The sequence below is a fragment of the Cloeon dipterum genome, chromosome 2 (assembly GCF_949628265.1).
Source record: "Cloeon dipterum chromosome 2, ieCloDipt1.1, whole genome shotgun sequence".
Lineage (NCBI taxonomy): Eukaryota > Metazoa > Arthropoda > Insecta > Ephemeroptera > Baetidae > Cloeon > Cloeon dipterum.
Genome location: NC_088787.1, coordinates 31094823 through 31166911, shown reverse-complemented (window position 1 = coordinate 31166911; position 72089 = coordinate 31094823). Strand labels below are relative to the sequence as shown.

Sequence of the window (72089 nt, the reverse complement as noted above, 5' to 3'; positions counted from 1 at the left end):
GTTTCGTTTTAAAACTGCAACCCTACTTCATTATTCTTGGATGGGGGTAAAATCCAATTGCGTTGTTTTATAAAATATTATTAAAAATTCCAATATTCCAGGATTCCTGCCGTGATTGTAGCAGCTCTTCTGTTGGTTGTGAAGAAAGAGGTGATAATAACAGGAGGACGAGACCCCAATTTCACTTATGGAGAGATCCAGGCAGTGGTCGCCACCTTTTTGCTAATTGTGTGCATGCTTGGTAAAAAAATACATTAAATCCTTAAATTAAAATTAAAAAATAACTCATTTTTAGTAACTCTTGGATGCCTGATTTTGCACCAGCGCTATCGGCAGAGATATTCTCGTTACCTGCTGCTGGTGCAGGACGTCAGTGGAGATGGCAACATCCAAGGAGGGATGACCTCTGATGAAGAAGATGAAGGTGTCGGGTCAGAACCGAAAACGGTGTCAACAGAGTCTTGCTCGAGCAAGGGTGAGGCCTGCGAAGGGAGAAACCCCAACGAGCCTTGCTCCAGTGGAAATGGTAACATGAGTGTGTTAAATATCCTTCGATTTTGTTTTTTAAATTTAATTTTGAATGTAGGCTGTTGCTCCAGGGTTGTGGACATCGAAGACATTACTGTCAGCCACAATCCTCGACTTTCACTCTCTGACCGGACTCCTAGAAGGAGAACAGCAAGGTAAGAATGAAAATTCATCGATTTTAAATTGGTTTAAAATTGTCAGGACTTTTTTGTGCAGTTGGTTTCTTAGTTTTTTCACACGTTTTTTTATTTAGATGTGTTTTAACTAGGTTTTTATAGAAATTACGGTGATATTGCTCTGAATGCACATTTTTTCAAACTAGACGTAGAAGATTATTTTTATTCGCAACAACAGCCATTATTTTGAATTGTAGTTTTGTCTAATTACTAGTGAGTAAATTTTCTCTTGATGCAGCACACTTTCTGCTGGCGACCTTTGTCCCGGCGAGTTTGCCTGTGCCAGCGAAGGCCAGGAAGGCTGTCGCGAGACGGTGGAAAAATATCGAGCAGCCATTTCCACCGTGACCGAAGACGAGGAGGACGAAGTGGAGAACGGAAGTGCTGCATGTTGCAGAAGCGACAACGAGCCAGAGGACGAGGCGCAAACCCTGAAACACGTCGTCCTCTTGCTCTTCCTCCTCTGCTCCATGTTTGTGGTAATTATTGTAATTCAATATTTGAAAGGAAACTTCTAGCTTTTGGCGAAATTACTAAATTATTTTTTATCAGATAATTTTAGAGCAAAAATCACGGGTTGCGGGATTGTTTAGCGGTGTCAGGATAATCTGACGAAATTCAAACCATGGATCAGTTTTAAACCAAAGCGAAAGCATCACATTTTCATCGAAAATTCAATTTTGAGGGTGTTACAGGACTATTTTGGCAATAGTTAATATTGAGTTAGTAAAATTGAAATGTTAATGTGCGCGTTGAACTCCTCTCGCTAAACCCGATCGAATGAACACCAAATTTGATGTCATCTTCGTCAGGAGGAGTGAGGTCACTTTCGTAAATTTCAGGGTGTTTTTTGGGGGGATTTTGAAAACTTTAAAATCGGAAACGTCCCTCAAAAGTGGTCTCAGGGTACGTGTGAACTTATTATAAAATTTCAAGGTGGTAATGGTGGTATTTCACTTCGTTTCCAAGAAATTAAATTTTTTCGATAAACCCATTTTTTTAAAATTTTGTGAGCGCCAAATCTCTGGTTCTAATTGTCAGAAATGCAAAAACTGGCCACATTTTGACTTGGCTTGACTTCCCCTAGTGAGCTGATTAGTTTTTAGGGTGGTCACCCCTCACCCCTGAATCCCTAAGGGCCATAATTTTTTCCCCTGAGTCGAAAAATGAATTTTTAAATCGTCGTGATTTTTATTCTTGTAAATGTGGAACTTAAAAAGCTCAATAATAATTTTCAGGGCATCGCTCTCTGCGTCTGGACGCTGGTCATGGAGAAGCTGTCCGGGATCTTCATCGAGTTGTCCTTCCTGGACGCCAGCCTGAACTTCGGCCAGAGCATCTTCGCGTTCGCCGTGTTCGGTTTGGACTCTGAACTGATCGTGCTTCCATTTATCAAACGGTACCATAAAATGATAATCTCGAAGCGAATAAACTTTTGAGCCCATATAGATGGCGGCGATTCTGGTACGGGTCCGAGGCGCTGCAATTGGTGCCGTGGACCGAGCTGAGCCTTGAAACGAGGCAAGTTTGCGAGCAATTCCGTAAATACCATTTGGACAACTGCCACCAAGTGATTGCCAGAAATAGAAGGTAATTTTTTGCCTGCGTTTGGTGCCAGTTGAATTTTTACAACACTAATAAAATGCAATGCGATTTTTCAGGTGGCGCCTTCAACAGTTTAAGCACGCGTTCCCGGGCTGCGAGCTGGTCGACTGGCTGCTGTCGGTCGGCCTGGTGCACGACCGCGTCGAGGCCGTCAAGTACGGTCGCCAGCTGGTCGAGGGCCGCGTCCTCAAACACGTGGCTGGCCACAGACACTTCCACGACGGCCCCTTCTTTTATTGCTTCATCAGAATTCAGACAGAGCAGTAGATGACCAAGAAATTTTATCTCATGATAAATGCCAAAGATGCGAATTTAACTTATGTAGGCCCGCAGGGTTTTGTCCAAAAATATCAAGCCGAGAATGAATATTTTGTTGTGATTTTATGTACAATAAACGACTAAATACATAATCTAGGAATTAACATATTAATTAAAACTGTTTTATTTCGTTTACGCTTAATGCACATAATAATCTTTAGATTTTAAAATCTTACATTATTTATCTCTTTATTCTATTTACAAGTAAACTCTTAAGTTTAGGCAAAACTATTGAAATCGTGTTGAATCTGACGAATTAAGAGTCATGGGGGTAAATTTTCTGATTCTACAGAGGTTGCGAGTTACTGAGCTCCGAATATTAAAAATCGTTTACGTATCGTATTGTGAGGCCATTTTCATTGAATCGTGATAGTATATATAGTATTTTAAAGGTAGACTATTCGAAACAAGGAATCGATCGATTTGTCCCTTTGGCACCGAAGAAAATTCCTTAAATTGGAATTCTTTTAATTTAAATCTTGGAAATCAGCTTATAGTTCACTAACGGTTTGAGACAATTTTTACAATCTTCTGAGGTCATGTAGCTTCATTTTCTGAACCTCCAATCGGACAAATAATGCAATTTGAAGTAAAACTAAAAATTCCGACTAGAACGTCTAAAATTGGTCTAAATAAGAAATAAAACGGAAACCATACATTTTTCTTTATTTTGGACTAAAAAAACTCTTTATAAGGAATTAGAAATACATCTTTTATCTTTTCATTCCATATAAAGCAAAAATTATCGACGACAAATGATTGAATGACAAAAATATTTCAAAAAACCCTTACATATATTAATTAATTTTCAAGGGTTAGCTCAAACTCATCAAGTAGAAACAAAATTTGAGCATTTTCAACAACCAAAAAAGCTTAATTTACTGTCAGAATTGTAATTGTTGGCTGGAATTTTTCAATCAAAGGACAGCAGTAATAGAAAATTCAGCAAAATTTGGATAGTTTTTAAACAATTTTAAATTGAGATAAAAAATAACAGAATAAGTTTCGAACACGTCAATTTAATATTTTTATGATTCAGAGATTCCAGAGCTAAATTTCTAAGTTCTAAATATCTAGGGTTGTGAAAATAAGACGATTTTTCCGGGAAATAGTCGAATTTTTTTAGTTTTTTTAGACTGTGTCATTTGGTGCAAAATAGACTGTTTCTGAGACATAATTTTAGCTGAATTATAACACGTTTTCGGCTACAACTTTGAATTTTCCCGATCTTCTTGCCTTTTAAAAAAAACTCACGATTTGAATTAGACATTGAGATGAGAGCTAAATTATACAGTGAATCACTTATCCTTTACTGGCAGGGACTTAGTCAAAAGTTATTCCAATTGTTCCCCAAATCACGAAAAAAAAATCGAAGTGCAGAAGATTGCAAAAACATGAATGAGGGAAAATAATTATAAAATGCAATCTAAACATTTTCAGCTTGAATTGGGAATAGTGTTGAAGGGGTGGTTAAGGGGACAGCTGAAGGGATGTCAACGATTGGAAGCTCAGAAAAAAAATAGTCGAACGTCTAAATTCCACAGCCCTATAAATAACATAATATGACGCAGCAAATTGCACCAGATTGCAATATTATCCAGAAGCTATTCAAATTTCTGATCGGATATGGGTGCCATTAAAAAGAATGGAAAAATGCAATAATTGAATCATGCAGAGACCTGGGGCAAAGCAAAGCTGTTCTCACGAGTGTCACGGCAGCAAATTTCGCTATATAGCCAGACCGGGTCTGATACAGATGCAATTGCGGCGTTGGTGCTTGGTTATTACCCGGCGGCGGCCGCCGCGATAAATCAGGCAGTATAGAAGAAGCCGTGCACAATGCAAATAGTATAATGCTGGTAATAATAACAACGAATTGCGCATAGTCGGTCGCCATATATCCGAAATGAGATGTGCAAAGATGCTCGCTATTATAGCGTGATCGCCGGCCGAGCTGCTTTTATTAGGCGCGGCCAACAAAAGCGCCAGTCCAATAATCCTGACCCGGCCGGCGAACAAAAAGCCCTTGCGCCGCACATTACACCGCGCCTGATTGGGTGTTTGATGGTGTCTAGCCGTGCGTCCTTAAAACTTCGCCAATGAACCGCAGACATACACATGCAATGCATTCATTTCACCGCTGTGAATCGACATATCTGCAATAATCTCATTCCTGAACTGTGAAAAAAGGGATATTAGTTACAAAAAGTAATCTTTATTATGGTTTTGCAGGGCTATTTTGCCCCATACATTGCCATATCCAGACAAAATAATATCAGCTTGAACATAATTGTTTAAAAGAGAGGTGGTTCAATATTTCTTGAAAAACTGTTCTTTTAGAAATTCCTTGAAAGCACTTTGCTTTTCGTTGAGACACAAATTCAGTGGGAGGTTGTTCCACAGCCGCCTTTGAACTTGGAAACAGTTTTCGGGCACTTCAACACACTTACAAATGGGGCCAGCAGTTTCATTTGATGCGCTCTCTTGTCCTGCCAAAAAGGTTTACATCGTACATTTTAGTTACTAAATGGCACAGATAATGCAGACAATTTTTATACAGAATTTTGTGTGTCTGCGCTAACACGTGCAGATTTCTCCTATCAACAACATTTAATAGTTGACATTTTTGTTTAATTATTTATTTATATATGTATATAACTTCATCATCATATGTATAGTCTGACTGTAGAAGTAAGATGAAACCTACATATTGGTTATACACTTTTCAATGCTTCATAAATAATGCCTCAATCAATAACAAGGAAATTCATCAGTTTGATTTTTTAGTTGAAATTTTATTTTAATAATGCAAGAACACCTTTTTAACGTGCAAGAACGCTTAGTCACGCGCAAGAAGTTATTTTAAACGTGAAAGAACGCTTATTAAACGTGAAAGAATAACTATTAATCGTGCATGAACGCCTATTTCACGTGTAGAAAGAACTATTTAACATGCAAGAACGCTTTTAGTCACGTGCAAGAGGTTCAATTTAACGTGCAAGAACATCTATTTAACGTGGACCACCTTTTTTCATGTTCAAAAAGTTGTATTTAACTGGCAAGGGCGCCTTTTTAACGTGTAAGAACACCTTAACGCGCAAGAAGTTCAATTTAACATTCAAGAGGCTCTATTCAACGTGCAAGAACGCGTAGTTATGTGCAAGAACATTTTTTACGTGCAGAAAGTTCTATATTTAATGAGAAATAAGTTCACATCTATATTCAACGTGCAGGAACCTCTGCTATTTAACGTAAGAACGCCCACTTAATGTGCAAGAAGTTCAATTTAACTTGCAATAACATCTATTTAACGCACCGCACAAGAAGTTTGATTAACGGTTTGCATGAGTAGTGTATAAGCACCGATTCAACCACCACAAAGCGTTTATAGTTCAATGTAAATTAGCCTTGAATCAAGGGCGCCCCCTCCCCTCAAAGGTGTACCCCCAACCCTTAAGGGCGTAGTCCCCTCTAGTGAAGTCATCAGCTGACCACACTCTTGAAGGTCAGCTGATGACATCACTTGGGGGGACCACACCCTTGAGGGTGGGGGGGGGGGCGCCCTTGACGACATCACTCAGGTATTCAAGGCTATACATTGAACTAAATGCTTTGTGGTGGTTGAATCGGTGCTTATACGCTACTTTGTGTGGCACGAAAGTCAAACTTTGTGCGCTTCACCCGGTAGAGATGCCAGTTTTGTCCTACTGGTCGTTGACTTAAAAGGGATACCCTTTACTATCTAAGCCTGCTTTTATTTATTTTTTATTTTATTATAAAAGCAGAAATTTTATTTTGTAATATTTTGAATGGATGTACTCGTATAGGAAAGGATGGAGCAAAGAAGAGCGGAGACATTTGCTTTTTTCACGCGACGCTGAAGTCGCATTTCACTGCACTTAACCCTCGTTGGGGCCAGACACCAAATACATCTCGGCCGGCGTTACTGCGTGGGCGAAATTGCAATAAAAATAAATCACCAATTGAATGACCAGCGAGAGCTAAAGGGCCGAAACCCGAGTCTCAAGTGTAAAAAGAGCAAACCAGTACACACACGGCTCTCGGGCTCACATTTATTTGCACTCGCCGGCTCTCTCTCTCTCTCTCTCTCTCTCTCTCTCTCTCTCTTTTTGTCAGAAGCAGCCCTCGGATATCTCGCACACGTTCCAATGAATGGTGATTGATTTTTGCGCTGGCTCGTATAAAAATGATCGCCGCTTGATCGTTACGCCTCACATAAAACCAAAATAAAAGCTGCTGCCGCTGCCGCTCTTCGATTAATTTATCTCAACTGACGTCAGAGCGCGAGCGAGTTGCTAAAAAAAGGAGTAAATCGACGCGTGCGTCTTTTCCCATTCAAAAGATCTCGGCTCCTGCATCTTTGCTCTCGCGCGCGCGTGTGTGCCCTTTCCGCAGCTAGACCAACGCCAAGAGTGCTTTTTGCGCGGTCGCCACGTCCGCCCTCGGTCAAATAATCCAAATGAGGGATGGACTTTCTTCTCTTCATCCAAACTTGCAACGAAAAATTTAATTTCCAAAGGCAAAGCCTATTTAAAACTCAACAAGTTAAATATTGTAGAATGTTATTTTTATGAATAGTTTCTTCCACCTCAGAACAATAACTACTTTTAAATGTTTTTAAGAACTTAACAACGGCAATAGTTCTATTTCCAAGTTCTAAAATGGGGTCTCAAATCCAACTAATTTAAAAAAGTTATGTTGGATATTTTGCAAGTACAACAAATTCTGATGAAGTGCACAGAGCAGCGCTTATCTTATTAATTAATAGAGGTCTCAGGCAGCCGCGCTGCGCCGCGCCAGCCGGTAAATTTTTGGCCACGTTGGCAGCCGCCAGCCGACGTGAATGTGGCTAAGCTGCGCCAACCACGCCAGCCGCCGGTGAAAAAGGGTGAAAAACTAAAAAGAGCAGGAGAAAAAACATCGGGACGTTATAAGCACTATCAAACTTCACTTTTAAAATATTGTCAGCCGCGCCAGCCGCTGGTGAAAATGGCCAAATTGCAAATTAATGAAAAAAACGAGTCACGACAGAAATTTTGCAGCATACATGCAGCATCACTCGATGCAGAGCCAATACATTTCTCCCTTTTCGCTTTAGGCCATTTTGTATGTCCAGTTTTCATGCCATATTTTTTGTTGTGCGTGTTGCCTATGTGGATGACAAAAATATATAGCATAGCGCACGCGGCCGGGAGAAAAATGGAAGAAGCGGACCAATTTTATTTATTTTTTGCGCGGCCTCTCGCTCTCTCCCTCCCAGCTCGCGCAGGCACTGAATAAATGTATTTTTTAATAAAATATCAGAAGCGGATAAAAATAAATCCCTTTATTATGTCTGACAACGAATGGGTCTAGCTGCTGATAAAACTTTTTCCCGCTTGTATCGCCGTCGTATCTCATTAGAGAGCAGAGCAGAGCGCAGCCGAGGCGGTAGTGCCAAATTTTAATGCACAAACGCCAAACTTTTTATCTTGATCCCAGTCACGGCGGAATTATTGCAGCGGATCGCGTCTTTGGCATCAATGGCTCTACTTAGCAGCTGCGGCAATTTGCAGCTTTGCCCGGATTTATGCCGAGTTACGACACTTACTTGAAATTGAAAGAAAAGAGTTGTTAAAATGATATAACTATAGTTATAACATTTTAAGTGTGGGGATACCTACACATCGAGGATTTTGAGACTGCAAAATCCTGGATAATGCTTGTTGCCTATGCATGAACGATCCATTAGGATTCAGTTGAAGCCAAAATAGTGTAAATTTTTTAGAAAAGTGGCTGCACGTTTAACAAGCTTTTCTAATGGTGAGGAGAGGACTGTCTCCTTACTTGAAATCTTATTTTATTTCACGACAAAGAGTTTCCCTAAAAGGTTTGATACGCTGTTGGACACATATCGACGACAGGAATCGAAATCTGCCAAGAAAATGTGGTCAAGCGCAGGAAATTAAATTTTGAATTTTTACCTTTCTTTGATCATTGCAAATTGTAGAAAAAATTATTCATCGATCAACTGCTTATTGCATCAAACAATTAAAATAATTATCAACTGTCCCCCTGTATCGATCAACTGTAATTGCTATGAATGATTTCCAATCAAAAAACAACAAAGAAAATGAAGCTAATGAGAATCGACAAAATAAGATATCGATTTCGTCTATAATGGCTGACGGGTGAGTGTCGGTTGTGTTCGTCAGCAGAGGCGGACGCGCGTTTTAATATATTCAATTCGCCGTGCCGATTTTTCCATTCTCTTGCTCTTTCTCTCTTTCTCTCTCTCTCTCTCTGCGCGTTCTGCCCTCGTCAAGGAGGGCGGCATACAAATAATAAGAGAGCGAAAGAGACAATGGTGCAGAGTGCTCTTCATGAAATAAACATGAAGAATGACGCCACATTGCCTCTCGTGGTTTCAGCCAACATTCAAGAAAAACAAACTGAACAACTCTCACTCACTCAGCCCAGTGTGTGTGTATGTATGCCGACAGGCTATTTGCGAGACATTTCAGTAGATGCGTGCGCTTGCGGCCGCCTCGGCTGTTGAAAAGTAATTAATTTCGTAATTCCGTCCGCCCACTCTCGCGAGAATACAATAACACTCGTATGCGTTGCAAAGATGGAAAGTGATAGCAAAAGTGCAGGGGAATCGAGAAGTTTCAAATTAATGAAATTATTTTAACTAGATGAAGTCTCAGCCGCGAGATTTAAGCTGGCGGGACCGGCTTAGCAGAAATTTTCGCCCGGACAATATTTTAATCGTGAAGTTTGATCGCACTTAACGAAGACATTTTTTCTCCTGCACTTTTTAATTTTTGACCCTTTTTCACCGGCGGCTGGCATGGCTGGTGCAGCTTTTAGCCACTTTCACTGCGGCTGGTGGCTTCCCACGTGACCCAAAATTTGCCGCCTGGCTGAGACCACTAATTAACATTTAATTGAAATATATTAAGCAACAAATCGCACTGGGATGCAGCCATTTGGGCTTCATGCATGGCATGGAGTATGAGAGAATTAATCTGCATAATCATGATGCTAGAAGATTTGCAAAACTCCACAAATGTGGACCAACACTCGATTTAAGAATTTGTTAATCAATGAAACAAGAAGATTTAAAGAAGGTTTCTCTCTTTCAGGTTTCACTCAAGCCGTTGCAAAAGAAATGATGTTTAACTTAATTCATTCCTGCAGATTTATTCACTCGAGTTGACAGTACTCATTGAAAAGTGCTAGTAGTATGTTGTGGAGGAAAGAAACACTTCTTTGAAGAGTGTGCAGCAGATAGAGTGGAATAATGCCATTTGAGTGAGAGCATCCTGCTTTTGTCGGGAAACAACCAGCTCGACTGGCTGGAAAATATCTCTTGTAAATGCATAAACAAGCAACTGGAAAAGTTGTGCATTCGCATTTTATTATATTTGATAAAACATATACAGATGCCGCATTGGAAAAAGCAAACGTGAGAAATATGAAAAGAGCAGCAATATAAGCACCTGCGAAAAACTGTCAGTTTTGTATATTTTTAGATATTTTCTGATTGAAAAACGGATAAATTGATTTTTCGATGTCATATTTTCTTTTATTTTAACATTAGTTGGGGAAATATTAAATTTAGCAGAAGATTTGGTGGCGGTTCTAACATTTATTTCACATTTTTATTGCTAAATAATTGCCTGGAAAAAATAAAATTAAGTGAACAATTTCTAAAGTTCTTAGAAATTCGGGTAAAAAAACCGTACAAACCCTGGCAGTTCGTCATCTGCTAGGCGCAAACACCGTGTCTGCCGCGTTCTGCGTAAAAGTGAGCCAAGGTCAGCTGCGGCATCGGGTGTCCGTCGTCAGGGGTCAACGCTCGCCCTTCAGCAGGGGGTGTGGGGGTGGGACACGTGATCCGTCGCCGGGGTGACGGCCGCGCAAATGGACCGCAGGAAATTGTCTCACAATCAGTGCCGGTGTACGCAACGCAAACACGCGTACGCATGGGGTGCGGGGGTGCAAGGGTGCGGTGGTGCCGCACACGGGGTGGCGGCGGGCGGCAGCGGGCTCGGATATGTGTGTCCGCGTCCGCGCGCGCGTATATGTATAAAATGTATGTGTGTTATGGCCGCGTTTGTCTGGTCACGCTGGCGCCTCGATGTGTGGCCAACTACCACAGCAGCAGCAGCCCTTATTTTCCACCCCCTGTGCGCGAAATGCACTGCCACCACCAAAAAGCGGCGTGGGCTGTGCGAAGACGGCCAAGTCGGGCAGCACAGCTTCCCCTGGCTTTATGGCAAAATGCTGACCCGGAGAAGGCTTCTCGACTTATTCGCATCCAGGAGCACACAAGGGTTGTTTTTTTATGAATTAAAAATCATATTTATTTAAATAAAACAACTATCTAGTTGGAAATTTCTGTAAAATATTAAATAATGACGAAATATCATGGGTCAAAGGATAAAATTGAAATTTTATGTTTATGGGGTTCATGGGAAATTTTTGGAAAACTTTAAAACCTTAAATCTCCTCGTGGAGCAAATTAAAAAAAGGTTGCTTTGGATTTCTCTCACCAAGCCCGATCGAACCAACACCAAATTTGATGTTTTAGGTCAAGATAAAAGGTCTCTACTGTACATTTTGGTTTCTAATTAAAATTTTGTTAATGTAAGCTCAGCATTTTTGAATTTTGAAAATGAACTTTAAAGTTAGCCTATGACATTATACAGGGAGAGGCAAAATTCAGCATTCAAGAAGAACTGTACACCCCGAAAAGTGTGGTTGGGGTGGGATCGAAATTCCAACAGCGCGTCGTTCAGAAACTGTGGAAGTTTTTTTGGTTATATTTTTAACCCTTTTCGACAAGCGATTCCGTCGCTGCACCCCAAAATCCAAATTTGCAAGGAAATGCAAAATTAAGCGAGTAAAATAAAGCAGGAAAATGCATCTTTCTCCATTTATAAGCTCATGCAAAAATAATAAAGTGGTGTTCTGTTTTTTTCTCTCGAAAAATTCTACTTTAAAATTGGAAAAACATGAATTTTTGGTGTTTTGCAAATATTTGCAACTCCAAATCTCGGGATCTAAACATCAGAATTGCAAATACTACCCACCGTTAAACTCATCTTGACCTCCCCGTAACAGCTGAAGGTTATAAGGGGGTACTTATACTCTCCACGCCTTTCATCCCCCTTGCCAAAATAAATATATTCAAACATTTTGTAAAAGTTTTTATATTTTTCAAGGTTGTAAAACAATAGCAATTTAGGATTCGAGGGTAGGCACCCCTGTTGATTAAATACAAAAAACATGAAATAGTCGAAAAATCATGTTTTTTCCTGATTTCTCGAAAACTAAATACAAAACCACTCTGGAATTTACATACAAGTCCACACCTGTAGACACCTGAGAGCATTTTCTCAGGGTTTTTTTTAATCTAACTTGTTATTTACTCGGATGAATTTTTAAAGTGAGAGTGTTTAGAAATGTGAGTGAGTGTTTTTTTTATTAATTCAACTGGCTTATAGCTGAGTATCTGCTGCTGCTGCATTTGATTACCAGCTTCGTGTATCTTGCGAGGGCGGATGCACAGCGAGAGGGTGATGATGAATGATGCGCATCGGCAAAGATCACAATCTCTGGTGTACGTCAGACTAAAGAGCGACAAGCAGTAAATCCGCTCCAATCATCAGCATTATCAATCAATAACGCAGAAGGAGCCGCCGGGTTTCAGGAATTATTTGCGTCAGCAGGGGAAAGAAGAATAAGAGGAAGAAAAAAATTCATAAATAAGACGCCGCTTGCGTTCATTCCAAGTAAAAAAGGGCCAGAGGGAATTTTGGCACGCAAGCGGAGAGCGGAAAAAATGCCCGCTCCTGCGTCATCAGCTGCAACAGACAGACAGACAGACAATGGATTGGCCCAAGTTTTCTTTTGGACAATTGTAAATTCCGTGTGCATGCTAATTTCGAAGACGTTTTTGTCGAAAAGTTTTCCACCCAAGTGGAAAAAAACACAGCACGGGCAAAAACAATCTTGCAGCGGCAGGGCAAAAAGTTGAGGAATTCCGCCGGAAAATTTGATTTAAATGACGGCTTGTTCTGAAAAGTCTCTTTTTTGGCTCTGCTCAGCGCGCAGGCCGGATGAAATGCTGCGGAAAAAGTGGCTTTTTCGTCTCCTCGTTGTTTACTCGCGGCCCGTTTTTGATGGATTATGAATCATCAATAACCTGCTCAGATTTATAGTCTGCGAGAGCGCAAAGGGAAAAGGTTAAAAGTGAGATGCTTTGCGGAAAATCTCCCGTCTATTGAGCTCAAAAGACAAAATGATGTAATGCGAAAATGACCTACATTTAAAGGGGAACGAGAAGAAACTTTGCTTCGAAATCATCTGCGAGGTAAAAAAATCACCTTGAATACAAAGTTTAATAGAAATAAGAAATAAGCTTCTTTTCGAGATTTATATATGAAGCAGCTGTTCACTCAATAAAGTTTGCTTTACAGAATAATTTTCTGCTGTTCCATATTCATTTCCTTTATAACTGTGAGAAAATAAAACAGTATGCAATTTCAATAAAATGATAGAAGAAATATTTTTTTTATAAAAACTAGCAAAGGTATATCATAATTTTCTTTTTAAATTGATGTCTAAATTCAGTTCTTCTTGTAATTAAATGAGGATCAACAGGGTGATTATTTTAAATAAATAATCAAAATTTTTGCGGATTTTTTCAACGAGAATCAAATAAAAAATGCAGTTGAAAATTGGAAATGTGAAACAATATTTTAGCACGCTTGAAGAAACAATTTTTGTCTTCAATTATTTATGAGGATAGCAAAAAAGAAAGATTTCACCATATTAATTTTTCGAAATAATTAACGGTTTTGTCAACGATTTTACGCTTTATTGCGATTCCTCTTCAAATGGTGTGCGAATTTTAAGAAAATATTCCAAAAATTGTGACAAATAATATACAATAAGGAGAAAATTTATACTCTCCACTTGATTTGCATGCAAAACATGGAGTCAATTTTTCCAGAAAATCGAACAGCAAGCTGGAATAATCAAATAATTTTTTTCAGAATTCTACAGTGCATATAAATGAAGTATTCGATTTAAAACTTTAATTTTTGAAAAATCATTTAATTATTATTTCATACAACGGTACAGAAAGTGAAGCTCCTAATTGTAAGTTCCTATTACAGCGCATTTACAAATCAAGTCACACAAAAATAAATTAAACAAAAGAAGATAAAGAATCATATACATAGTGTATATATTTTTCAATTGTTGGTGTCGCAAGAAAGGGCACATGTTTTGCTGCATAGGTGTCCTGTAATCGAGAAACTCATCGTAATTATAGAATTTGTTAGCATAAAAATAAGTTTTCAAGCTTTGCTGGAATTCTGCATACTGCGCCAAAAGCCACGAATCTCTGCTGCAAGTTTAATATAAAGGTTTTGAGCAAGTAAATTCCCTATCTGAGAATTATTATTAGCCGCCGCTGACACTTGGAAGGGAACGAAAATATCATCTCTGGAGCGGGTCTGGTGTCATGGCAATGTACCTCTAGCTGGACGAACAAATTTACAGCAATAGAGCAAATATATATAACGAAAAAGTGGGTAGCAAATTGAATATCTGGAACATCGGCCAATGGTAATACGCATCGAGTGTGTTTAACATTGTAACCAGAGACCTTAAGCGAAAGAAAATTTTCATTCATTCAGATCCTAACAATAAATCAGACGCACGAAGAAAATACAGAACGATTGAATGAAATTCTCAACCCTAATGTAACGTTGGCGCTGGACTGAAAACAATGAGTTGTGCTCGCCCTCTACATTTTGGCATTTAAGCTGGGCCAACGACGATAATGTAATGCCTTCCCAAACGTCTTAATGCACACACACACACAGCACACGCGAGAAAGCCTGCTCCCTCCGGTTTGCGTCATCGTCTGTGTAGCGTTTGCACCCCCGCGCCGAGGGTGAATGAGAATTCGCTCAATGATGGGCCGTCGGTCGGGCGAATCTCTGCGGCCGCCGCACCGATTTACTTCACTTAGCCCGCGGCAGACGACCCCGCGGCGCCAAGACTCACTTCTCCATACCACATGCCACGCCACCCCCTTGCCTCCCTTGCATTCGCTCATCCTGACCTTCCCCAAGCACCCCGTGGGCTGGCCGCAAAATGTCGCTCGTGCACAAAGTATGCCAGTAAATATATTTCTTTCTCAACAGCGGCCTACGTGCTCGCCGACCCACGCTCGCCTCTCCTTCTTGGCTGCCAGACAAAATTTGTCTCTCGGATCGCTCCAGGAAAATGTGTTCTACCAGCCACCCCCGCGATCTCTGATTAAGCCAAGTTATTATCTGTTGTAAGAGTTATCGGGTTAAATTTTAAATTTAAATGATATCAACTTCCTCAATTATAAATAAAGTGTATTAAAGTGAATCTGTAGGGGAAAATGTTTGAAATATTATTTAATTTAACCAGCCCGCAGAGGTGGAAAATCGGAGGGGGTGAGTTAGAGTTGATATTTTATTAAAATACCCTCATAAACATCCTCTGCAAATTTCATAGCGATACAACAATTAAAGACCGTCATTTACGAAGTTTCTAAGCACACCAATCGATTGTTGAGGGTCGAATTAAGTAAAGTGTACATATATTTTTCCGACCAAGAAAGTCCAGTGCGACGTGCGTAGCACAAGTGAAACTATTTTTCCCACCAAAACAATAGGAACCTATGATGCGAGAAGTGCGCATGCGTCAGAGCTGGTTTGAGCACTTGCAGAGAGACCGCCTGTACGAATGACTTCTTTGTCCGATCTAGCCAGCTCTGACGCATGCGCAGTTCTCGCATTCATATTGTTTTGGCGGGAAAAAAGTTCTACTTGTGCTACGCACATCGCACTGGACGTTTTGGTCTGAAAAAATATACACTCAACCTAATTCGACCCTCAAGAATAGATTGGTGTGCTCAGAAACTTCGTCAAAGACTGTCTTTAAGGCTGCAGTGAGATAGCAACAAAATTGATCAAGTTTGAAGTTCTTTATTCCAAATTTCTCGTAGAAAGATAACATGAGAATTATTACAAAATTGATCAAATAAATCAGGTGTCAAAAATCTATTTTACTGGAATTTTTAATTTTGTTCCTCTTCTCCAACAGCTTTAAAGCCACATTGCAGTGAAAAACGCAATCCTGGTTTTAGGTTAATCACATACAGTAAATATAAATGTCCATTGTTAGGGAAGAGAAAATCTTGGATCCATAAAACCTTTACAGCCTCTCAATTTACTAATCAACACGGGAAACAGTAAAAAATTAATCAGTGACCGAGGTGAGGTGAGCCAATCAAATCAGGAATTTATACAACTGCCTATACGGAGCGTATAAAAAGAAAGAAATGGGAGAAAAATGCGCGCACCTTCGAGATGAAAAGTTGCTTCTCACATTTTTCCGAGCGGACTTGCGAGATTTATCGCCCGCTGAGCGTTTGCTATAAACACGATTGTGTTCCACAATCAGAAAAAGAGATTTTTCTGCTCCTGCTCCGGCGTTCTGTCTCCTTCTTTCTCGCGATATTAAAACGGCTGGTGCGCGCGGCCAACGACAAAAGCATTTGCTGTGAGGAATTCTCTTTCTTTCTTTCTCTTTCTTTTTTCTTTTCTCTCTGCCGCCGATTTTTTTCGGCTGCGAAATGGCGGAAAAGTTGCGAGTCAGTTTGCGTGCCCAATGAAATGAGACCGCACAAATGGAGAGAAGCAGTGCCGCTTGCGCATGCAAACTCTCACTTAAAGTGGTCCATTGTATAAAATTGGCTGGCTGGCGCGGGCTGCGAGCGAACGCACGACCGCGCCGCTGACTGACTGCCTTCCTCTCTGCAGATTGCGTGGTTTTCGTAAATTAAATTCACTCTCGCTTTCGCAACCGCTTAATTCACTTTGGCGGCCAAGAGCACAACAGCGCGGACACAGGCAAAAACTGGCTCATACTGCGCCTTGTGAAATTAATCAAAACACGTGTGCTATTTGCATATGAGCGAAAATCACGGGCCGCAGTGTCAAGATAAACTCATGAAATTTACAACAAACAATCAGTCTTAACGCGTAACCAATTTTTTTTCAATTTTCGACTCGGCCAGGGAATTAAATTATGGCCAATAGGGGTTAGGGGTGAGCACCCTACATGAGAAGTCGAGCGGTGTGCAGTTTTTGCACTTTTGATGCTTAGAACCCGAGATTTAGCGCTCACAACATTTGCAAAAATTGAAGATTTTGTGGTTTTCGAAATTGCAAAATTGAATTTCTCGAAAACCGCGCCAAACACTACCTTTGAATTATCACATAAGTTCACACGTAGCCTGAGACCACTTTTGAGCGGTGTTTCGGATTTTTAAAATGTGTCACTCGTTTTTAAAATCCTAAAAAAGCACCCCGATAATTTCAAAAATGACCTTTAGTGGAATTTTATCTAGCCTTCCAGGTGACATAATAAGACAAACACAGCGCCATTTGAAAGCTAATTAAGTGGTCAACAAATCAGAAAATTATTGACAGGTCTAATGTCAAGGTAACTTATATTTTGCCGCCAGATTTTACCTCTATGTAATTTTATTTTAATTTTTTTGAGATGTTCAACTTTTAAAATCTGTAGTTTCCGGGCTTCGAGTAATATAAATATCAGCTTCTATGCATTAGATTTTAAAAACCAACCACGGGCCTCAGGGTATCACCCCTTCAACCTCATTTACACACCCTGAAAAACATAAAGATGCAGGCGATTTGTCTTTGTTTTGCCGCTGTTTGCACCTCACTTCGCGACGGAGTCGAGTGTTCATCTCCCTTAAACCTCAAACCAAGTCAGCGCATCATGAAATGGGAAGACAAGTCGTACAGTATTCAGTTTTTATACATGGAACAATTAAGAGCCTGACGTTTGAACAACACATCATTATTTTTATTATTAAAAGACGTCCTCCGATGGAAAACAACTATGGGCATACCTTTCGATTTGTTCGGATCTCCCACTGAATAGCCGGGCCAGTTTAAGGTTGCCACCCGTATAAACCCTTATTCTATCCCTGGATGTATTGCAGGTTGGGGGCAATTATCTATAAATAATAATTAATAACCGCTTGAATTCAATTCCTATTTCTCGCACCAAGCATTCCAGTATTTAAAGTTACCCAAGATTGGTTTAAATAGTAAATGGATGACTTTCTGAATAAAATAGCTAATATTACTCATTTTTAATTCAACTAGATGCCTTGATAACCCGCCAGGTAAAAAATCATTGAAAAATTAAAAGGCAATAGAGTTCCTTCGTAGTATATATGTTTTTGCCTGCAAAGTCAATACATAAAATTAAAAAAAGCATTTTTTACAAAAGTGATAATTAGAAGAAAAAAGCTGGTAAGCTTAACATTTTATGATACACACTTAGAAAAAATATAAAGTGCAGATCCTATCAGAATTGAAATTAAAAATTTAATCTCTATGAGAAAAATCCACTCGAATCGGATGAAAGCCATCTAGGGCAATCCAATCTACCGAAAGCATTAAACGTTTTGCAGTAAAAGCGAGCAATAAAAATGCAATTACTCAAGGAGGAGTGTAGTGTGTGCATTTGAGCAGGAAGAATGGGCAAAAAGTGCGGCCGGCGCGCTGTCATTCCGGCCGTCGGCGGCGGCGCGCATAAAAAAAGCCGGCCATAAATATTGTGACCCCAATGCATGGCGAGCAGCTAGGCGAGGTGCATAGTTTATGCAAAAATGCATGGCCGCGCATTGTATTTCATCGGTATCAGTGGAATGGAAGTGACCAGGCGCATGATGAATGATTCGTCTCGCGTCAAACTTATAACTGCTCCCTTTTTATTTTCTTCCGCCTGGCTCTCGAGGGGAATAAATAAATAAATGTAGCGAGTCAAACAAAGGCAGCCGGCTATTGAAGCTGTCACATTTTTTACTCATTCCGTGTATTGTTTTGCAACACAAATACTGCAAAAAGCACTGGTCATTCCGAGATGGAACTACAAGTAAAGTAGTGTTGTCTATCAATATCTGCGGGAAACAGAACGCTGTTTTTTGCTCCGGGAAGACGCCAGAGATGTTTATGTCTGGTCATCCCTAGCGCCAAATACTGCTTTTTTCGGCATTTTTGCAAATCACTCTGCTCATTTGCATTATAATAAATATGTGCTGAAAAGAATGATAAATATTACTTTTAAAACGACCCCTGCATTGCATTATATTAAACGAAAATTGTTGTTACATCAAAATGAAAATAATGGACATTCTCAAACGCTTTTGGCATATCATATTGTCATAAGAGTAATTCTGAGCGGCATTTTGACGAAAATAAGTCAAACTGCTTTACTTCCTTCGAAATGTCAGGAATATTTTTAGAATAACAGTAATAATAATATTGGCTACAGCTTTTAGACTTTTTGGGGAAAAATATATGGTTTTAGACAGTTTTTATATGAGTTATTTAAGCCAGAATTACGTTTTACGATTAAAATGGGGACTGATTGGGGACCAAAGTGCTTTCAAGGAATTTTTAATAGAACAGTATCTCAAGAAATATTGAATCACCTCTCTTTTAAACAATTATGTTCAAACTGATATTATTTTATCTGGATAAAAACTCGCTACTTGCTGGTTTGCACCTTTCCAGCATGCGTGATTTTGCTTCACGGGACGAATGCCTAGCGTTTCAATGTAGTCCTCGGTGCAAGTGGCCCTTCAGTGGGCTGGGTCCCTGTGCGGCCTGGTGCGCCCATGTTATCCGTTCGCGGTGTTATTGGGACCCGGGTTTCAGCATTCGTGCTAGTGCAGTGCGCGCCCTTCCCGGTCCGAGAGGACAGGGATAAAAAGAGCAAAAAAAGATATGGCGGAAAAATAGCCCTGCAGAACCAAAATAAAGATTAATTTGAAACTAAATTATGTTAGAACTGCAAAAATCTTTGAGAGGGGTTTTTTATTTTTGTTATTGAACAATAAAAACGACCAAAAATGGGTTTTAATAGGTGTTTAAAAAAGTTTGTCACGCCCACATCTCAGCATCTAATGTTCAGATTTTCAAAAACCGTACACCGCTAGAATACTATCAACCTCCCCTAGACAGCCGAAGCAGTCCAAGCGTTCCACCCCTCAACCCCTTTTTTGCGCCCTTAAAAGCATCGAATTGAACTAATATTTTATTGTTAGCACCTCACTGAGCAACGGAATTCAGTGTTTATCATCCTTAAATCACTTCAGCTTATTATTGTAACGGTATGCAATTTTTGTAAATTAGACTCCTAGAATCTGAGATTTAGTTGACACACCGCTTTTTGATTATGACGGCCTCCGAAATAAAAAGACGTGTTTAATCAAATTTCGGCTTCTAAGCATCAGATTTGCAAAAACTGCACACCGTTCAACTCGCCGTGGCCTCCCCTACGTAGCTGAAAAAACCAAAGGGTGTCAACCCCTATGCAATTCCAACAAAAATCGAAAAAATGCCTTTTTCACCGGTTTGAAGCTATTAACGGAAATATTATTTAAAATAAATTGTTAAACCATTCAAATTTGTGTTAAATCAATATGAGAAATCATCATCCCTCATTATCATCCCTTGAGTTCGTGCCCAATATTGGTTTTAATGAGAATATATTTACTCACTTTTAGCTTGATCAGTGGTCAAGACCATCATTCGAAAACAATTTTACGCCCCTTAAAAGAGTGAAATCTGAAATATTTTCACGCAACCCTCGTAGAATCGATGCCAAGCTGCAGACGATTGTAGCGGCAATCAGGTTGATGGAGACTGTCCTGGATAGTGAGGGGCTTCGCATGTCTATTTTTGGCTCATTCTGGCCCATTTCTTTGAGCACGTGCGTACGTGGCCGGGGTGCAATATTTCCAGCCACCCTCTCGGCGCGGACAACAGGGCAATAAAATCGGCTGTCCACTCACCGCTTTAACGGCCTGGCAAATTTCGCCCTCGGCCAATCGCGGGGGCATTGCCTGCGCGCCACCCTGGCCACCGGTAATAATTTTAATATAGCTGCAATAAAATCACCATATGAGAAGAGGTTTCGCTGCGCCTGCATGACTATGCTTCCCGCTCGACGCCCCTGCCTTGCCCGTTGCTCAACCTGAAGAGTTTATTAGCTTTTGATAAAATGTTAGAAATTGAATTGGAAAAATTGTACGTAAACTAAATGACTTTTTTATTTAGATTATTCAGACTACATTTATGCGAAATATTTATTTTATGGCATATAAGGTTAATATTGAAAAAGAAAATACTGGCAGAAATCATCTCTTTGCAGATTTTGGTCAAATTAAAGATTATTTCCCACCTTTTCGTTCATTTTTGTACTTTTCTTACAGACAATGTTTTTAATATCTTAATTTTAGATAGTAAAATACAATCTTTACATAAATTGAATTGTTTTTTTAATGTTCTTTATTTTAATTATGTATAAATTTCCTAAAGGAAATCGATTTCTCATTCCATCTATAATCTAGAGATTTTTATTTCCTACTTAAGAACTAAAAAATGCTTTTTTTAAATTTCACTTGTTGATTTTCTTTTAATTCTTTTTTACGGTGCCCCGTTTTCTTGGCCAGATTAAAAATATTTAGATTCAATATTTCATTTTGATAATTTCAAAATAAAAGAGGAAATTCATTTTGAACTTTAAATAAAAGTATATAATCATAAAATTTTCAAACTGATCCGATTTGAAAGAATTCTAAAAAGTGCAGAAAATGGGTCACTTTCGCCCGCGTAAAGGTAAACGTGCGCGTGTCTCATCGGCTAAAGGTTATCATCAATCATTGCCGCGGGCAGCGAGCAGAGCAGAGGAAGCAGTAGAAACTGGAAATGCGCGGAAAGAAGACAAAGCGGTCGATTAGCAATGGAATATGCAACCGCAGAAGATCGATTCTGCTCTTTGCTCCTTGGCGGTTTGCTCTTATGCGATAATAAGTCAGCGTCTAGACACGAAATTTGCGAGAAAAACATTAGTAAAAGGAACCCACTCGCTTGCTCTGTTCGGCTTGAATTATTATAGTTCCAGTGGCACCGCTGCTAAAGAGGATGATGCATTCAAGAACTGATTTATTTTAGATAATAGCTAGAAGCTAAATTTATTACTTTCTGAGGCAAATTAAGAATTATTTGATTAAGTTATACCAGGTCATACAAGATCCATTATTAAAATAATAACTTATTTATAGATATGTTTTCTTTAAATTTTAACTTTAATTATTTTGTTATATTTCACAAGTGGCTTGGGCCCTTCGAGCCTGCCTGCCGAGGCTGTGAAATTGACCAAAATACTCAAATATAAGCGACGGCGCTGGCAAAACCGCAACAAAACAGTCCGGGGCCCAAAGTCAGGTCACGTGACCTGAGGAAGGTTGGGGACAGGCAAGGGTGAAGCGAATTTTTTGTCCTGGACCGGAGATAGGACTTGCAAAATTCATTGAAAATTTCGACTTTTTCGAAAATTGGGCTGACAAAATTTCGTAAAAATTCGAAAATGGTCAGATTTTGGAAAACTGCACACGGGTGAACGCTCCTTACCAAGGGGCATCGATTTGTACAGAAATCGGCACCATCCGGCCAATAAGGCCCCGCCTGGGCCCCAAAAACCACAGTTAGCAAATGTCACAAATTGCGTTTTTTTAAATTTAAAAATTAATAAAATTCAATTCAATTCAATTCGTTTTTATTACTCCAAACAGGTCATATTATTTTACAAACATTTAAAGTCAAGAAAATCACATTATGAGAAATAAGGCATTTGTAGTGCTTGTGAACAACCCGCTGAAAGTCGTGAATAAAATAGTAGCAAAATTTAGCACTACTTTAAACACTCGCCACACTACAGCCTATGCTACATTCAATCTACACCACATTTGACATCACAGGTCACATACAATTTACAATACTTGGGAAACTGGGAACTTGGATACAATTTAATTACGGATGGGAGGAAAATCCACTGTTGCGCAATTCGGAAAGGAAACGAGTTCAATCCAATGTCTAAGCGCGTTAATAACTCGGCTCCTATGGATCGTAGAGTAAAAAAAGCAAAGTTAGTTAGACTCGCCGTAAAATTTCGCGTCGAATGAACCCCAATGACACCCCTGCCTGCCCCCGCCCGTACAAATAAATGTATGTTTTCCCTCGTAAATTGTAACTCTTATTATTTTAAAATATTTTATTTAACTAAGTCAAATGAATTTTGTATTCTTTCATTTCTTAAAAATTACAAGCTAAAATTAAGTTTTGTTAATATCAATATTGGTCTGGGACTCACCACATTCAGCAAATTTAATTAGAAAGACTTGAAAGGAAATCAATCAAATAAATAAAAAAAATTTCACCGTGAGATCTTTGCCTGACTGGGGAAAAATGTAATTTAAATTTCAATTTTAACGTGCAAGAAGTTTTATTCAACTTGTTTAATGGTTTGGGGGACACGACAGGGCAACTTTGGCAGGACCAAAGGGGGCCAGCCAAAAAAAAAGAATCTAACCTGCGACTAAAATTTTCGTCTCACAATGAGATCGAAGGCACAATAACGATTTAAAAAAATGAGAGAGTCCGATTTTTCGACCTCAAGGTGAGAACTATTAATTTGAGTAAATTATTCATTTGACGACTCGTCTGTTGTGAAGAATTAAAAGTTTAATATTAATGGTGGCTGTCAGGCCAAGTAGGGCACATACAACGGTGCGGCAAAATTGCATGTGAAAAGGGGTGGGTGGCCGAGAAAGGGAGGCAAAATTCCGGCTGGGAGATGCAGTGCACAATGCACCGCGGGAAGCAGCAATCTATCATTGCTGCGCTTTGTTTATTGCTTGTACATAAGTGCAGGGTCGGTCGGCCGGCGTTTTTACGACTCGGCCGAAGCGGAGGCGCCTCGCATAAAGAGGGTGCGCGCCAAGCGGGCCATCAATTTAAATGCCCTTCGCCATGCATTTCATTTTTATGCATGTACTGCACTTGTTATGTGCGCTTCAAGGCATTAAAGACGCGGCGGCAGTAAAATTGCATGCAGCAGCCGCCGCCTCTTTGGGAAGACGATTATTTGCCTTGCTTTTTCACGGGTAAACCGACCGACCAACGCACTTTTTTATGCCAGCATTCGTGTGCACTCTGCAGTATGCAATTACGTCGCATTGTGCGAGACGTGCACTGCTCTTTCCGCATCACGGACGGACGAGCACTCTGAGTACTCTGACTAATGGACTCGCTAACGCTCTGCTGTCATTTTGGCAGTAATTTGATCTTTTCGTCCGGACAACTCACCCGCTTGTTGTTGGTTCAAGTGCGCAAGTTTACTCACTAAGTACTCGGCTCTGCGTTTCAAAAATAATTATTTTAACAAGGATTATAAAGTCAGCCGTGAACAAACTGGAACAGCTTGCGGGGCTAGAGATTTTTTTCCCAATATCTTTTAAGGGGTTTAAGGAGTAAATTATTTTTTGTTAAAAAACATCATAATGATTTATTTATAAATAGCTTCTAGGACACTACCTAGTTACTTAAATTATTACCAGTTTAAAAATTGTGTTCGATGGTTGTAGCAAAATAAAGGGAAAAATAAATAAAATTTTTAATATTTCATTTAAAGCAGTTACTCATGTCAGAGGAGGTCGAAGCGAGTCCAACGGTGGTTAGCTTTTGCAATCGTGATGCTTAGAACTGGAGATTTGGAGGTGCAGAGAAGCCAAAATGCACGAAAAATAGGAATTTTTCAAATGTTGTTATTTTTGCAAGTTCAAATCTCGGGTTCTAACAGTCAGAATTGCAAAAACTACCCACCATTAGACTCGTCTTGACCTCTACTAAGCAGCTAAAATGTTTAGAGGGCTTACCCCTACCCCCTTTCAACCCTGTAGCTACGATTTTGATAGTAAAATTTTGCCATTGCTTTCTCTGGGAAAATAATTTAAACTATCGAAAACTCCTTCTAAATTAACACCCCGTTCGTTCAAAACTAAACAATATATTTTTTTAATTAAATGCAAAGCTATAAAATGTTTTGATTTTTTCGATTTTGTTTTAATTAAAAAACATTTTGAAGGGCATCGATTGAATCCACGTGAGGCTGTTCCAAATTTGGCTCTTTGTTGACTTTAAATTTCAGAGTTTTGAAAAAACAAACAGATATTTTTTAATCATCTGATAAAAATACTCTATTTCCGCAATAAATCAATTTTCGACTCCATCGATGTGACACACTTCTTCCAGAATTGGCCATCATCTCGCAGAGCAAGAGTGAAGGCAAAAAGCACAGGGCGGGCACACACTTTAGCTCGCGACCTTTCATGCCGAGCTCGGTTCAATTTTATTATGTCGGCCGATATTTACGACTGGCAAATTCCCGCGGATTGCTTCATAAAAGTGTCACCGGCGGTATGATAAAGCGGCTTTTAACGCGGTCTATCTGTCAAAAATTGGCCAGTGCCAGCCGTAACACAATAAAACGACGCCTATTTATTGCGTTGCGCGAGCGAAAATCGGCACGCGCGGAACCGAGTTTGAGTTTAGCCGGGCGAATAAATCACGCCGGAGCGAGCACCGAGATGACAAAGCGCTTTAACAGAATTAATAGAGTCTTGTCTGGAAGGTGGACTCGGCGGAAAAAGTGAGCATAAATTACACACGCTAGCTCGTCTCCATCCATTATCCCGGTGAATAAATTTTGGAGCTAGCCGATTGTTTTCCGTTTTTAGAAAGCGATTTTTTTAGCCGTGCGAGCCATCAATCCTGCTGCGTTATGCGTTATGCCTCGAGATGCAAATTCACAGCATATTGGAGCAGTCAATCGGCAAAGTTTGCCCATCACTCATGCTATCTGTCCTCGAGATGTGGAGCAGGCCGACTCGAGCAGGGATCAGATATTAATTTTTCATAATGGAAGAAAATAAATTCCACGGACCTTTGAGCGGCGGTAAAAGCAGCCTTTAAGCATATCAGGTACACGAAACTTCTGTTATTTTCGTGGCGTTAGGAGCAGTTTTTCGCTCTTTGAAAATAGTTAAATTAAGCTTAATTCAAGGAATCACTGGGAGATTCGAGTTGAGGATTTTTAAATTTCGTTGCTCCTTTCTCTTTTCGTTTGCGCTCAGACAGTTGAGTGCAGGCGGACCTTTTTTTGTTTTGGAGTTCTTGCTGGGGGCCAAAACAGTCGCTGTACGGAACGAGAGCGTTTGATATTAGTTTAACTGCACAATTTTCCAAATTGTGAGCCTTTCGTGCCTGATTTTTCGCTTGTGGGAGTATAGCTATTGTAAAATCACTTAATATTTTAACCAAGCCCCATATATGGATTAATATTTTTATTTTCTAAATTTGATGTGACTGACGCTCTATTAAAAGTCCCCGTGTAAATATTTTCTACTGAAATGGATATAAAAGAATTATACGAATTAAACAAGTTAACTGGTTAAGTAATATTGATTAACCTTAACAAATCAACGCCCAATTATAGATTTACAACCTTGTCACATTATTAATAAGTTTGATGTTTGTTATGGAAGTAGCAATTTAACTATGAATATTTACAAATTCTGAAGTTAACGATGATAAATTCCAAAAGTTCAATCATTATTATGTAGCATCAATGAACGTTAAGAGAGGTCAACGCTTGAATTTTAAAACCAAATCACGACAGTAGATGAGCTTCACACAGGCAAACAATTGAGAATATTTTGCGTTCTTGACTGTAGCAAGAAGTTCATTTGTGAAATTTAGCTACACTTCATCTCTTAAATCAGGACCGAGGAACAGTTAAATTTTAAATTTTGCAAATATTCAGAAACATTTGATGATTTTGCTTAATTTAGATAATCCTTCTTGCCACGATCTATCCTTAAGTGTGCGGATTTTGTGGCCAAATTGCCTGAATTGCGAATTAATCGTGAATTAACATTAGGGAGACATTGCTTGATTAGCGTGCAAACTTTGGAGCCGATTATCTTAAAAATTTAAACGGCAACCTGGGAAAATTTTTCAGCTTTTCCCTAATTTAGAGATAAGTTAAAATATGATATTTCACAAATTTCTGTATATCTTTATTTAATTTATTGAAACTGCTCACCTAAGTGTCGAGGCATGAAATAGCCCGAATTTTGTTCATGTTTACAGCCTGGTGAATATTTATCATTATTTTATTTCATCTTCGGGCAGCAGCACACGCGTCGTGAAGGGAAAAGAGAAAGAGAGAGAGAAAAAAACGCGACAAGCACTGAGAGAGAGAGAGAGAGAGAGCGATGCTGGCGCACGGCCAGACCTGCTGTGTCTGTCCGTGGCGCCTGTCTTGGGGTGGAGTCCGCGGCCGGCGCTTGCTTGCAGCGGGGGCGGCCTGCTTTGCTCACAGAAAACGCCGACTGCAGGTGCCCGAGAGTGCGTGAGACGGCTCATCTCCTCCAGCAAACACGCCGCGCGCTTCTTTTACTTTCCTTGTTGCTCCTCCGCGCACCAGTGCCAGTCTCGGAGGAGAGTAAATAAAGCCGCTAATGACTTTCCTTGATCGGCCCACACGAGCAGAAAAACAAGATCAGTTTTTGAACCTGTCTTGTCTACACTGGTGCCGAGATGACGGCGCTCCATTAGCAGAAGTCGTGCAGTCAAATTTGAATTGATGACTCGCTCAGCGATTGAAATTTTTCAAATAACAGATCGATGGCACTGCCTACTCTCAGCAAAAAGTCATAATTTAGTGCAGCAGTTCTCGTTCTTGGTTTAAAACTGATCCAAAATATGTAAATTGATGTTTTCTAGTTGCGGCAAAAGACAAGTTGCCGAGTTTGCATTTCATGGAATCAACTGTCCTTTTTGCACGTTGCTGAACAAAAGATATAACCCTTCAGAGGAATGAGAGCAATTTTATTCGAAAGCCGTCGTCAATTTAAATAAATTGTGCTTTTGAGTACACGACAGGAGTAAATGGCAGTTTTTCCGCTGAGTGGTCGGGAAATAAATCGGACTGGAAAGCACACAGATGCTGTTGTTGATCGGAATTGGCATACTTGAACTGTGTGCAGCACTAAAGCAAATATATTAAAAAAATGCAGCATCTTCTTATGGGAGAAGCAAATTGCTGCTCCTGCTGACCAATTGTCTCGAGATTGGGACTGCATCCAACATCAAGCAAGAACTGCTGCAACGAGCTGCAAAGGTTGATGAAACCCGACGTGCGAGAGGTGAAAAGAAAATGAAAATCTGCGCAGTTGCTTTTGTAGTAATTATAATATTTATTAATCTAGAGAACTAATGCCTCATTAAATGCATGAGGGCGCTTAAATTACAATTGTTCGAATAACAGATCATGTGTGGGCAGATTCGTTGGGTGGCTCAAGAAGGTGGAATTTTTTGTGTTTTTTTTTTTATTTCATTTAATTTCTTCGACATACTATGCTGGTCGCGTCAAATGATATACGTACAAACCAATAAGATTCTCCTGTTCCGCTTACAATTTATATCAATTGATTTCACTCCGATTTGGATTCGCTCTCTTTTGATCCAGGCAGTGGGACTCGTGTTAAATTTCTCTCATCATTAAACAACAACAACTCTTACTTTCTCATCACAACAATTTTGCAGATCACATTTTATTTCGCGTGTACAATCGGGTTTTGGCAATTCCCGCGGAGTCTGGGCGACTGCCGGGGTCTCTAAGATTAGGATTAAACTTTTGGTGCTACTCTACTGCTGGTTCCTAGTGACCCAGACTCCGTCGCCGTGGAGCTTCGTAATTATTTATTGTATCAGTCGAATTTCGAGGGGCTTCAACAATCTGTCACATATCGTTTTATTTTTTGTTTGTTTTTTTCAGCAACAGTTAACGTAGTCGTACAGAATTTTTGCGTATAACTTCTCTCTGTCTATTGTCTTTCAGATTGCTTAGGATTATTGCACGTTGATGAGACTTGCAAGGAATGAACGTGTGGAATGGAACGGGCTTCTCGATATAAGGAGAGTTTGTGTCGATCTCTCGATAAGCCGGCGGCGCAGAAGGACTCTGACTGGAACGCCCCTTTTCAAAGGCCATTTCTGCGTCCATTCGCTTACTGTAAAAATATTATGATATAGGAGTATTTTGTAATTTAAAAGCGAAATTGCGTGGATACTTTGTTGCATGGTTGCACAATGAACTTCTACAGAGTGAATGAGTGTGAGTCTGATCGCTGCGTTAGCTCATCCTATTACGTGTTGGGAAGGGGTTGCTGGGAATGATTTTACTGCAGTCAATACGGATAATTACGAGTGTGCTGTTCGGAACTGCTGTGTGTAATTATAAGGCATTGCTCAGAGAGGCGCGCGCGCAGTGTTTGAGCTTCTGGTGATCGTGGAAAGCGAGGCAGTGGCTCCATCTGTCACCAGGAGCACAGCTTGCTTTTTACTCGGTTCTAATTATGCACATTCATAAGCCTAAGTAAGTAGAGTGATGTGTGTAGGTGTGTGTGACTGCTTGGTGGCGAAGGTATTAATTAAATGCAAGGAAAACGGGTGTGAAAGCAGCCGCAAGCGAGAAATGAGAGAATTATTAGCATATTTTCTTTGAAACATCTGTCGATTTCAAGTGGTTGTGGTGTGTGTTTGAGTGTGTCTGTGTGTGTGTATTTACAATTAGCAATTCAATAATAATGATGACCTCTGCTTGGTAGATTTTTACAACATTTTACAACAACTGGACTCTTTCTCTCACTGTACAAGTCTCGTTGCTTCTTTTTTATACAGACCTTACATATCGCAGGTGATATAAAACCCCACAACGAGGCTCTGGTCCCCCATGAAATTTCGCAATACCCTACAAATTATTTTCTGTCAACTCAACTCGTGAGAAGGGAACGAAAACGAACTGCGGTGGGATCGAAGGACTCTGTTATAGTGCGTGGTTATACGTAGTGTTGCCGCGTGCGTCTTTACACCAAGCGCGTACATTTGCAAACTGCTGATTTTTACTTTTTTGGTTCGTACCGTGGTGACGTTTCGTAGGTTTCTAAACTATCGTCATGCGCTCTAGGAAACTACGAATAAACGGTCTGTCAACTCACATCTAAAATCTAAATCGCTAGTGGATTAGAGAAGGGATATGATAACGTGAAATGTACTTTTCATCTTTTCCACTTTATGTGTTGCTTGTTATTATTAAAATTTGGCGTGTAAGAACTGTGCTGTTAAAATCTGCTCTTGTCATCAGCTGCAAATGTCTGGCTTCTCGTCATCCTTATGGGGGAGTGAGTATAATGCGTTTAATATCGTTTGAATACTTTTGATCAACTTTTGAACACAAGCAGTACACATTTCCAATCGGGTAGAAATGGATATGTCCCTTGAATAGTTTGCTCTCAGATCGTGCAAAATTTGAATTAATTTTTGGTTTGCGCAACGACGGGACGACCGCTGAAACGAAAGCGAAACTGCAAACGGGAATTTTGAAGAGAGAGAGACGGACGCACTGATTTTCCACGTCAGTGCAAACGAGAATGTCGCGTCGTTGCGCAAACCAGCAGCGCGAGAAAATAAAGGTAGGGTATTCAGGGAGCCAAAATTCTAATCGTATCATCACAGATTGATCGGGGATTATCCCGTTTAAAAGTTGAAAGGAGAGTGGGCGCGAGTCGGAGTGCGCCTGCGCCGAGTGGTCGTGCCCGCAGCGACTGCGCAGTCGGGGTCGGTGCGCAGCTAGCACGCGCCTCGCACGCATCTAGTATCACCAAATGCTTATTTTATTTTTCGAATCGATTCGCGCCGTCCAGACTCTGGACGCACATCACTCGGGAACCTGCGTCTTAAGGACACCCGCACTCCTCGACAGTCATCTTGGGCAGGTCCTGCTTCACAATGTTATTGTCTCTGTCGAAGTAGATGAGCGAAATCGGCGAGAACTTGACCGGCGAGCAACACGGCTGCAGACCGGCCAGCCGGTTGCGAGTGCGGTATTGCGCCATCACGTGCGTGTGGTAATTGAGAAAGGTGTCCGGAGTGCGGTGCAGGCCGCACGTGCCCCGGCAGTAGTTGGCCTCGTAGCCGTTCGGCCTGATGATCCAGTCGCTCCAGCCGATCTGGGTAAAGTTCACATAGAAGCGCTGCATGCAGCACTGTTTCACCTGGTCACTGCACGTGAGCGCGTGCCGCTTCGTGCGCTTCGGCACGTCAGGGTCCGTGTGCACCACGAGGAAGGGCCGGTGGTTGGGCTGCTGCGCCCGCCACCCCCCGCCCGGCCCCTTGAGCGGCTGCTGCACCAGCTCGCTGCAGCCGGCGCAGTCCACCAGCAGGTGCAGCTTGTGCCGCGCCGACGCGGCACCAGAGTACCACTCCTGCACCGTCTCGGTGATGTCGAACTTGAGCCAGCCCAGCGCCTCCGCCGACATGTCCAGCGAGCTGGCCAGCTCCAGGTCCTGCAACACGATAACACAGGTCATCCGTCAACTCTCGCATTGCTACGATTGCAACCCTGACAACCCAACAAGTGGCATAGCAGAACAAAACTAAATTAAAAATAAACTGCAAATGGCACAGTCATGCTAAAATAATTGTTTGACTGTAATTATTCAGTCTTAACAAAAAAAAGTGGTTGCTGGGTTGATTGGCGGTTGATTTAGAGTCCATGTCCAGGAAAGGTACATAGTTCTAGCATGAGTCTCATGATCTTGATGGATTTTTTTTAAATGAAATTATGCCCCAACCGAAAATGCTATTGAGAAACCCCTAAGATTTGAACTTTATTGAATTTCGAGTTTTAGAATTTTAGTCTTCTCCTAATCGGTCGTGCAACAAAAATCCGGAAACCATTGCATGAACTCGTACCGTCAAGTGGAACACCTTTCCTTTTGACCTCAAAGTGGGTGGTCACTAAAATCGAGTTTGTGTACTAAAAAAAAAATTAAAATTGCTATTTTAGAGCGACAAAAATAGTTTAGACAAGTTAATATTTGGTATGGATCTTAGCCTGAATTTTTTAATTGAAAAATGAGAACTACAAAATTGATACTTTTTCGAGTTTTTTTTTAATGTTGGCGCTTCCAAATCTCAGCTTCTAATAGTCGGATTTCCAAAAACCAAACAAAATTAAACTCGTCTTAACCTTCCCCAAAAGCCAAAAGAAAAGATAAGACGAGTAAATTAGTATTAATATTTTGTAAATTTGACTCTTAGAACTCGAGATTTAGTTGACAAACTGGTTTTTGATTATGACACCGTCCGAAAGTTAAAGACTATTTTCACCAAATCTCAGCTTCTAACCATGAAAATTACAAAAACAGCACATTATTCGACTCTTCATGATCTCCCCTAGGTAGCCAACACAGTCTAAGGTTGTCAACCCCTTTTCTACCCCATAAAGAATGGAGAAATTAAAAAATACTGCTTCAATTCGTGGCTTAAATACGGTAGTGTTCTAATTACAACCAATTTTGGGTAGGACTAGGCACTTGCACTCTCGGGATGAAAACTTCTTTAGCTATCTGGGGGATGTCAGTATGAATCAAGCGGTGTGCAGTTTTTGTAAATCTGATGGATATATGGCTTAAAAATTTGATTAAGATTCTCTCCTGCCAGAACTTTTATTACCTGGACTTGTGGGCACTTTCAACAACTAAAAAATGATTTTATAAATATGAAAACTATATCAGACTGTCTAGTCATTGTCTAAAAGTATTCCAAATTGAATGGAAAATGTAATGAATTTTGTGTTGATAACCAAAACACACACAAAAACGACGTTTTTTTATAGTTTTTATACATTTTTCTGTATATTCAAGTCTGTTAAGAGAGTTTAAGATTCATAATTACCCATCAAGGATAAATCCTCTGACTACACGAGAATAACAAAAGTTGTTCAAGACGAAAAGTACACTTTTAAGCCTAGCTTAAAGCAATTTCCAGTGGAAAATAAAACTCTAACATGCAAATATGCAAATAAGAGGCTATAGAAAAGTAGAAGAAGTGTATATTTTTTCGTTTTCTCGCTTCAACGTACCTTACTACTAGGGTACGTGGCATTGATGGACGCCGCGACATTGTTCGCCCTGAACACGAAGAAGCTGAAATTTTTATGCCTCGGCGAGTGGTGATGGTGGTGAAACTGCGCGGGACCGGCGCCGCTCAGGGCGCCGCGTAGCACCCCTGGCCGCAGCTCCATGCGCACCCACAGGTTTGCAGACTTTATCCGCAGGTCACCTGCGTTCTCCTGGCTGTGCGAGAACTCGAGCAACGTCTGCTCATTGAATCTTGGGCCTGAAACATGAAATGGAAAGTCAGTAATGGAATTAAATTGGGGTCTTATGAAAATGGCACAGATTTTAGAGTGTAAAATTGATCGAAATGCAGCCATCGATTCCCCGTTGGCTCGCATTGTTAAAAGGCATTCTCAGGAGTGTCTAATTGTGAGCAATAGGAGATATTTGAGCAGTCCGCGGATCTAAAATACACGCTGCCCAATGTCAGAGATGGCAAAAGGTGGATAGTTTAGTGACTCGAAATGCTCAAATAGCTCAACGGGCAGGTTGGAGGCGCCACTTGTTGGTTTTCGCACTTTTCCAGCGGCTTTAGGGACAAATAATGTCTGGCGTTTCGATAAAAAACTTCGGTGCGGGGAGGCCTAAAGATCGCCACATTGGGTTCCTCTGCGGCGACTCGGGTCCCATGTTATCCGCTCGGCGGTGTTATTGGGACCTGGGACCCCGTGAGCTCATAGCCCACGGGAAGTGCTATGCAGAGGTTCGAAAAGAAAAAGTGCAGTTCCGGTGCACATCCATCGTTCCATCCGGCGCTATCACTTATCGGAAGCAGAATAAATCGCGGCGGAGAGTAATTTCGGCAGTATTATGGCCATAGATATTGGCACGCGCGCGCGTGTGTGTGAGCATCGTGATTTATCTCGGCAAAGCAATTAGGCTGCCGTCTCAGCTGATATCTTTTCTGCTTTTCGTGGACGCGTGGGTAGGAGGTAAACAAACAGCTTTCTCTCTCGCTCTTGTTGCAGTGATTTATCACTGCACCCGTTCGCCGGCGATTCTTTCAGCCAGGACTCCTCTTTATATTCGCCGAAAAGCAGCTGTGGCAAACTTGTCTAGTCGAATAAAGCCAGTGAGCAATGCAGCTAGTGACAGCTCGGCAAACGCGTGTGCAACAGAAAACACTCCCAGCTTTATTTATGGGGCAGCAGCAGCAGCAGCGTTTCAGGGCTTCCTTCCATTAGATGATTTGGGACTATAACTTTGGAGGAATCTGAAACTTCTGGTTTTATGTCAGACTGATTACTTAGTTTGGTATTGAAAGGCGTTTGAAAAATTGCTAAATTACGAAAGACAGCGTATGTTGGGTTATGAATAAAATTTAAAATAAATATTGTACTTTTTATGGTTATACAACAAATATAAATACATCTTGAATGTCAAAATTTTTTCTTTAAAGTAATAAATCTAATGAAATGTGATTTTGCCCCAATTTTTTGGTCCTTTAAATGCTAGTGAAAGTGAAGAAAATGCTTTGTGAGTAAAATTCTATTGAGATTTATTTATCCATGAAAAAGAAGCCGCGGCTTTTTGTGCTCCAAATAAGCTGCTTTTGCTCTCGCGTCACAATAACTCAGACACATTATTCTTATTCTTTCTCTCGGCGCGGCAAAAATTTATGATTTTTACACTTTGCCTGAGATGTTTTTATTGGGTTAGGGGAGAGGCGCCTGCTCACAGCACGAGTTCATTGTTTCGTGATATTTTCGCTGACTTATAGCAAGCTAAATACGAGATTTTGCATGTGGCGCACGCACAAAAAGAGACAAAGCTCCTTCTGCAGATGCTCGTTTTGACTGGATACAGTGTCTCTGCCGCTCAGGCGCAAAAAATCGCGTCTTTCCGCCATGAAACTGAAGCCATTTTTATCCTGCGCTTTCCTCGCCATTTCCAAAGGCAGCGACTCAAAATAGCTCTTTTAAAACTTTATAGTGCTAAACTTTTCGCATGAAATATCGCCTCGCGCCGCCAAGTTTGAGCCTTGCCTGGCCAATTTCGAATATAATTTTCGCCTTTAAAGGGACAGCATGATGATTGCGCAGATCTGCATTAGCTGATTTATTCGAAATGTGGATGATAACAGATTTTTTCATCCCATTTCGCTAAAATTTTAATAGTGAAAATATTTTATATAAAGTAAATGCAATAGAATAACAAAATCCGGCGATATAAAAGTTTTTATTTTCCTTTCAAGGCAGTTGGGGATGGGTTAAGCACCCTTTAAACCCTTCAGCTGGTCAGGGGAGGTTCAGACGAGTCTGGCGATGGTTATTTTTTGCAATTCTGGTGGTTAGAACCCGAAATTTGGAGTTGTAAAAATTTGCAAAATGCAGAAAAGTCGCAAAATTCGTGTTTTTTTCTCAAAAACAATAAGGAGCAACACTTTTTAATTTTTACATAAGTTCACAGATGTCATAAGACAACTATCAAGCCCCTTTTTAAATTCCTATAAATGTATTAAATTGATTTTTTTTAAATTAATCACCAAAACTAGTCTTTGGACTTCGAATTTTGTGTCATTTTAATCGGACTCAGCGAAAGCAATCCAAATCACATTTTACTTTTGAAATTGCACAACGTGGAGATGAGATACTGATGTCTCAAAGTTTTCCGAAATTTTCCTCTAAACCCGGAAAATTTTATGAATCAATCTAATGGTAAATTTCGTTGAGTTTGCTTGAATCCAGAGCAATTTTGTCCTCTAACTTGTGATGTTTTAGATTTATTTCTTGGTCATTTTAGGAATTGAACGTTTTTCTTAGGCTAAAAATTATGTTTATTTAATTTAGAAAAAACGAATATAATCTAAAAAAGACATCCAATAGATTAGAATTGTTCAGTATTTTTTCTTTTTCAAGAAGACGTCTGCTAAATTCAATAGCAAACAAGAAAAAAAGTGAATCCAAAACATCTCTCATAATAAATTCACGATTTAAAACCACACAATCGATACATGATATTATTTACGACAAGAGTCGTATAAACATTTCCTTGCCATTCCCACCAAGTAGACGTCGAACGAGGAAAAGAGTTTTATTGTATTCAAAGGTTGTTTCTCTGCTCGTCTCGGATCAACCGCAATGTATGTAAATGCTCGAGTTGACAAGCCAAAACTGGATGTGGGAATATGTTTCGCAATCGCACAGCACATGAAGTTGAAATGAAAAAAATAAGCGGTGGTCGGCAGGCGAATCCAATCAAGTAATGCACTCGAGCAGCCAAAGAGCTGACGTCCTTTTTATTTTCATTAGCGCAAATTATTCCGGCAGCAGTAGCAGCAGCAGCAATTGGCTTCGATCTGCTGCCAGTGTTTTTCTGCGTCACTCTCTGGATTTATTTTCTCGCTTTTCCTAACGATAATAACAATCGCATGCGCCCGGCCGGCATGGTAATGAATATTATTTAGTGCGAGAGCCGCCGCTGCTCTAACACGCTGCTTTTTCGTTCTTCGCGGCAGCCAAGAGGCGGGCGATGCGTCATTTTTAATGGCTCGTGCACTGCAAGTCTGCCCTGCCCGCAGCAAAGAGCGAGAAGAAAATTCAAAAAGTATTCCATCAAAGGGGCGAAAAAAGTGGCGTTTCTAAACGGCAGCAGCGGCAGCGTCGCGCCGATCTATTTGTCTGCACTTTTTAGGTCATTATGAAGGTTAAATTATTGTTTTGGCCGGCGGATTTTTATGCAAAGCGGACGCCGTTTAACAGCCTGGCTTTTTGCCTCCGCGTCTGCCGACGATTAATCAGCACAACGGCCCGAGTAATTTTTGCACTTTGTGCCTCGTTTGTCACTTTTCGGACGGAAATGGATGGCTTTGCCAATATGTGGGCCAGGCCAATTCCACGCCATTTCACTTCGATCTAGTTTTTTTTCTATTTGAAAACAAAATTGGCACCACCTTTGTTAAATGAGGAAATCGATCAATCGCACTCAAAGTGGTAAAAAATTATCTATTTATTCTCCGTTTAGATGAACAAAGTAAATAATTACAATAATATGTACAATGCTAGTCGAGCACGTTTTAATTTTTCATTTCGAGTGGGCGGGAAGCAAACGAATAAGATTTATGGACAGTGGCACAAATAATGCTTCTAGCACGAGAAGATTTAATGCTTCTAGCCGGACAGATATCTGATGGAGGTGAAAGGTCGGCTCTTGTGAGTGTGTGTGTGTGTGTGTGTGCGCGCCGTTTGACATTTTCCGCCGGTGCCGCCCACGAGTCGCGAGTCGGAGGCGGTGTAGGCAACCGGTTGGACGCGGCAGACGGGCCGGCTGCATAACTGCATTTTCTCTTTGTGCTCGCGCTGGCTGAAGGTTAACCGCGTTCAAACTCTCAAGGTGAACTCACCGCAAGGACGAGCCATTTATTTTAATTTCTCTTTTATGCATCGGCCTTATTTTGTCAATGCTTATAAAAAATAATAAGATGTCTGGGTTGAGTTTCCTTGCATTCTACAGGAAAATAGCAGCAAAAATCAGTTTAGGGTTAAATTTAATTTGAAATTCAGCTAGGAAGTTTTGGTTTTTACTATAAAACCAATATATAATCTTTAATTTAATTAGGAATTTAGAAGAAAATATTAGTGAAAGTGTCAATTTTCACGATTTCCCTGCATTTTTTACACGTGCAAAGCCTTCTTCTTTCACTGATGCAGGATAAAAAAAACGTTGAACGTTCTCTTAAATATAGAATTTCAAATAAATTCTTTTTAATTTAAACAAACGTTGAACTAAAATTATTAATTTTGCTCGTCTATAATTATATTTACTTGTTGTTTTCTTTCGAAAATAATAAATCCCAATGTTCTTTAAATTCCCTGACAATTAAATGAAAAATTTATCTAAACCGATGCACTGATGCATTTAATATCAATTTGATTCACGTTCTATTTTTACTGTGCAAAACTGTTCTCAATTGTTTGCCTGTGTACATGTTTGCCTCATCTGCTGTTGTTTTTCGCCTTAGGACATCTTAGGCCGTTATCAAGTTTTAAAATTCAGGCGTTTTGACCTCACTTATCATACAATGATGCTACATAATATGATAAAAGCCATTCAATATTTGAACTTTTGGTAGTTATCATCATTAACTTCAGAATATTAAAATATTCATTAATGAATACTTATTTCAACATTAAACTTGTAACTATTATTATTATTATCTTGGAATTATTCTGGTTTAACAGTGATACACATAACCCGGCGGGCCTTCAAGATGAGGCCAAGATTATTTAAAACAATTTTCCTGATTTGGTTGATTGAATTAGAATTTAATTGAGTTAAATTTTGGCAAGTTTTGTGATTTAAAAAGTAAAACTTAAATGTATATATACATATATACTGTAGGCTCACTGTAAGTGGTCAAATGCATTAATTATTAGAATAAAATATTTATAATTAAATTGAATCGTTGAATACTTCAATGCTCTTAAAAACGTACAAGACTTGAACGCGTTTTTATGGCCGATAACAATTTTGTTCCAATTTGTAGAATAATTTTTTAAATTGAAAGAAAAAATTCAAGAATAATTATTTTAAAGAAATGTTAACAGAAAATTTGTGGAAAATACAGTTTAATTTTCTATAAAGAAGAGGAAAAATCTAAAAATATCCCAGGTTTCAGTTGAGATTTGTAAGAAAATCGGCTCAAAAGTTTGCATGCATTTTGTAAAAGCAATGCCCCCTATTGTAAAATCACGATTTATTTTACAATTTAGGGAAATTTAGCTCACGAATCCCACACAAATGGATAGATCGCATCGAGAGGGTAGAAATCAAGCGAAAAATTTAACTGTAGAGGAAATGAAACTGTTCCATGGCACGTTAAACAATGAATTCAACGAACTTCTTCTTGCTATCGTCAACAGTGAAAATATTCTTAATTACTGGCCTGTAAAGCTAAATTTTTTTGCTTCTTTTTGTGGAAAAGAAATCAACAGTCAGGACAAAAACCACACTGGTCCAGCGGCTCATTTAGCACGCAATTTGCTCTGGTGGCGGCGAATTAAAGGCAATCGAGTGTCCCCTCATTAGCCTGGATGGAGGCAAAAACAAACGGGTCCCCGAGTCGCTTCCCTGGCTGGCGGGCCGGCGGGCGGGCGGGCGGCGAGAGAGGCCATCAGTCACGGCACGGCCGCCCACCCGCGTCTGACAGGGCCCATTGTGGCCAATGTAGCGTGTCTCTCGCTATTGCCTCTTCTTTTCTCTCTCTTTCGCGAATACTCGTCGGCACGACAAGACAATTGTTGTGGCGGCAAAATTGCAGAGGAGTCTGCTTTTTGCAGTTAAGTTGTCGCTTCCACCTCATTTGTCGCCGAGTCGGACGCCGCGCGCGCAAAAAGAAGCCCGGCCGGCCACTTCTTCTGCTCTGGCTGGCGGGCGTGTTACACTTCTCTTTATTTATTGTCCTCGGCAGTGCGTGAAGTGAAAGCTCCCTCGCGACCAGCCTAATAATCACATTGATTCCAGCTTTTTGCAGCTCCCCGAGGAAATCGAATAGCCCCCTAAACCGTGTAGCCAGAATTATTAAGAGCAATATATTAATGTTTTTTTTTTGCCAACAAATCAATCAGTTTTTTACTCTACAAACATCGTCTGGTTTCTATATAAGTTCAAGTTGCTAAAATTTAGGACTTTTTATCGATGATTTCCATGAAAAACCAGTAAATCAATAATTTAATCAGAAAAATTTAAGAAAAACATCAAAGTTTCGGTTTTCCCGCAAGAGTTACGCCCTCTTCCAGTGGTCGCTGTTCACAGAGAATTTAGTGGACGTGGTTTTCGATTTGAAAAATTGATATTTAAAGAATATCAGCTCAATTTTTTAATCTTTAAAGCGTGGAAATCGATTATTTATATTGCTTTAAGAGGGAAAGAATCAAGCGGCTACTATTATTCTATATAAATACAATAAATATTTAGTTTTAAAGCTATTAATCGACCAACTGTTAACTTCAAGTTGTAATAGTTTGAATTATCGATTTTTTTTCTAGGCAAGGCAAGTATTAACTGTTGCTTCAAATAATTTTATTTGTCAAATCAATAGAATTTATTTTATTTCTATTAATTTTTTACAATAAACTGATACGGCTTGGAAATTCCTCTTTAGCAACTTAGTAAATCTAAATTAGTAAAACGTAAATAATTTCTTTTTTAAATCATTATTTCAATCCATCTGAAAAATTACACGCAGAAAAATGATCTAAATTTTATTTTGGCAAAACCTTTTCATCCAATTTGAACCTTGTGCAGTGCAGCCACGTGTAGATTTAACAAAAATTAGAAGGAATCGGTGAAGGCAGAGGCGGAAAAGTTTGGTTTGCGGCCTTAGCTGTCATCAAAGTCTAGCCAAAACCGCCGAGCTTGATTCCGCGTATAGAGTTTCCCCGAGGGAAAAGCATTAAACTAGCTATCGGACAGGGAGCATCTTGACAATAAGCCCGAAAATTTATTCGCCCCGCTCGCGATGTCTGCGAAGTTTTCAATTGAACAAAATAAAACAATACATCAACTCAAGAGATCGTTTATCGCGGCACAAACGTGACGTCTAATGCGCGCGTACGTGCTGTTTACGCAGACACAAAAAATGCTTTTTCATCTCGGCGGCGGCGGTGGTTGCCGTCTTCCTTGACGCGATAATTCACCAGAGAGGCAAATAAATAAATTCCAGGCAGGGGCGGCCGGCTGACGGGCCCGAAAAAAGATCGATTGTTTTGGCCAGGATGCCCATTCATGCTCGGTCCCCGCACCCCTGCACACAGCTGGGGGCTGCACTTCTCTCTTTCTTCCAGCACAGTGACTTCAACGAGCTCAACTCGCGGGCAATTTCAACATTAGTGGTGCACTTTGCGAATTTCTCTCCTCTCAAAATGGGACTGTGGTTTCATGCTTCTTTTTTATTGTTTGTGATATAAAAACTCTATACGTGACATGAATATTTAAAATGTTGATCTTGAAAAAACACCCAAAATTAAATTCTGAGTTCCTTTATGTGTATAATGGAACTTTTCATTTTTATGACACGCAAATCATAATAACCGGAGTTTTAGTTAAAATTAAACTAAAAGTTTTGAAAAGAATCCGGTAAAATATTTGACAGAGACATTACAAAGTGTTTACAACCTGAGATTACGCATTTTTACGATTTTTAAGGCGTGTAAAAGGGGTTGAAGTGGTTGGCACCCTTAATATATTTTGACTATCTAGGGAAAGTCATGAAGAGTTTATCGGTGTGTAGTTTTTGCCAATCTGACGATTAAAAGCCGAGATTTGAGGAAAAACGTTCTCTTTTTCGGAGACAGTCGCATTAAAAAATAGTTTTTCACGTTTTAAGGGTCAAATTTACAAAAAACTGCATGCGGATTTATTCAAATTCATGCCCCATGATGTACTGATGCAGTTTCAGGACGATAAACATTAAATTTCGTTGCGCAGTGAGGCGCAAACAATAAAAAACTGCAAAGTTTTACGTTTTTTAGGGTGCAAAAAGGGGGTTGAAGGATTGGCACCCTAAGACTGCTTTGGCTATCTAGGGGAGGTAGAGACGAGCCTAATGGTGTGCGGTTTTTGAAAATCTGACGATTAGAAGCTGAGATTTAAGTGTGGAAACATTTCTGAAACCTTAAATGCACACTCATTTTTTAAGGTTAAATGAGGCAAAACGCAGGAAAGTTGTTTCCACTCGACGAGATGAGCTAAACAGTGTTCAAATTTCAGTTCTACGACCAAGAACCGATTCGGGGAAAACTCAAAAGTCGAAAACTCGAAATTCAAGTGCCTAATCAAGGAAATTATGGAAATTATCAAGATCCTTCTCAGACCCCTGCCACTATGTACTTTTCCAGGACCTTTGGCACAATTTTTTTTAAATGATATATTCTGTTTAAATCCTGAATAAATTATCAATTTTATTTATATATAGATATAATAAAACTAGTATTTTTTTTTAATTTCGCTCAACGAATAAATCAAACGAGCCAAGAGCAAGAAGCCCTTGAATCTTCTCTCGGTGTGTGTGGCACGGTGCTCAAGCGTGACGGCATTATTTCTCTCAAAAAACGCCAGAGAAAACTTTATGATGAGATGCAGTAAAATCAGTGACATAGATACGCGCGAGAAGCTGCTTCTGGTTCTGCTGCTCGGACGGCTCGCAAAAAATGCATTAGAATGGTGCAGTGATTTGGAGGAGATAATTCCGCAGCCAAATGCACAACGAGAGCTGCAGCAGCGTGGAAACGCCGCTCTCTCACCCTGCGAGTAGGGGTGCACGCGCGCGCGCGGCGGTGGAGAACGTTTGACATTTGGACTCGCAATCATCAGCGCTTTTTGGAGCGCGGCCAGTTTTGTTCATCAATGATCGCGTCCAGCGCCAACTCTCTGCATGCTAAATTTTAATCTCCGCGCGCGCCTTGCAGCTTGCACGGGGGAGAAAAATAATACGAGAAGTTTACCCGCTGCAGTCTGGAGAAAGAGAGAGATAGAGAGAAAATTTATATTTGAATGTAATCATTTTCCTCTAAGGACATATTCTCGCGCTTGAAAAAGCAATCATTTTGCACTCTGAAGCAGTTTAGCGGATTAATCTATTTTTTTTTTGCATTTCTGTTACAGGACATATTTGCATTGAAAATGAGCTGATGAGAATTTTTTATTCATGATATGTATTGTGCGATGAGTGGTTAAATTAAAAAATAACTGGATGAAATTTAAAAAGTGCAAGAATTTAGTTTAACTTGAATAACTGAATTAAAAATAACCAAAATGTAGGGTGTCGCATAACTCAACAACCAGAGCTTCAGGGGCCTGAGCCAAAAATTCAAACGGGGGCTGTGGTCATCAAGAAAGAAAGGTGTGTCTTAAGGAAAAAATGCAGGTTTAAATTTTCTGCGCCACTAAGTCAAGTTTTTTGTCGGTTTTTGGGGTGAAATATTCCACGGAATCCAAATCTGTTGCTATTTTTTGTCAGTAGGGTTAACTTTCGGAACTAACAATAAGGGTGGCCAAAATTTTGGATTTTCCCGCTTTTCTCGAAAAATCAATGCATCACCTGGATTTTTGGTACATTTTTCAGGCGAAGCCAGCGGAAAATCATTGGAAAGTTTACAAAATAACCTACTTAAATTACAATTTTTGCAAAAACCCTAACTTTTCTGCTCGCAATTTTCCAAGTGCACCTCAGGAAAAAGGAAAAAGTTTCTGAATTTTAAAAATTAATCATTTTTGTAGCCTGTTTTAAAAACTGAAACTCTTTCTGAAAATTTCCTACCATTCTCAACCAAAGTAAAAAATTCAGGGACTTTCCGTAAATAAAAAAAAATTGCTCAGAGTAAATTTAATCATATAGCTTTAAAACTCGATTTCAAATCATGGGCAAGTTTTTGCACACCTCCCAACTCTGTGAGTCAAACTGAAACACGAGATATTCACGAGTTAATGTTTTTTCCATATTTATTAAAATAGCTAAATAAATAATAATATAGATAATTTAAAATGGATAAGATAAATTTACCTTTACCTCGAATATTCTCTAAAAATTGGGAAACAGACACAAATTTTCCCAGGTAGTCGTTTAAGTTTCTGAGAAACGCTCTAATTTTGCAAGGCAATCAAACGGTGAACAATGTCTCCTTTTCATTTTCCAGGATTCTGCAGTATCAATCCTCTTTAACACACAATAGAATGATGAATATATCAGTAATTAATTCCAATTACGTGTGTCTTTGTTGCTTTCAGCAACTCTATATACCAACTAAATGAATTTAATTATTTCCTTCACGTAAAAAATGAAAATGTTTCTTTGAGAGTGAAAAAAACACCGTTTATTTAAATTTAAAATAACGCAATTTTCAGATGTTTGAGACAAATTTAGAACCGTTTTACATGTCTACAGCATATTTAAGTGTCGAAATTTATCATGATTTGTCCAAGACATTATTCTGCACTCATCTGCAATGTCAAAATATCCTATCTCTTAACAGACTCTTTTCACGAAACACGAGGCAAAGTCGGTAGTTGACTGTCTCCGGTTCACTCCACGCGCAGCAGCAGAAACAACTTAATTAAGGAGTCCGTGCGGCGGCCGGCCTGCTCAGGGATCGCACACAAAGACCACGTACTTTTCGGAATTTTTATTTATATGTACGTGCGCGCAGCGGCGGCGGCGATAAAATTTTATTGTAGCTCGTAAATCTGGCCGCGCGCATCACCAGCCGATCGCTGCGAGGGGAATTTATTTATTATTACGGGAAAGGGCAGTGCGAGAGCCGAGAGAGAGCCCGCGGCCACTCACTCGAATCTGACGTGAGTTATGCTAAAAGCGCGCAGTGGCCTTTTTAAAGTGGATGTACCCGGCCGCGGCCGGCCGCAGCAGACATGAAAAATCGCCCGCTTTTCCCGCTTTTTGCTTGACGCTCGTCGTCGGAAGCAGAAATGCGCTTGCCTATATATGCCAGGAGACAAAAGGGAAGCGGCCAAACACGACCGACCGAATTATTTGCTGCCGCGGCCAAGATGGATGATGAAGCAGGCCAGCCGATTTTTTCATGAGATTTCATTTTATTTTCATTTATTTGATACAGTGCGAAACATCTCCATTCACTAGATCAACGCCTCCGTGTTTAAATTTAAATAGTAAAATTTTTAAATTGTCATAATTTCTTGCAAGGTGGTCGCTTTTCAATTAAGTTTTACATTTTTTTAATTCCGCTCAGCAAGACGAATCAAATGATATGCCATTTTATCGTGACTTTCCAACACAAAATTGTTCTCCAGGAATTTTAAAAATTTTATTAATCTTTTCTTTTTTTGCTCTTTTTATCCCTGTCCGAGGACCGGAGGACCGGGAAGGGCGCGCACTGCACTAGCACGAATGCTGAAACCCGGGTCCCAATAACACCGCGAACGGATAACATGGGCGCCCCAGGCCGCACAGGGACCCAACCCACTCAAGGGCCACTTGCCTCCGCACCGAGGACTGCATTGAAACGCTAGACATTTGTCCCGTGAAGCCAAATCACGCATGCTGGAAAGGTGCAAACCAGCAAGTAGCGAGTCGGCGCCGGTGCGCCTCCCAGCCCGTTGAGCAATTTGAGCAATTCGAGTCACTAAACTAACCACTTTTTGCCATCTCTGACATTGGGTAGCCAGTATTAGATCTCCCAACTGCTCAAATACCTCTCCGAACAGAAAAATATTACAAATGGCAAATTTCATCAGCTGAAATATTTTAATTTGTAAAATTTATAGAATTTTTATGTGGCTTTTTCCATCCAGCTGGATTAGTAATTGCGCGCGCCACGCGGACAATGTGGGCTGATATTTTATTTCCTTCGAATGGCTTTCGTTGGTCGTCTCAGTCGCTTTGAGTTGTGGTTCCCTTCGAGACGAGTGGTTTGAGCTTAACGAGATGGGACAGGTAGTGCCTTTTTAAAATGGGGTTGAAGGCGTACGTACGGTATTGCAACTTTGTTAGCCGTCATTGTGGTGTGAAAATTGGCACGTAGCTTATTTACTTTATGACAGCAAGCTTGTCCAATAATTCATCTCGTTTCGTTCATACCTGCTTCAAGTTAAGTCAAGCGTGAATTTCAATTAAGCACGCATTGCTACCTTACGATGTAGTACACTTAGCATTTGTTTGAATTGTATTTCATAATAAGAAGTTAATGCGACTGGTTCATAATTTAAAATAAATAAAAGATTGAATTGAAAGGAATCCAGAGTCTGTATATCAATTTGGTGAAGTCCAAAATGTGTAAAATTGTTTAAATATTGTTTTCTGTTTATTAACCTGTCTAGGGTAGGTCTTGAGCCCTTGGATTCTATAGGGGTGAGAAGAATGGATGGTTTGTCAGGTTGAATTTGAGTCAATTTTTTCTACTCAATACGCTCAATAGTTTGAGTAGTGTGCTGTAACCTGCAAAAATGCATTTTTTTCATTTTTAGATGGGGTTGAAATGGGTTTGAAAGGGTTGACACCCTTGATATACTCCGGCTATCTAGAGGAGGTCATGATGAGTTCAGCGGTGTGAAGTGTTTAGAAATCTGAAGATTAAAAGCCGAGTTTTTGGGGAAAACGTTCTTTTTATGGAGACCGATAAAAAATAATTTTTAACAAAATCTCGCGTTCTAAGAGTCAAATTTCCAAAAACTGCATACGGCTTGATTTTTATTCATGTCCCGTGATGTACGAAACTAGCTTCAGGTTGATAAACATTGAATTTCGTTGCGTAGTGAGGTGCAAAAACAATAAAAAAACTGCAAAGTTTTACGTTTTTTGGGTTCAAAAAGGGGGTTGAAGGGTTGGCACCCTTAGACTGCTTTCGCTATCTTGGGGAGATCATGACGAGTCGAACGGTGTGCGATTTTTGTACATCTGACCTTTAGAGGTCGAGATTTGGAGAAAAACGTGTTTTGTTTCTGACGTCATCGTAATAAAAAAATTAAATTTTAGATTCTAGGAGTCACAAATATACAAAAACTGCATACTATTCAACTCTTATTCATGTCCTATGATATACTGAAGTGGTTTTGGAGTGATGAATATTAAATTCCATTGCGCAGTGAGGTGCCAACAAATAATTGCGAAATTTTCCTTTTTTAGGGTGTAAAAAAGGGGTTGATGGGTTGGCAACCTTAGACCGATTTTTCTATTTAGTTAGGGAAGGTTGGGACTAGTCTATTTGTGTGTGGTTTTTCAAAATCTGACAATTAGAAGCTAAGATTTGGGCGTGCAAACATATTTAGAAAACTAGAAAAACAAATATATTTCTTTTTATTTTGTATAAAATAAAAAAATTAACACACCATTCTAGATTTAGACTTTTCTAATAAATCTTTTTACTCTAAAAACTGGCAATATTGAAATTAAAAAATTTTGACTTTTCAAGTTCAATATGTGGCACAAAAAAATCAATAAAATCGCTGGACTCCGGGACCAATAATTTTTTCTGCTTTAGTAGATTTTGGCTCATTTATGCACATTTGAAAACCCCTTAGAAAATTCTCTTTTTCCAGTGTAGAGGATTGGAAATTTTGTGGCGAGGAAACCATCACAATAAACTAACGTGGCGACGAGAGCTCCTTTTGATACAAATGCAGCACCCCTCGCAGGAAATGCTGCAAAAGCCACCAACCACTTGCTATCATTTCCACTTTTTTGCCTTAAAAGATGCGATCAGCGTCGACTGCAACGGCCCATTTGGGTCCTAATGGGCCAACTTTTTAAAGAAAGAATTTTCCCGAATTTGCAAACGCTTGTTTTCTCGATCACAGAAAGAGAGAAAGAAGGAAAGTTTGTTGTGCCTATTTTGACGAGTGGGCGAAGGGGGAGGTTACGAGCCCCTCGGCGCGTTGTGCCATGTATATCGCAACTATTACATCGCTACTTTATTCTTCTGCTCGATAACAACTTACTGCTGCTGTGAGGCGGAAATAAGAAGAAGTTGCGCCGCGCGAGATAAAATGTCTGGCACTGCAGCGAACAACTGTACACTCTTAGTTAGCTGTGTAACTTGTCTCGAGTGCATCAGAAAATTATAACAATCTTAATTTGATGGAAAAGAGCGAAGTGCGATTAATTCAAAACTTGTCTCCTCACGACACGCGCTGCACTGCTTTTGCAAGTTGCGAAATGCGTGTCTTGCGTGCAGATATATGGGCGAGAGAAAAGGCAAAGTTTGCCATGCGAAGGTGAACGCCGTGCCAGAGACTGTAAATCTATTTCGAATTGAATGAAAAAAAAATAGCAAATGCGAGCAAGTTCCAACGCATACATTTTATCGTGGAACAAATGGAATTGCGGACAAATTGAGTCTCTTGTATAATGTTGCCTCAGGGACGATCTTTGTTTTCTGCAGATTTTTTTTTTGCAATTCTTGTTCAGTAGAACAAAAATTGTAGCCCAGACAAGTCAGCAGTCCGTCCATTTTTTCAACTACCAGACTCTTGTTCACAACGATTTTAAGAATATTTTATTACAAGAAGAAACACAATATTCAAACTGGATATTAAATCTAATGGCTGCAGTAGCCAACGTGCTGCTGGAGTGTTAGCATTTTTCAGGCTGCATATTCTGTTTCAACCAGAAAAAGAGCGCTGACTGACACTTTTTAACCAGCAAAAAATAAAAAAGACTTTCTCCTACCCAGGGAATTAGGCGAGACACGTTCAAATACAAACACGTGCCGCCAAAAGTAGGAGAAAAATTTTGTAAAAGCGCGTCCAGGCGGCGTGAGGTTTGAGCAAAATCGTGTATGCCCACGTGAAATCGAATCTCGGCAAGACTCTTTTTGCAATCGAATATTTATCAGTCTGCAATCTAGGCATTTAGACACGCACACGTCTTGAGGTTTAGCGACCAACATTCGATACATGCAGGCCAACGTGGTCACACGTTTTTGTTTTTCGTCTCAGCCGATGTCGCGACTGCCTCTCCACCATGCAAAATGTGTTTGGACCAATTTGACAGGTGCAAGATCGGACTTTTCCCCCTTGGCTGCCTAATTTGCCGATTAGTTTTATTCATTTTGAATCTTGCAACATAAAGTATGAATTGTAGCAAAAACGTATTGGCAAATTCAGAATGCAATTCCTATAGCAATTTTTTTACTTAAATGAGAAGTGTTTCAAAATTATAAAAATGAAGAATGTAATGCAATAAATTATTTGTATACACCGCAGTATCGATGGTTAAATGGGGTTTAGCCAGAAATCGCAGTAAAAGCCTGCTCAAATGTTCCCGCGCTGTGCAACACGTGCCACGCCTCCTTTATTATTTTCTGGGAGACGATAAGCCCCCATTTAAAAATTCCCGCGAGCTACGCCCTCTTCCAGTGGTTGCTGTTCACAAAGAATTCGGTGGATGTGTTTTTCAAAATAAAAATCTGCAAATTTTTAAAACATATCAGTCATTTATCCAACTGTGAAAACTTGGAAAATCGATTAGAAATCAATTTAATTGGAAAGAAGCAAACGGCTTTATCAATGACAGTTGGCAATATTAATAAAATATTTGGACGTTTAGAAACCAATTATTTCCCGCTTAATCACCTCAGAATCGATTTTGGCATGGCACAATGCACTTGTTTACATACCTAGTAAATAACAATTGCTCCGAAAATTATTTAAAAACAAATAAATTAAAGCATAAGAAAGAAGGAGAAAACGCCTTGTGGCCGAATGGAATGGCATGTTATAGAGCTCGCGCACAAGGAGAGACGCAGACACACTCAGTGCTTTTATCTGGGACTGTGGCGCGCGCGGGCGTGCGACCAAATAAAAGTGGCACCAGCGGCTGACAGTAATTTGCGGCGCGTTCGAGAGGTCACACGGTCTGGAGGTAGCGGCGGCGGCACCGGCACCGCACGCTTGTTTATTCTACTTTATATGCATGGTGATGACCACCTAGTAACATGGTTCGCCCGGCCCGCGGAGACGCCACGCAGACAGCCAGCCGCTACTGCGGAGGTGTCGATGGCTGGCTCAAATTTATTTGCACGCGCTACATCCCGGAGGAATGCTGCCAGTTATTTCGTCCAGGCAGTGGCGTTACTTGCGATTTAAACACTGTCTATAAAAGGAAAATGTATGAAAAATAATTATAAAAGTAGATTTTTTCAAATTGGGTCGATACAGGGCAACAGTTGAAAATTATTTAATTAGTTAAATCGATAAAGCTGTTACCTAACTTGTAATTTGTAGTTACTTGAATGTTAATTGTAGTTGCACTTGTAATTGAAATTATTATGCTTGTAAGGGAGAGACATTAAAACACCTCTGTATTTCTTGGTGGCTAAGTCCCTACTGCTTTATTCGCTGTCTGACGCCTGCGCTCTCCAGGCGCCTCATAAACGCGCTCATTGTTTTAATCTTTACGACAGGAACATAACACATTTTTTTTTACAAAAATTGCAATAATCAAAAGAGCAACCTTCTACAGTAAAAATTCAAAATTTTCCAAAATTTGCAGCGTTTGACCACATTTTCTTGGCAGATTTCGATTCCTCTAGTTGAGATCTGTCCAACAGAGTATGCAACCTCTTAGAGAAACTCTTTGTTGTGAAATAAAATTAATTTTTCAAGTAAGAAGACACAGTCCTCGCCGATATGAAAAGCATGCTAACTTTGCAGCCACTTTTCTAAAAAATTAACACTGCTACTTAGGTAAATTTTATCTTCAATAAATTCAAGGGATGAGTTCATGCATTGGTTACAAGCATTTTTCAGTCTCTTTAAAATGAGCCTAATTGTTAAATGCACATCATCGTTGAAGTAATCTCAGAGATGCTTGAGCATAACAGGGATCTATTAATGGCTACCTTAATGACAGAGAGATGGCTAAAATATGGTTAGTTAAAAGTGATTCAAAATGCGCAAATAGCTTATCGGGCTGTTAGGAGGCGCCACTTGCTGATTTTCGCTCCTGTCCATCGATATTAGGGACAAATGTCTGGCTTTTCAATCAAAGATCTCAGTGCGTGGGAAAGCCTCTGCAGGGCCACTTGCTATCCGTTCAGCTCATAGCCCATGCAGGAAGTTTAGTGCTGAGCAGAGACAGTGCCAATACATTCTGAATCATTTGGTCGACAATTCAACATGATGACGTACCGACAATCGATGAAAACGTTAGCAGTTTCTGGTCTTAACCCAGCAAAAACTGCCACATGAACGCCGGTGACCAATCAGAAAGAGGAGTGGCTCTTGGACGCCTAAGATCGAGACAGCAGCGCCACACGAGCAGCCAGTGCAATTATGTGTGTCAAGTGACAAGTATAGTTGTCTTGTCGCTTTCGCTGTGGCGCTGCTGTCTCGATCTTAAAGCGTATACGAGTTGCTGATGCTCTTTCAGATTGGACCCTGCGGCGTTCTTACACTCTAGGTTCATACCAATAATCGCCAAAGTGTTGAATTTTTCATGTCAGCCGATTTTCAGCACGTCATCCTGTTGAATTGTCGACTGAGTGATTCGGCTGCCTAACCTAATTCAACCCTTCAGGAATCGCTCGGGTAATGTCGAAAATGATATTCCAGTGCTCCTTTAATGCTGCATATAGTACTATCACATCACAAAAATAAGAATGATTAAAATCAGACATGAACACCTAAGGCCAAGTTGATAAAAAACTAGGGAACCAAAGATAAGTTTAAAAAAATACAATTAATATCGATAAAAGGAATTTTTTAATTGGCTGTGTCAACAAACATTTTTTAAAGAATCAATTCTGTTACCATTTTGTCTCAAAAGCTATTTGAAAAAAAAGTAAAGCAAGTAAACTGTGCAATTTGTTTGAAAAAGTGATTCCCGTAGCGCCACTGGTCCATAATGATATTCTCTCGACTCCACGCGTCGAGTAAATTTGAATGTCGAGCCGCAGCCCACCTCGCCAGTTTCGCACGCTGCTTCTCCGTTACATGTTATCGAGGCGAATCAATTATACCAATTAACTTTTTAACTTTATGCGAATTTGTCGAGAGGCAATCAACAGATAGTTACAAGGCGTTGGCTAGTTTCGTATTTATTGAAAGGAAGAATTTAACAAATTATCCGTGTAATTGGCGAGAAGCAATCGTCGGGCGAAAAAGTTTTGCGCCAGTTAAAAACAGGGCCGGCTCCGACTACAACACTGCTATTATCTATGAATGTGCCGGCGTGATGCACAAAGAAATTCGGATCGATGAAGTCGGCTCCAGCCGGCCGCAAAGCCCCTCCACCACCTCCATCCACCACCATGGGCCGTTCGCGACCGACCCCCTCGCGTCGAATGCGCCCCCTAGATGCTTGCTTTGCCAGTGCGGAGCCTGCATGGATCGTCGCGGGTAATCTATGTAGAGACGACGATGAAGAAGAAGAAGAAGTATAGTGCCAGCCAGCCAGCCAGCGGAATACATGGATGACCCACTGACGTAATTCCCGACTGCCACTCTCGCCCTCTCCCGCCAACCCCTTTGTGGTTCGAAAGTGCTGAATTATGAAAAATGACACATTTTTTATTTTTACTTTTTGTTGAGAGTAAAGTATAAAATATCTTCCTTCGTGAGACGAGAAAACTCATTGTGAATTCAAAATTGACCAAATTTTTCGGGTGCAAAGTTAGCATGATTTTCAAGTGGTGAGGCAATCCTACTTTATTTCACAACAAAGGATTTCCATAAAACGTGTTGGACGGATCTCGACGAGAGGAATCGAAATCTGCCAAGAAAATGTGGCCAAGCGCTGGAAAATTAGGAGACAATGTGAAAGTTTTGAATTTTTACTGCTCCAAGGTCTTTTTTCGATTATTGCAAAAAATAATTTTCCATTATTAACGAATGACATACTTTTTAGACAAGTCAGAGGACAATTTTTTATTATAGCTAATACCGCTTTAAATCAGCCAGCAGATTTATTTTCCATTCAAATTGCCACGAAACCAATGGCACACAATGTGCATTTGTGCCGATTCCTCGATGCATCATGCAAGGGGGACCTTGGCAAGGCGTGGTAATAAATCTTGTCCCAAAGATACACACACACAACAAGTCCAGCCAGCGCAATTTGCACGCGAATCAATACACAAAAATTGGCGTCCTTCACAGCGACGAATTGGCATGCAGACAGAAAAAGAACCATTCCGACGGCAATGAGGAACGAAATGCGGCGACTTTGATTTGATTTGTGACCTTCCTCGGCATTAACTGCGTGCCATTCATACATAATCCCGGCCCCTGCCGACGTAATAAACGCGACGCCCGTGAAAAATGGTTTCGGTCCCCTAGTCATGACGTGTGGGACTAAAATTTCTGGGGTTGGAAATTAAAAAAAATGGATCTTTGCATTTTTAGTCCATTGAATATTTGATTTTTTAAATGTAATAATAATGAATTCAGGATGGAGGAACCGTTAAATTTCTAATTTCTCGAAAAAAATTATTTATTTTTTCACGTAACATCGCGATCTATCCAAAATCGTGTGAATTTTTATGTAAAGAAATTTCTATTCAGACCGAATAAATTATAATTTTAATATTAGGAGCTGATTTTCACAGAAATTTAAACAGACACCTGGGAAAACTTCAACTTTTTATTAATATTGTCAATTTTTTTATTTAGTCTATCTTTTGAGTCAAATTTCGTTTGTATCTTGACCCAAATAAAAATTTTCCTCTCCATTAGAAGGCGAGACGCGGCAGGAAATTCCTGCTCGGCCGTGACACAATGATGAATGCGAGTGACCTGTGGCGTTTTTGGGGGCTGATTAAGTGATAATTAGATGCAGCCGGCTTGTTTCACTCTCCTCCCCTCTTGGTGACGGTGAACAAAAAGCTTTCGCTTGTAAATAATATGTATAGAGCGTAATTAAGCTGGCGGAGTGTCAGTCGCAGCTTTATTTATTACTGATTGCGGCTACCTAAGGAAAAAAACTAGATTTACGCAGTAATACATTACAGAATTAAAGATGCAGGTTTTCAATTAAAATATGTTTCTGATGTAATGGAGTTGCATAGTAATTAATTCAAACGAGAAAGTATTTTCTCCAAAGTTATAATTTGCTTATAAACTTGTAACGTTAATCCGCACTGTCGGGATTTATATAAATCATTAAACTGTATTGCTATGCTATACAAATACAATATAAAATCATACAAATAATGCAGATCACAAAAAATAAAATAATTAGTAAATGTAAGTTTTTGTATTTAAATAATTAATTAAAAAATAATTGAATAAAGTTACCGTGTATAATGTTACTTAAAACAAATAATTTCATTGTTTTAGTTGTTAAAGCTGAAAATAAATTTAGTGGCTTATATCCTCTTACAGTTTTTTATTATTAAATCAAAACTCACTAAACAATTACAAAAGTTAAAAAACTTTTTTTTTTAAAATTGCCTCAAGCTCGAGGAAATTTAAAATGATTGAATCTTGTATGATTATTATCGTCGGTAGTAAATAAAATAAATTGAATATATACTATTTCAATTGCATGTGATTTTAAAAAGATTCTTCAGCGGGTCGTCATGGCGATCCGAGGCGAGGGCGCGGCGGGCCAGGTGCGGACCTCCCAGACGGCGGAGGGTGACCCCTGTTGCGACCTGTCGTCAGCAAGGTGGCAGCTCACACGCTCCTCAGGTCACTCCAATCGACACCCGCCAACCGAACGAACAGGTGTTGTTTTTTTATACGTCTCACGGCGGCGCCAGCCAACAGGGCAAACTGTTCCCGGTTCCCAGCACTGTTTATTTATTTATTTAGAGAATGCTCATCGTTTATTTCGTTGGAAATCATCTATCTGGCCGCGTGGGAGGTGGCTGTTGTCGGCGGCGCGACAAAGGAGTCAACCAGGCAAGGTTCTCTCTCTTCTCGGGTCGCTCGCTCTCGTGTGCGTAATAATATTCATGTGAGAGCCGCAGCGAGCGAGCGAGCAATCGTCCGAGGAGGGAACGCCCTTTGCAGCAGCCGAGATGAGAGCTGCCCGATACCAGACCGACCTCCGAGACTACCGAGCATTCCAAAACGACGCCGCACAATAACAGAGAGGCGCACAACGAGGTCGCAGATTTTACAAATTCAATTTAAATCATGCAAATGTTGGTTTTAGTTCAAAATATTTTTATCCCACATTGATCTTTTAATTTCAAAACACAAAATTAAGAAAAGCCAAATAAATTTGAAACCAAATAAATAAAGAAGAGTCTCACGGATTTTTGGCTTCTAAGTATTAATTTCCCTTTTTGTTTTAGAATTTTGCGTACGTGATCAGTGAAATCGTCGGGGGGCATTATCTTCCTTTCTGTGGAATGTTTTCTCGGAGCGGCTAATAAATCCATCTGCATCGACAGATTGGCTGATTTCTTGCATCGGCAATAAATCGCGTGGAAATTAGTTTCGGCTGAAATACTAATCGTAAATTGTAATAGAAAAGTGACGTTAATTTCTCCATTATGCTGTCTCTCCTCCTCCTGACGCGCTCGCGGGCCACTACTTCTCAGACATAATATTTTGACACCGCTATCAAAAAGGCTGCTTTATATTCTGCGATCAAGAAATTTCCACTTTCTATACGAAAATGCAAAAGAATCTTCGCTGAGGAGCTGTTTAGAGGTGAATACTGAATTTAACTGGACCGTGTTTGGTGGCTATTTGGATTTTTTGAAACCAGCTTTAAAAGGTAAAAATTAGACCAGGCAAGAATAGAATTTAAGTTTAATTTTTTTATCGAACTCAATCCTGAGGCTTGCATGGTTGGTAATTTTCCGCAATCTTTTCAAAATTAGCATGAATAATTAATACACTGAATTTTTTTCCACTTTCGAAGAGATTAAAAAGGGCTGCGACGCCCTTATCCGGTCATGACAGTACACGGTTGTTGTAGAAGTCAAGATTTGGTTAAAAACGTCTTTTTCTTTATGACGGACAAATTGTGTTGAATACGTGAAATTTTTATTGAGACATGCAGTAAATTTGAATAAGACATGAACCTGATGCTAAATTGTAATGCACCGCGCAATGAAGGAGGAAAATCAATCAGCAAGTCAAACGACAGATAGTTGGCTGATGAGGCCGGCGGAGCATTCACTTCGCGCCTCTCTCGCCGGACCGGGCGATCGCACGCGTCTCGTTTTATCATACCAACATATGCGATCATATCGGCCCTTTTTACACATTCGCCGAGCTAATTGCCGCTCGGCGCCGCGCAAGCCGCGCTGTTAACCCTTCAACAGTGGGCGCGGGCCGGTCGGCGGGGCTCCCGGAGGCCGCGGCCGGGCCTCCGGCGCCAAACGCCGACCATCTTCCGAGATTGGCAACTACGGGGCTTGGGGCCGCGGCCAGGGTGCATCTCGCCGCCGCTCCAAATTGATACACTCCGGCCGCCTCTGTTAATTACCGCCGGGGATTTTAATGCGCGGTAAATATGTTTGCGCCGTAAAGGAGTCGTAAATAAAAGCAGAGACACGCTTGCAATTCGGTTGATCTGCAGTTGAAAATTTTTAAAAGTAAAATTTGCATGTGTGAAATGTTTTAAAAATATTTTATTTAAAAGCACTCCTTACGAGGTTTCTGTTTCAAGAGAGCATCGTTTAAATTGATTAACTAATTTTAACCTATTTTTTTTTTGTTTAATCTGGGAATGTTTAGTTATTTTAAACTAATTAAATTAGATTAAAAAATAAATTTAGGGTGTTCCGAAACTCGACGACCACTGCTTGCGGAATCCTAGCTCTGGGTTTAGTCGTTCAAACATGTTATCTGGGTTGAAATATTTAGTATAATCCGAATTTTGAATTATTTTTAAATTGTAAATTTTGATTTTTTTTTCAGTAGGGGTAAATTTAGGAAATCAAGGTGCCTAAATTTTTTAAATACCTGTCTATCTGTGGCATTAATTTTAGTATACAATGTTCTTATTTGTTTACCTTCCATGCTTGTTTTTGAAATACATTTTAAAATAAATTACTCCCACATTCTTTTTATTTTTTTTTTAATTTTTAGTGCTCTCACTCATGCATTATTATTTCTCAATACTTGCCCTAGAATTATCATTCTATTTCTATTTAACATCTGAAAGAATCCTTATCGAAAGTATTCAAATTAACTGTGACTCTTGTCAAATAATAAAACACTAATGATGTGTCAAGTCAAGCCGATAAAAAATCAATTATAAATTTAAAAACTGATAAATTTTCAAAATTATGTATAAAAATTGTCCGCCTTATCATTTAGTAACCAAAATGTACGATGTAAACCTTTTTGGCAGGACAAGAGAGCGCATCAAATGAAACTGCTGGCCCCATTTGTAAGTGTGTTGAAGTGTCCGAAAACTGTTTCCAAGTTCAAAGCTACCGCCTGTGGAACAACCTCCCACTGAATTTGTGTCTCAACGAAAACCAAAGTGCTTTCAAGGAATTTCTAAAAGAAATACTGAACCACCTCTCTTTTAAACAATTATGCACAAACTGAATTTATTTTGTCTGGATATGGCAATGTATGGGGTAAAATAGCCCTGCAGAACCATAATAAAGATTACTTTGAAACTAAATTAAATTATTTTAAGTTAAATAATTCATTTTTTATATAAATATAAAATTGTTACATTTTAATTGGCAACTGAAATTTTAACGTTGAAAATCAAAGAGAAACCTGACAAATTGTAGACTGGTGGTCGGCCACCTGGCAAAAGTGCAGGCAGGCAGGCAGTGGCGGCCCCGATTGATTTACCTTGTTGTGGTGCCGCGCGCCGATAATAATATTCAGATTGGATTGGCACACTCGTTTGATGGCGCTAATAAAAATGGCAGTAAATCGGCACCGAGGGAGAGAAAATCGCGCGCCGCACATGGCGAGAGACGTGCAATAAACCGTTTTGCATACGAAACAGCGAGATTTTGGCGGCAGCAATAATAATCAAAACAGCAAAAACTTGTCTGCCATACCAACTCGAATTTGTATTTTCGGGTGTTGTAGGTGAAAAGGGCCGTTTTCTCACAGCGCTTGGGCGGCGCCGCGAACTTTTGACCCTTCTACTATTTACGGAGCAGTCCAACTTAGTTGCTATTTCGTCTCACGCTTTTATGGAATATTAAATTAAGCCGCCTTTTACGGCGTTTGCGCCATTGTTTATATCTCGCTCGGCTTCTAGATTTCGATCTCGATCCCGCCGGTCTGGGAATGTATGTGTGTGTGTGTGTGTTTTCGTTTTCTGCTCTCTCCGCTTTGCATATATTGTACTCGGAGAGTCGTCAGTTTGTCCGATGGCGGTGCTTGGCGCGGAAGCGTGTGAAATAATCATTTTATTCGCGACTTTTATTGGCTGATTCGCCGCCTAATTATGTGAAAAGCCCGAGAGGAGTGATGAGCCTTGGCACACTGCCTGTTCAACCGGCACATCGTTTCGTTGCAATTGTCTCCGAGCTGGAATTCATGCGGTGCACTTGATTTCAAACTTTGTCAACACCATAATTAACCGGATTTTTGAACGATATAAACTAAAAAAAGCCCCTAGAAGTTTTCAAATTCGACGGATTCAACCAGTTGAAGAGATTCGAACAAGAATTAATACTTTATTTTTTTAAAAATTCACCGTTTGCGTAAGCCCCTTGGTGTTTGGCACTTCCGCAGTGATTTCAGACTCAATTCTGCCAGTGTATGTGCATTCTACACTTAAAATTATTTCTTTTGATGGGCTGAAAACCAAAATCGGTTCAGCCAAATGCCGTAGAAAAGTCTTTTTGTTTAAATCGTAGAAAAACCGTGGCGCCATCTGTTTGCTTTTTACGCAAATATTAATTAAGACACTAAAAGTGATTATATTATTTGATGGCGAAAAAAAAAATTTTAATTGAATTACAATTTACAGAGTTTAAACTGTGGTGAAAGTATTAAGAAAAGATCAATTCTGCGTTTGTGTTGTGCCGTGACTTTGATAGCTCAATTTATATTCGAAAAAGTAACAATGGCATGCGAAATTATAATATAGTTGTAAAGCAATAAACGGCGGGGACCTCCCAAAAAGCAGCACGCACTCGCGCTCGTTCGCAACGTGCGCTATGGAATAACACACTGCTCAAATGGGGCTTGCAAAGTACGCCTGCTGATAATTGTGATGCAAACCACTTATTACTCGTACCAGATAACCAAATTAAAATGTGAGCCGAAGCACCCCAGGCTGTTTTTCTGCGAAGAGACTCGCTTATTTATTATCCTTTGTGTTCCTGCCCGGTCCGAAATCTCCAGAACAAATGTTTACTAACCTGTTGTTGTTGAGCCATGGGAACCGATGAACAATGCGAATCTTTCCCGTTAAGTCACAGTTTTTTTTTGCAACCAGAATGCATCGATTCAATTAAATAAATTGTTTATCCACTTGGCAGACGTTTTGAAAGAAAATCATCTGGACCGATAGCATAATTTCAATAAAATTAGACGGCGCAGATTGGGTCTGAATTGCCGTGAATCCGCAGGGAAAATATTTACTCTGGCCTCGTTGCCGAATTTGTGCGAGCGAGAAGAATTGGCATAAAAAGCCGCAAGTGCACGTTTTCGCTTGTGCGATGCTCTTATCGGCCCGAGTGGCCTGGTCATCAAAGAGTATTGTTATTGCGGACCCTTTCTTATCGCCGGCCTTTTTCAACGCGCGTGTTTGCCTCCTGGAAATAGCGTTTGCGAACAGATTCTCTAATTTGCTAGCCGCGGAAACTACGCACTAGATTGCGTCGGGCTTCCCAGAGAAAATTTGGGGTTGTGTCTGATTGTGAGAGTGAAGACAAATCGAGATTAAATAATGAATGGAGAAATTCCAATTTCATTTCAGGCTTGATAAAATCAATGCAGGAGAATGTTGCTGTGGGGTTAATATTATATTCCTGTTTCAACCGAAAATTCGTTGGAAACCCCCATTTTCGCACTGTCACGGATTTTGTGGGCTTTCAAAGATGAAACCTTTTTTTGAACTTTAAGTAACTTTGTTCAGAATAATGGTAGGGATTCCGAAACCGTTGAACACATCTCGTCAGTTCAAACAACTTTTCTTGTGATCTAAAAGTGGTAGGTGAAATGTCTGAAGTTATAGTTCCTCGAGTTGAAATATTGTCAAATTTTAAAATCAAGGCCGCAAAAGTTTTGAGTTTTGACATTGTCATTTTGTAGAGCAAAAAAATTTTATTTAGATACACTCAAATCTGGAAAGGCATTATTTTTTTATTTTATACAAAATAAAAACAAAAATGTGTTTTTCCCTTTCCCTAAAAATAATTACACGCCCAAATCTCAGCTTCTATTGGTCGGATTTACAAAAACCAAACACCACTAGTCTAGTCTCAACCTCCCCTAGATAGCCGGAGCAGTGTAAGGGTGCCGACCCTTCAACCCCCCTTTGAACCCTAAAAAACGTAAAATTTTATACAATATTTTGTTGTTTGCACCTCATTGCGCTACGTAATTCAATTCATTTCATATTTTTTAAGAATTTATCTCATTGAAACTACTTCAGCTCATCATTGGACATGAAGACGAGTAAAATGATACGAAAATTTCGCATTAATTACTCTTAGAACCTGAGATATAGTATTTATTTAAATTGATTTTTTATTAAAAGTGTCTTACATATATCTAAACAAGAAAACACGCTTTTCAACAAATCTTAGCTTGTATAAGTCTCAGATTTACAAAAACTAAACACCGATCAACTCTCCATGACTTCCCCTAGATAGCTGAAGCGCAATAAGGGCGTCAAATCTTTCAACCCATCTAAAATGGTAAAATGTATAACATTTTTCGCAGGCCGGTAGCAATTGACGCGACTAATTCAGCGTGTAAAAAAGTCAAAACCAACTCAAATTCAATTTTAACGACCATCCCTCTTCCTCAAGGGTGGAATGAAAGTGCTTTTACTATATCAAGATTAGTTTCATGTTTTTCAGAGAGATCAGGGTTTTTTCTTCTATTTTATTTCGGAGAAGCAAAATAAATGTGGCTGAAAAATCCGTAAAAATTATTAACGAAAGCGATCCTCCGTCATGCACGCCACTGAGTGAATCTAGGCAACCGGGTTGTCAGTCGCTCCGCCGGAGAGAAGATAGGAAGGGCGGCAAAAAATGGCAATTTCGCTGTCGGCGGCAGCGACGACGCCGGCGGGCGTGACGTCATCGGCCTGCAGGTAAGGAGCAAAGAGAGAGATGCTCTCGAACGGGAACACTGCTTTTTTGCCATTTGGCGAATATTTCGCGTGTCAATGCGAGATTTATGCGTCGGCGATTATCTGCTGGCTTTGATCAGGTCGCAAGCGAAAAAGCGCACGGCGGCGCGTCTGCACAAGCAATTGAGCCGAAATGGTGGCTCGTTTTTCGCAGACGTGCGCACGTTTTCACAAATTACTGTGTACACTGCATGCTCTCGAAGTTGTTGTCTCCGCTTAAGATAAAATGCTTATTACATTTTGCGCCGCCGTTTCGTGTATGCGTTCGCTCGTTCGTTCGACTGCTCTTTTTGCACTCCCGAGACACAATTGCAATCTACTTTTTGGCTCCGGCTTGCAGTGTGTGTGTATCGCAGGCAGGAAAATAACAATAAATACTGCACCAAATGCTGCTGTGCTGAATTTGTGATGCACGTTTAAGCGCGTCGTCTGCCCTGCCACGCTGATTTAGCCAAGCAATATGTTTTTGCTGCGCTACGCTCTCGTCGCAGACGCCCTGCCATTTTTATTGCTCTGCTGCACTTGAGATCAGCAAGATTGTTATTGCTGCTCTTTTCTTTTGTCTGCTTCTTCCTGCTTTTTTCCTTTGCAGCAAATCGCCTCAAATCACAGCCGGAGAATTTTTTAAACGGTGCATGAAAATTACAAGTAGAGTGGAACGAGATTGGAAATTCATGCTGCACAAATTGTTACAATGCGTATTGTAGGACTAGCTAATGTTCTACTGTTACTATATCTAGAACAAGTTTTTAATTTTATTCAATTTAAATAAAAAAAATATTATTCAAATTTTCTTATGTAAATAGAGTTGAAATATTTTTTTATTTCATTTCGTTTCGCGGACTTGAATTTTATTCTGTTACATCTGGCCTATTCTTGTTGTTATAATTGAATTGTATTGCGTTATTCTTTACGAACAAAACACTCGTGCGAAGCCTGAGCTGTATAATATATATATACCAACACATACTAGTCAAATTTCGAAACAAAACCCCTTCACTGCGCCCGCGTCATTGTATAAATGCTTTGCCAATTTCGCTTCGCATAATGCCTGGGTATAAAGAGTTCACTAATGCGCTGCACAAATTTGTTTATCAAATGGAATTTCACAATGTTGCTACTTACTTGGCTTCCGTTAGAAATTTGTAATATCGCTTGATATTTCCTGTTTGAATTTAATTATGATAAATGTATAAAACATGACCTATTGTGTGTGTAGCTTGCTTTTTGGAGAAGAATAATATAATGTATAACTGTATGCCATAAAATAAATCAAGTTTGAATATGAATATTGTAATTGATAGTCACACAATTGTATAATACTCCTTGTAAAAGAAGCAATAATAGTTTATTTAGTTCCCAAGTCATACCAAATTTTTTATTTCATGACAAATTCACAATTCTCGGTGACGCTCAGGCTTGTTGGCTGGATATGTTAAAATATTCTTATGGAGGAAACGAGAGATGTGAGCAGGGTTTTCAATAATACCCGCATGTTTCCGAAAAAAAACTACTGCATCGTATTAACTGTTTTTGCGGGCTTTTCCGCAATTTTCGCATTTTATGCATTTTTCCGAAATATAAATAATTTTGTGAATATTAAATTTTGTGGAAGTATTTTTTTCCGTGTCATTCATAAAGGGGAGTTAGATAAATTAAGCAAATATTTATCAACAGACATAATTCCAAAAATAATGGTTCTAATAATAAAAAAAATAATTTGAATTTGATTTAGACATTTAGAAAATATCTTTACAAGTTTCCCCATGACAAGTGAGAACATTGCAGAAAATACAAAAGCTATGAATTTTTTGTTTTCAAGATATTTCACTTCAGAACTCGCAAAAATAGGAATTTTACAAATTTCGTAGTTTTTGCAACTCCAAATCTCGGGTTCTAATAGTCAGAATTGCAAAAACTAACCATCGTTGGACTCGTCTCGACCTTCCCTGACCAGCTGAAGGTATTGCGGGTGCTTACCCTCCACTCCTAGGTTGCCGTACTTCAATAGCCTCAAAAAAAGTAAAACACGATAAATATTTCTCAATTTTTTGTATTTATTTGCATTAAATTTTCAAATATTAATCTGATTTAGCTTTGAAAAAAATTAACGTGGAGATAATTTAGAAGGAGTTTTGGATAATTTAAAATATTTTTAAGCGCAGAGGAACCATGCTACAATTTTAATTATCAAAAATTGTAGCGATGGGGTTGAAAGGGGATGGCGTGCACCCCCTTAACACTTTAGCAAAGAACCCAAAAAATTAATAAATATACATTATTTTAATTTAAGTGGAATTTCTCGGAAATATTTTTCACGATATTTTTTCTTGTGATTTTAACACATCGTTGGGGCTATGAAACGTATACTTGGCTTCCGGTCGTTAAAGACCATCAAATGAGCACGAAAAATGCCTTTAGAACTGTCAACACCATGCCAATAAGCTTAAAATTTGTGCTAGAGTGCAAATTTTAGCATTTTCCAAATTGAAAAATTCTAGGTAAATATATTCAACTAAAAATTATTGTTGATGGTTGCCAGAAAAATTTCTTCTCCCCAATGTGTACAGGAAGAGATCTAAATTTGCCAATATTGTACGCTCAATGTAGCAATATTCGAGCATGCGAAAGAAAAGAAAACATTAAGGTGAAAAGGCATGATTGCAGTGTCGATTCCAACACTGCAGAATGACCAAGCGATAGCAGTTAGCCCCATAAAATTTGCATTGGTAAACGCGCGAGGCGCTGCTTTCTCGGCCGAGAGGAAAACAGGACAAAAACCACTTTCACTGCTATGGAAAAAGTGTGTGCGGATTTTCTGTGTGTGTGTTTTCGAGGCGAAAAGGCGGGCGAAGCTGCAATGCAGAAGACAGAAGCGAGACAGTTTTCTTTTAGTTTCCCCTTTTCAGATGTGCCTTCTCTCTCTCTCTCCCTTTCTCCGCCGCTCCAGCTAAAAACTGCTCGCAACCCTTTCTTTTTGCCCGCTTTTCGCCGGCAATTGTGCCGGACAAGAAAGATACGCACTCACCAAGCAAGCAAGCAGCCATGTACACACTCAACTCCTTCTTTATTATTTTATTTCTCCCCTGCAATAATACAAGAACAAAAGTCGCATATACATAGGAAGCACTGGCTGCCGGCTCTGCGCAATTTTTATAGATATTTAAAAGCCGGAGCACAACAGAATTCTGCTTTTATCCGTGCCAGCGAATTAAATGAATAAAACTTGATGAGCCTCATTCCTTTTCTCGCCACAACCACAACACGCACGTACACACACCAATTGTAGATTTGGAAAACGTCCATTCCGGCTGGCATAACAGCTAGACACGAGCGGAATAAGCTGTGTCGATATTGTGAAATGCTTATTATTGTTTGAACGATTTCCTACCTCAAACAAATTCCGCTGCCTTGGGTCGAACTACTAAACTCAGTTGAATTGTTCCAAGATGATGACTCAAGGGAAAAGGAACTTTCCAAATTGGATTCAAAAGTTTTTTATTCATATTTATGTAGGGCTAGTGGTTCAGCTACATGTCAAAAACATTGAAAAGAAATTAAAAACAAAATTTATTTAGTACTAACTAAGCGATCTTTTTGCACAATCAATTAGGGGCAATACATTCCCAAAGATGGAATTAGGTTTGGAAAACCAGCGGTTTGAACCATAGGCAAAAAGTGCCACAACGAACGACGGCGACTAATCAGAGAAGCGAGCGGTTCTCTCTGATTGGCTATTAGGTCGAGACAGCAGCGCCACAGCGACACCCTGCGGCTTAATTGCTCTGGATGCTGCAGTGGCGCTGCCGTCTCGATCATTATAGCCAGCGAACCACTTCCTTATCTAATTGGTCGCCGTCGTTCTTGTTCACACAAAAAACCGTCATAGAAATTAATTAATTTGTAAAAAAGGAATGGGTTCATCAATTGAGGTGCGTAGAGTAGAAGATAAACATTAGACGATTGCCATGGTCGATATTGGTTGGTTTCTTGATTTTAATTTAAATAAGACTCATTTATTTTTTTAAAAAAACGTATTTCTCAGCACACTGGTCTGATTGATTTTGCCTCTGTTTTTCATTGAAATTTGTTTCCATTTGAATGTTAGGCTGATCTGCAATACTCATTATTTACGACAGTTTTGAGCAAACTAATAATATCCCAGCGCGAAATGATGAAGCGAGAATCAATAAATTTTTATAAGTGAAGGTGTGCCGCAGCTCGTTTTCTTTTCCAGGAAGTAAAAAATAGTCTTTACTACTCATTTGCATAAAGCTTTATGTGACGTGTTTAAATATAGCTTGCTGTTTACTAACAGAAATCTAAAAATATCCTTCCAGCGTGCCAAAAAAGAATTTTGGTCGCTAAAATTCACTAACATCGGGCGTGTTCTGAATTTTGGACTAATGAGCATCAATCGTCAAGCGAAGGCGAAAAATTATTAAAATACAAAGAGCACCGCATGCAGTTGGTGTAAAATCTCGTTCACGTGACGTTTTAATTAGATACCCCACTTCAAATTAATTTCTCGCCTGGCTGCGTTTCGATCGGATAAATTATTCAGAAAAGCAGCAAGACGGGAGAGGATGGGAACTACAAGAATTAATAGTAAAGAATATAGTGCGTAAAACAAGAAAAGCACTCTTAAGTCAGATATCGATCGGGCAGTGAATTATATTTCCAGAGGTGTGAGTGGCGAAGAAGTTGATGGCTCAATTTATTATCTCAGAAAAGGGCTGTTTGTCGGTCAAAATCGGGTCGTTAAAATTCCGCTCGGGCCGGTGCGCTTATCGTGCACCGATCAGCGTCTGCGCGGGCACAGATTTGAATAAATTGTGGATCAGAGTGCGACGGCGGCGGCGGCGGCGGCCCTAGTTAATTCCACGGTCGACAATGTTGCAACGAGGTGGTACACGGCTTTAATTTAGCACCGTGCTTAAATTACGCACGCCCAGCTATCAGGCCGACAAGGTGTAATTGTGCAAATAAATTAATGTTCGACCAACTCTAGCGATGCATATGCGCTCGTGTTTGGTTTGCGTTGTCGGCGAAAATGCCCCAAGCATGCAGTGATTCATGAAATTGCCGGCGAGTCACTTGTTTATTTTCGACACCCGCGGATTATTTTTTTAAACAAGAGAGGTAATGAAATTTTGCTTGAGTTGCTATAAAGATTGTCGTGTAAGGTGAAATTTAATGGTAGATAGTTAGTTTCATTTCCTCACAGAGTAAAAGATATTGGTTTTCAGGGATAGAAAATAATTTGGATTTAAAAGCTCCTTTCCTAGGGTCAAAAAATGGACACCTATGCACCAATGTTTGTCGGTTACAAAAGCATTTTTCGCCATTGGTCAAGAATGAGCCGACCAGCAGAAATTATTGACTAATCCACTAAAAACGATTGTTTCCCTCCCGCAGCTTGAAAACAAATCAGGAATGCTGCGGTGAGCCCTTGGAGGCTTAATTTCCCACTGCGCGGCTTAAGAGCTACAAATCAGCTAATCACAATTATTGAATGCTGCGCTGGTTAGGAAGGCGTCTTGAATTGCTACCGATTCAAGACAAAGTTGGATAATCGGCAGGACAGGTCAAGAAGCGCGATTAACCGCACGGCTTGAAGCAGCGCAACACTCGATCCTGGCAAATAAAACGTATACACTCTTCACGCGTGATTGCAGCTGAAATCAAATATTGTGTAAAAATGCTGCGACTGCGGAATAAAAAGAAAGGTCCAAACTGATTTCATGCGCTTTCCTCCGCGCACAGAACTGGTTTATTTTTACTCCATGTTGATTTCGCTACTCAGCATATTATTTTTTTATTTTCACATCAGCAGCGGCAAGGAATATGCAGCGCAGAGAGAGAGAGAAAGAAAGACACTTGATCTTTTTCTCAACTGCAATCAAATCTCTCGGACGGTTTTGTGTTTTTCCAAGTATATTCGCCACTGGATTACTCACACGTCCTCGCGCAGCACTGCCTGCAAATTTCGCCGGCCGGCAACAGCATATATATTATATGCAGGGCAGGTATATGTATTTTCAAATTAAGGCAGTGCGGTAACCCGAGCCGTCGTACTTTCAGAGGCCGCGGCCACTGAGAAAATCGCGGATCAGATTAAGCATGGTCATGCTCCAATACTCGCCAGACATAATAACCTTAGACAATAGTAATTTCATTAAACGAGTCTACGAGTGCTGAAACCGACGAGAGACAATTCGTCTCTCGGCTGCGAAACTGCCTTATTTGGCAAGGTGGTCTCCCACAGGTCGATTTGTTCATCGATATGTGGATTAAGAATGAAAAAAATATACCTTTCATCTGACCTTATTGCTGTTTTGCTTTAAAAATCCTTGCTCTTCTTGAATTTCACTTGGTCTGCTCTTGGGATTGCATTTTCTCACATGCTTTTTTCTCAGCTTAAAGTGGATCGGCGACAAATAAAAATTATTTTTTGAATTGTTCGATGCAATAGCAGTTGTTCGATAAACAATTTGTTCTTATCAAAAATGGAGCAACATTTTTTTTAAAATTTCTCCGAAATTTACAGTGTTTGACCAAATTTTCTTGGCAGATTTCGATTGCTATCGTCGAGATCTGTCCAACAGCGTATGGAACCTTTTAGGGAAATTCTTTTTTTCTGAAATAAAATTAGATTTCAAACAAGGAGACAGTTCTCACCATTTGAAAAGCATGCTAACTTTGCAGCCACTTTTCTAAAAAATGTACAGTGCTACTCAGCCCTAAGGGATGAGTTCATGCACTGGCAACAAGTATTTTCAAGGATTTTGCAGTGTCAAACCTCTTAAAGCATTTTTCTAGAGATGAGTGAAAATAATCAAGTTTTATTTAAAATAGTAAAGATTATCTTAAACTCAAAATTATCTGTTTAGTAACTGATTTTGAGGAGATAGTTAGGTTTTTAAACATTCTCCGCTTTTTATTTAGTTTGCCAAATATACAATAAGTGAAAAAGCTGCTTCGTCACTTTTCCCCTTAAAACGATAAAAAATGATCAATTTACTCCGGTAAACTGTTGGATAATTGACTGAATTATTTCAAAAAATAGTTAGTACAATCCTTAATTTTTTTCTTAAATGCGCTCTAAGTAAAATCACACTTAAAAATCCATCTTTTTAACTGTTAGATTATGTAGGCTGCATTCCTAAGCGTTTAAAATTCAATTTATTTAAACGAAAAGTTGATTTTCATCTTTTGGCGTAATGTGTGCAATTAAATGACACGACGATTACGCGCACTCGATTATTTTCAACGATTTGGTCATCAATGTGAAATTTTGATTGCTTCCCGTCTGAAGATTGTTTGCGCTTTAAATGAGCGATTACCTCATATTTCTATGACTAATCGGCACACATACTGATCTATCCAACAATCTTTCGGGCCAAGTGGCTCTCATGATGAAGCACACGTTTCAGCACTTTCTTGTGATACATGCCGGCACCGAGAGGAATTCCTGCTACTGTAAGGACGTACTTTACATATCGGATTTATAAATATTGTAATGTCATTTATGAAAAAAGCAATGAAGGAAAGATTCAAATCTAGAAAATTTACCGACACACCATTTTAATTAATTAATTTATGCAAAAATATCTTCCGATAACGAGTAAATGATTTTTAAAAATAATACCTTCATCTCCTTTTGCAAGGTATTCGATTGTGAGAAACATTTTTTGCAGACGCAGACGCTGCGATTTATCAGACGGTGCGGTCGGTGGTGCATGGCATTCAAAGGTGGCAAGCGCGTGAGTTGACAACAGGTGTTTCCCCCGGCAAGGTGTAATGATGTATGGATCAAGTCTGCTCGTAAATCATGCATTCGCGATAGAATTCTCCGGCGCGCTGGCTGCTGCTCGGTGCGAACCGCAGTCAAAAATTAAGGTTATTGTATTGTGCATTTTGCGCGAATTAATGACCGCGCGCGTTAGACAGCCGAAAATAATTGATTTATGTGTGCAGGCAGGCATTCTCGGTGTCTGCGTGTGCAACAGATGTGGGTCATTTAGCACACGCGGCCCCATTTGAATTTAGCATTATCATGAATTACACACAGCACACACACACACGTCTCGTCCGTCACTGCCTTTTCATCCTCTCGGCCCTGAAACTTTATTTATCGCGGGGTGATCGCCTTTTTCGGCTCGCTCTCTGCATATTTGCTTGCTTCCGTGGTTTCGGACCGAGAGCATAAAAGGCTCGCAATCGTAATTTATGACCGCTGGACGGACTGAGCGGATAATTTATCAAATGTTTTGCATTTTATCTGTTTATTCATGGAAGCAGACCACCAACGCACGAGTGTATAACGTTTAAATGAAATAGATTTCTTTGATTTTTTTTTTTTTGCTGACTTTCAAACCATTTTTGAGCATTCACAACTCAATTTATCAACAACAATAATTGTCAACTAAAATCAGTTGCCTTACAAATGCTAAGATTTTTTAATCTAAGAAAAAATGTTTTTTTTTATTAAAATGCATTTATTTCATTTCCTCAGTAATTTAGGGTTCTTGAAATAATAATTCATCAGTCATAAAACCTGGAAGACCTTCAAAATGTTGCTATTCTCACCGTACCACCTGATTTTTTTCTTATCTGCTGAACTTAAAAATTTAAAGGAACGCATCGGTTTGAGCTAAAAATTAATACTTAAGTTTTAAACTTGAAAAAATCTCACCCTCTTAAGTAGGTGAAAAATAAATATATCTAAGGGCCAAAACAGTTAACCCAAAAATTATTTCTCTCTGATAAGAAATAAAATGGAGTTTTTAAAGTGACGAGACTTTTTTTTGTAGAGATCGTTGCAAAAATTTGATAATTTGTTTAGACGTTTTTGGGAGAAGAAAAGGGAATTTCGTTTAGCCGGTGCCTAGTTTTTGCCGGCCACATCGCACAATCCGCATCGGATCAAATTCATGGCTTGTCTTACAATTCTTGGCAAAATCTTTGTCTTCTCGCAAAAGTTTTGAGCGCAAAAATACACGAACAATCCTCTGGTCGTAGCAAGCAAGCTAATCTCATTTTACGAACTCGCGGCCGACTTTTTACAGCGAACTGAAGAGTAAAGCGAACTGGGCAGCGGAGAGATAGAAGATCTCGGTTGTACTCGAGAAGGAGGCGGGCGGCACGCGTATGAATATAATTTTGGCCGCAGCCAAAGTTTGCTGTGCGCCCTTTTTTGTCTGACAATGTCACAGCGGCGCATGATTTATGGAAATCAGTTTTCTTGGCACGGCCGCAATAAAATGCAACATTCGGCGCCGCATCGATTTATTAATTTTTGGTTTGTGCTTTTTTGATTGGCGTCTACTCACCGGGCTCGGCGAAGGAGATGATCTCAGAGGCTCGTCCCAAGTCGTCGTCGTCGAGCTCGAGCTGCGGCTGCTGTTTGCGTTGGATGCCGGCGGTGTCGTCGACGATGCGCATCGTCTCCAACAGCACCTCGTGCGGGATGGACGAGCTGACGTTGGGCTTGGCCTGCAGGCCGAGCTTGGACAGGATCTGCTGCTTGATGGCCTCGATGCGGTAGAACGTGTCCGAGACGTGCTGAAGCTGAGGCTGAGCCTGGAGCTGAGGCTGGTGGTGGTTGTGGTGCAGGTGCGGATGCTGCTGGACACTGACACTGCTGAGCAACTCACTGGCGGGCGGCGGCGAGCACGTCGGACACAGCTGGTCGGCCCGCAGCTGCACGGGACACCACACGACGGCGGCCAGCGCGACGGCCACCGCCCAGCAGGTCGGCCAGGCCATCTCACGAGTCAGTCTCTGCGTGCGCGCTTGCGAATCGGCGAGCGAGATCAGCGGAGCCCGGCTCGCTGCTGCTGGCGCTGCCCCAGCGGCGGCCGCCAAGTGGCCGCCGGCTCCATGCTGCGGCCGCCGACCGTCATGACCAACACTAGCAGCGTGTCTATCTCGACCCGCCGACACCGACCTGGCATGCGACGTGTGTATAAAAGTGTGTGTGTAAAAATGTGCGCGCGCGTGTGTGTGTGTGTGTGTGTGTGTGTGTGTGTGTGTGTGTGAGAGAGAGAGAGAGAGAGAGAGAGAGAGAGAGCTAGAGAGCGCGCGCGGTCGGTCCGTCGCTCGTCCCGCTTGGCGCGCGCCTGCGTGACTCACTCGCTCTCCGCGCTGCCAACACCCTTCCAGACACGACCGCCGCGCGCCGCGCGCCGCGTGCTGCTCCCTCCCGCGAGCCCCATTCATCTGTGCTGGCCATGGCCGCCCGCCGCCGTAGCCAGCCGGGGATGGCCCCTCACCAGAAAAAACATTACAAGCTTTAGTCGAAAGCACGGCTTTTTCGAAAATTACAAAATCCAAACAATTTTGCCCAAACTCTGGGAATACTTTGAGGGTTTCACGAGACTTAATTTCATTTAAAGGCACAATTAATATTCAAAATTTAAACAGGCATCAGGTGGTTTAGTATATTTCCCCGCCGAGCTTGATCAAATTAACACAAAATTAAATTTATTTCTTATTAAAAAAATAAAAAATAATTAAAATTAAAAAGGTGAATTTTCCAATTTTTGTAAATATTGTCGTCTACAAACCATCAGAAATGCACAAATTGTACACCGTTCGACTCGTCTTGATCTCCCCTGGTGCACCAAAGGGTTTTGAAGATGCTCTACCTCACCCCTTTCAAATTATGGCTAGGGATGTGCAAAAATAGTCGATTTGGCAAAGAAATAATCGATTATTATAGTCGGAAATTCAGAGACAAATAATCGGTTTTATAATCGGTTTCTAGTCAAATAATCTATCAAATAATCGGTTTCATATGTGGTTTCCTGTTCCTATATAGGCGATAAATTATATATTTTTCTATGCTAAATTTTTTATTGGAAAAGCAAAAGAAGTTCGTTAAGGATATTAAAATTTGTAACATTTTGCCGAAAACAATTTTAAATGTTCATATCACTATTAGCTCTTGTGGAATGTTTTAATCGTGTTGAAGTATTTTTAGACAGTTAAAATTTAATTAAAGTCGGAGTGATAGGTTAAAATACTTAAAAAATAATTGTTTGAGTGAAAAAGTTAAAGTAGGACTTACAATTAACAGTCCGCTAAAGATTAAAAATATTTTGCATTTGTTGGCTTTAGCAAGTTGTTCATTTTGTTAATTGTTTTTGGAATTAAGCAACTTCTAGAATGAGCAATAATGAAATCAGGTCTGTCAAACAATTAAAGTTCAGATATTGCCTAACTGCTTGACAAATTATAGAGTTTGTCAAAGAGTTTTTCGCTTAAAGAGGAATGATACCGCAAACGCCTGAAATTGTTTGTTGCCAATGCATAAACTCATCCCTTAGGATTCAGTTAAAGCCTAAATTGACCTAGGAAGCACTGTAATTTTGCGAGAAAATTGGCTGGAAAGTTACCGTGCTTTTCAAATGAAATCCGATTAATTTTAAAAACCAAGAGTTTGCCCAATAAGTGGCATACACCGTTGGACAGATCTCAACAAGAGGAATCGAAATTTGCCAAGAAAATATGTTCAAGCACTGTACATTTTGGAGAAAATTGGCAAAATTCGAATTTTTATTGTAGGAAGGTCAATTTTTTACTATTGCAAATTGTTGAACAAATTGTTAATCGATCAATTGTTTATGGCATCCAACAATTTAAATAATTTTCAGTTCTTGCCCAGTATCATTCCACTTTAATTTTGATCCCTTTCGTCACGATCTGTCCAATTAATGGTATGTGATTTATGATCTAAATTTCCCTTCTGGTGAAATAAACT

The 72089-nt window shown here is 39.9% G+C and overlaps 2 protein-coding genes across 3 annotated transcripts in view; one reads left to right on the top strand and one right to left on the bottom strand.

The window, feature by feature from the left end:
* Positions 1 to 2745, top strand: part of anchor (integral membrane protein GPR155 homolog anchor) — a 6788-nt gene extending 4043 nt beyond the window's left edge. For both annotated transcript variants that reach the window (XM_065478955.1, XM_065478954.1), the window contains exons 9-16: positions 1 to 46; positions 102 to 241; positions 296 to 526; positions 587 to 683; positions 943 to 1183; positions 1943 to 2103; positions 2154 to 2294; positions 2366 to 2745. The exon at positions 1 to 46 is cut by the window's left edge and continues 166 nt beyond it. In XM_065478955.1, coding sequence (XP_065335027.1) covers positions 1 to 46; positions 102 to 241; positions 296 to 526; positions 587 to 683; positions 943 to 1183; positions 1943 to 2103; positions 2154 to 2294; positions 2366 to 2576 — 1268 coding nt within the window. In that variant the 3' untranslated portion in view covers positions 2577 to 2745. The remainder of the gene's footprint in view (positions 47 to 101; positions 242 to 295; positions 527 to 586; positions 684 to 942; positions 1184 to 1942; positions 2104 to 2153; positions 2295 to 2365) is intronic.
* Positions 2746 to 27870: 25125 nt separating this feature from the next.
* LOC135936324 (inhibin beta chain-like) lies at positions 27871 to 70411 on the bottom strand. The gene is made up of 3 exons (XM_065479088.1): positions 69658 to 70411; positions 32625 to 32881; positions 27871 to 31044 (listed from the first exon to the last, which is right to left on the bottom strand). Exons 1-3 carry the CDS (start codon positions 70091 to 70093, stop codon positions 30436 to 30438), a joined length of 1302 nt encoding a protein of 433 aa, XP_065335160.1. The 5' UTR covers positions 70094 to 70411; the 3' UTR covers positions 27871 to 30435.
* Positions 70412 to 72089: the final 1678 nt, after the last annotated feature.

What these genes read in the sequence shown, in the direction of transcription:
- LOC135936324 (XM_065479088.1), bottom strand. Translation starts at nt 70,093, where the DNA reads ATGGCCTGGCCGACCTGCTGGGCGGTGGCCGTCGCGCTGGCCGCCGTC. An exon ending in CATCTCCTTCGCCGAGCCCG is followed by an intron (nt 32,882 to 69,657) that starts GTGAGTAGACGC and finishes TTCATGTTTCAG; the next exon opens with GCCCAAGATTCAATGAGCAG. An exon ending in CCACGTACCCTAGTAGTAAG is followed by an intron (nt 31,045 to 32,624) that starts GTACGTTGAAGC and finishes ATCGTGTTGCAG; the next exon opens with GACCTGGAGCTGGCCAGCTC.